Source organism: Nerophis ophidion, linkage group LG09 (assembly GCF_033978795.1).
Source record: "Nerophis ophidion isolate RoL-2023_Sa linkage group LG09, RoL_Noph_v1.0, whole genome shotgun sequence".
In the NCBI taxonomy this organism is placed as follows: Eukaryota; Metazoa; Chordata; class Actinopteri; order Syngnathiformes; family Syngnathidae; genus Nerophis; species Nerophis ophidion.
In genome coordinates this window covers 11897128-11968449 of record NC_084619.1, presented here as the reverse complement: position 1 = coordinate 11968449, position 71322 = coordinate 11897128, and the positions used below count along the sequence as shown (strand labels likewise).

Sequence of the window (71322 nt, the reverse complement as noted above, 5' to 3'; positions counted from 1 at the left end):
CATTCCATTAGTATTCTGAGACAAGAAAAAATAAATTCCTCTGTACACTTTCAATAGTAATAATGATAGAATTACATTTAATTTAGAAGCGCCTTACAAAAAACCCAATTACACTTTATAATGCACGGATAAAATAAATAAAATATAATGCCAAAAACAACAAAGGATAAAATCAAAAGGACAGTGTGAGTATGACATTTTAAATAGGAGAGTTTTGAGTCTAGATTTGAATGCAATAAGTGAGTTTGGGAGCAGAGTGACTGAAAACTCTGATGGCATAGCAAGGTGTATAGAAGTGTTTTATTTCAATGTGCACCAAAATGAGACTTGTCATGCAGATGTGCTACTTAGCCACAAAGATTCATGGAACTCAGTACAAAGGTTTTTGCATAATGTTGCTAACACACACACGGAATAACAAAATCCACATTACTGGCATCTAAAAGACTCGAACAATAATCTGATACTTAAAGGCCTACTGAAATGAGATTTTCTTATTTAAACGGGGATAGCAGGTCCATTCTATGTGTCATACATGATCATTTTGCGATATTGCCATATATTTGCTGAAAGTATTTAGTAGAGAACATTGACGATAAAGTTCGCAACTTTTGGTCGCTATTAGAACAGCCTTACCTTTACCGGAAGTAGCAGATGATGACGTCACCCGTTGAGGGCTCCTCACATCCTTACATTGTTTTTAATGGGAGCCTCCAACAAAAAGAGCTATTCGGACCGAGAAAACGCCAATTTCCCCATTAATTTGAGTGAGGATGAAAGCTTTGTGTTTGAGGATATTGATAGCGAAGGGCTAGAAAAAAAAAAAAAAATCAAGTTAAAAAAAACAGGCTTTTGCATTGGGACAGATTCAGATGTTTTTAGACACATTTACTAGGATAATTCTGGGAAATCCCTTATCTTTCTATTGTGTTGCTAGTGTTTTAGTGAGTTTAATAGTACCTGATAGTCGGAGGGGTTTGTCCACGGGTGTCTTGAGGCCAGTGTCTGAGGGAAGTCGACGGCAGCTGTATGTAGAACACAAGCTCAGCTGATCTCCAGTAAGTGGTGACTTTTTACCACAAATTTCACACCGAAAACTGCTGGTTGACATTTGGTCGGGATCCATGTTCGCTTGACCGCTCTGATCCATAGGAAAGCTTCACCACCGGGAATTTTAAACAAGGAATCACCGTGTGTTTGTGTGGCTAAAGGCTAAAGCTTCCCACCTCCATCTTTCTACTTTGACTTCTCCATTATTAATTGAACAAATTGCAAAACATTCAGCAACACGGATGTCCAAAATACTGTGTAATTATGCGGTTAAAGCAGACTACTTATAGCTGTGTGTGTGCGCAGCGCTAATATTTCCTTACAGTCCGTGATGTCACGCGTACACGTCATCATTCCGCGACGTTTTCAACAAGAAACTCAAGGGAAATTTAAAATTGCAATTTAGTAAACTTAAAAGGCCGTATTGGCATGTGTTGCAATGTTAATATTTCATCATTGATATATAAACTATCAGACTGCGTGGTCGGTAGTAGTGGGTTTCAGTAGGCTTTTAAATATATTCAAATACTTAAAGTATTTTTCAATTGAACAAGGAAGGGATCTGCCTCCTACTGAGAACTTTCCTTGTAATATTTGTAGTTTACAGCCATTGATGCTAATTTTATGTTACTGTTTATTGTCATGCACAGGCTCTCAGGTACTCCTACTTCCATGTGGGCCAGGCTTTGGGCACCCCTCAGCAGATCCTGGAGCAGGACAGACCTCAGCCACATCCTTTGCCCCCACAGCAACCCTTACAGACGCCACTGCAGCAGCAGCCCTTACATCTGAGGCCTGTGCCCCCCTCCCAGGCCTCTCCCCACAATCAGCACTGCACCACCTCCAGACCGCTGCAGCAGATCCAGCAGCCCTCTCTCCTCCCGGCCCCACAGCCCCCAGTGGCTGCGTACCAACGTCACGTAGAGCTTGTGCGGGAGCACCAACCGAAGCACGTTCACAAGCAGGAAGCAAGCGAATCTCTTCTCCCTTACATTGTTGACAACAGCAAGGTGAGCCACAAGAGCGGGGACAAGTGCCACACTTTTTTCTATTTTTATCAAACTAAATTACAGATAAACGGGGTGTAGCGATGATTACACGGCTGCCTACTTGGCTCTATCTTTCAAACATACTGCAAGCTTTATATCCAAATGTCAATCTGTTCCGGCTCAGAACATTAGTTTGTTGTCCGCTATCGATAGAGATTTAGCATAGTTTGGGTACTAACATGAACTATCATTGAATGTATAACCAATATCTGTGGAAACAAAACATTTTATTTGATTTCATATGTGCATTTTTTGTTAAAGTCCAACTGACATGAGATTTTCTTATTCAAACAGGGATAGCAGGTCCATTCTATGTGTCATACTTGATCATTTCGCGATATTGCCATATTTTTGCTGAAAGGATTTAGTAGAGAACATCGACGATAAAGTTCGCAACTTTTGGTCACTAATAAAAAAGCCTTGCCTTTACCGGAAGTATGTGCGCTTGACGTGACCGGTGTGAGGGCTCCTCACATCCTCAAATTTCTTATAATGGCAGCCACCAGCAGTAAGAGCAATTCGGACCGAGAAAGCGACAATTTCCCCATTAATTTGAGCGAGGATGAAAGATTTGTGAATGAGGATATTGATAGTGAAGGACTAGAAAAAAATTAAATAAAAAGCGACGGCTCCGGGCGGCGGCAGTGTGAGCGTTTCAGATGTAATTGGACACATTTACTAGGATAATTCTGGAAGATCCCTTATCTGCTTATTGTTTTAATAGTGTTTTAGTGAGATTGTAAAGACATACCTTGAGGTCGGATGGCTGAGGTGAACACGCAGTGTCTCTGAGAGAAGCCGAGGAGCCAAGCTCACAGCTGCCTTTTTTGACAGCTACTGCAGGAGGACGAATAATCCACTGATGTCTCCGGTAAGATGTATATCACAATTTTCCCATCCAAAAACATGCTGGTTGACGTAGAGAAACATGTTCGCTTGACCGCTCTGTGTTAAAGCTTCACAACAAACAAAGAAACATCGGCTGTGTCTCGGTGCTAAAGACAGCTGCAATACACCGCTTTCCACCAACAGCATTGTTCTTTATAGTCTCCATTATTAATTGAACACATTGCAAAAGATTCAGCAACACAGATGTCCAAATTACTGTGTAATTGCGCGATGAAAAGAGACGACTTTTAGCCGTAAGTGGTGCTGAGCTAGTATGTCCCCTCCAACTCGAAACGTCATCATTCGCGTCATCATTCCGCGACGTTTTCAACAAGAAACTCAGCGGGAAATTTTAAATTGTAATCTAGTAAACTAAAAAGGCCGTATTGGCATGTGTTGCAATGTTAAGATTTCATCATTTATATATAAACTATCAGACTGCGTGGTGGGTTTCAGTAGGCCTTTAAATCTGTGAATGTAACTTCTATTTCCTTTAATTTTCTTTTACTAATGAGCCAGCTTTAAAGGAGAACTGCACTGTTTTGGGGAATTTTGCTTATAATTCACAATCCTTATGAGAGACAACAACACATATGTCTTTTTTTTTGATGCATTCTAACTCGTAAATAAAAGTCAACTAGAGTGAATGGGAGCCAATAAGTCATGACGTCATTGCGTCTATTCAGACTATAAAACCCTACAAGTAACAATTCCAAAAAGCGCGAACAATACTCAATATACATTTCGAGACCTGTATATGAACCAAGTATTAGCATTATTGTTATTACAAGGGCTAATAATACTTTTATCGGTGCATTGTCACAGAGAGGTAACTTCCTTATGCTGCTGTATTGACGTCATCAGCTGGTGAGCTGCTTTCTCGCCTTGGAGCTCGTGAAAGTTTGTTCTAGATTATAAAGTATGTCTTTCATTTAGGAAATGGCAAATAAGACCCAAAAAGATGCTCGGTTCCACCCCTTTTTTGTCCGCGAGGATTATGAGTCATTCTTCATCTAAACGGGAGTATATGAATATTCTAAGTCAGCATCCAAGTGACAGCAGACATTGTACTGTAAGTGATGTTTGAATAGGTTTGTTGAAAAAGCAAACATTGTGATGCGTTTTTTTTTATTAATGTGCCGCCATATGCTTAAAATGAGCAAAATATGTAAATATTACATGTTAATATGGAGGTACCTGTTACTACATTACATATATACTTACAGTGTGTATATATAGAACCTTGATGGTTGTGTTTGGATGTTTTTTAAGAACTTTATGGGCAGAATACGACGACTACCATTTACACTGTTGTACTCTGACTTTTGCTCACATTAATTTATTATTTAGAATGCTTAAAAAAGAAATCATTGTGTGTTCTTGTCTTATAAGGATTGTGAATGATAGGCAAAACTTCCTAAAAAAGTGCAGTTCCCCTTTAATTTTTCCCTTCACAGACAAGACAGGAAAGTGAGAATGCTAACCTGCTGAGCTATCAAACGAAAGCAAAGGGAGGACGTCGGCGTTGGGGTCACGCTGCAGGACACCTCAAAGGTGACGAGTGGGACGACTACGGCGACACCGAACCGATGCCTTTGAGTGTTCCGGGAAAAGGCAATGTCCCCCGAGAGAAGTCGAGGCAGGGAGAGGAGCCACTCCGAAGGTGATAGGAATTATTGATCATATTTGAATGGAACTTGGAGATCTGTGGTAACCAAATGTTTTAGATACAGCGACATTCTGGACTTCAGTCGACCAAACGGAAAAGAAGAAGCACCTTTAAACCTGAACAAGACGTCAAGCTTCCAGGAAGCATCGAGGACGGCATCTGCCAAACAACACTACCTGAGACAGTCACGTTATTTACCAGGTAATCTTCTAAGAGGGCTAAAATCCATGCCTTATATTTTGATTCTCTTCATCTTTCTGCTTTTAAGGCATCAGCACGAAGAAAAATGTGGCCATAAATGCTAGTAAAGACCGGAGCAAGAGCCATCTTTGGGGAAATAGCGGTATTCCTTTTGGTGGGACTCTGCCAAGCAGAGGACTTCACGGTAATTTCACTTTACTTTGCATTTTCAGCTACGGTTTGCGTAATTTTGAAATAATGTTTTGTTTCCAAAAAACAAGGTACAAATACAATCCCTGGAGCATGCACGCAAACGTTTTACAAAAAAGATGCCTGCTCTGTCGGTCACAGAGGTCATCAGGGTGCCTCTTTGGAATCAGCTGCTTCAAGTGAGAGAATGTTTTGATTTCAACAATGAGTAAATTGTACTGTTGCATCAATTGTCTGCCTGATTCCCTTTTGGTTCAAGATTATGCAACATGGCGATCGGGTCGGAGTCAGAGGAACGCCTACGGCAACATGGCCAACAAAAGCCCCCCTTGTCAGTTACCACGTGCACCAGTACAGACCATCCACGGGCGAATAGACTGGTCTGCCAAATATGGACATCACCGCTAGTGGCCTCCCGCGCTTTACTTTACCTCCCAAAGAGAAGGCCTCGTTGTTTTGTACATACATCTTAACACAGCAATAATGTTTGTTTGTTGCCAATGTACCATGGATGTGGTGTGCATGTGTGAGGGTAAATGCAACCAGCCAAACATATGTGCACCTCTGTGATATACTGTAATTTTTTCTGTAACATAACTTACTGTCCTGCTTTGGTTATTACACTTTTTATGTTTTTATGGTTTGCTATTGAACCTGTTTACCAAGCTGTATACATGATATGCATATTATTAAGTCACTGTGACTTGTTTATAGCCAAGTAATTACTTTGCAACGCTATATTACTGTGTAAATATTGCTGGTGTTTTTACCTTTTTTTACTTTGTGATGCTAGTGATTTAAATATGATTTTTGTTTATTGTTTTTCAATTAAAGTCAAGGCCGTAATTGAAATGTCTCAAACTCTAACACTTACAGTATAACGTTACTTACGTGTAATAGATTTTATTTCAATTGGACAAATCGCCTACATTTCCCAACATGCATCTGTGCTAGATAATGACGTTATATCATTATTGGCACCTGCGGCACGAGCTTGGCAAACCGTTGTCCTCCAGCCTATTAAGCATTTTTGCAACGTAAGTATAAAAAGTTTTTTTTCCCACATAACAGCCGTTTGACTCCAATAACATTTTAGAAAGATGTCAATGCGGCAACATTACTCTATTAGCTTCAACTCGAAATTAGTTCCATGCGAGCTAGCTTCCAAATGTTAGCTGCATGCTAGCTTACAAATTCTAGCTGATCAGGACGTAAAGTTGAGTTTTCAAGCTTAAAAGGGGAACTTAACTTTTATTTTGGAATTTTGCCTATTATTCGGGGAACCCAACTTTTATTTTGGAATTTTTCCTATTATTCACAATATATGAGACAAGCGCACATGTGTTTTTCTTTTTCATGTATTCCAACTAATAAATAAATGCTAGAAAAAGTCAGCTAACAAGGGCGCTAATAAAGTACTATGATAAACCTACGTCAACGTTTTATATAAATGCTGTAAGCATATATGTAATGTAGTAACAGGCATCTTCATAATAACATGTAACATTTAAAGGCCTGCTGAAATGAGATTTTCTTATTCAAACGGGGATAGCAGGTCCATTCTATGTGTCACACTTGATCATTTTGCGATATTGCCATATTTTTGCTGAAAGGATTTAGTAGAGAACATCGACGATAAAGTTCGCAACTTTTGGTTGCTAATAAAAAAGCTTTGCCTTTACCGGAAGTAGCAGACAATGTGCACCTGACGTCACCGGTTGTAGGGCTCCTCACATCCTCACATTGTTTATAATCATAGCCAGCAGCAGCTAGAGCTATTCGGACCGAGAAAGCGACAATTTCCCCATTAATTTGAGCAAGGATGAAAGATTTGTGGATGAGGAAATTTAGAGTGAAGGACTAGAAAAACAAAAGGCGATTGCAGTGGGAGCGATTCAGATGTTATTAGACACACTTACTAGGATAATTCTGGAAAATCCCTTATCTGCCTATTGTGTTGCTAGTGTTTTAGTGAGATTAAATAGTACCTGAAAGTCGGAGGGGTGTGGCCACGGTTGCGTTGACGCCAGAGTCTCTGAGGGAAGTCACGGCAGCTACAGCAAGACGGAAGCTCCGCTGATGTCTCCGGTAAGAGGCGACTTATTACCACAATTTCCTCACCGAAAACTGCCGGTTGACATGTAGTCGGGATCCATGTTCGCTTGAACGCTCTGATCCATAGTAAAACTTAATCTTCGGGAATTTTAAACAAGGAAACACCAGCTGTGTTTTTGTAGCTAAAGGCTAAAAGCTTCCCAGCTCCATCTTACTACTTTGACTTCTCCATTATTAGTTGAACAAATTGCAAAAGATTCAGCAACACAGATGTCCAGAATATTGTGTAATTATGCGATAAAGCAGACTACTTATAGCTTGAATTGGGCTGGAAATTAATGTCCGCTACAACCGGTGACATCAAACGCACGCATCATCGTACCGCGACGTTTTTAACACGACACTTCGCGGGAAATTTAAAATTGCAATTTAGTAAACTAAAAAGGCCGTATTGGCTTAATATTTCATCATTGATGTATAAACTATCAGACTGCGTGGTTGGTAGTAGTGGGTTTCTGTAGGCCTTTAAGTACTTTGGATATTTGACTTAGGCAGCCTGAGTTACCATGAATTGATTAACGTGGTCCCCGGCTTAAACAAGTTGAAAAACTTTTTCGGTTGTTACCGTTTAGTGGTCAATTGTACGGAATATGTACTGTACTGTGCAATCTACTAATACAAGTTTCAATCAATCAATCAAAGCTCGGTGAACAGGGGTTAATGCATGTGCCTCACAATACCAAAGTCCTGAGTAGTCGGGTTCAATCCCGGCCTTGGACAGTGTGGAGTTTGCAGTCCCCTCCGGGTACTCTAGTGCAGGGGTCCTCAAGTACAAATCTTGAAGGTCCACAAATGTTATTTTGAAACAGGCTGAGTCCGTTTATTATCGGTCAAGCTTATATGGTCGCAGGAGGTAGGTAGTAGTTTAACATTTTCTTAAAATGAACAAAAATTAAATAAATATCCAATAATATACATGAAAGATTTTCTTTGAAACAAAAATAAATAAGAACTTAAATAAAATTTTCAGTTTTAACAAAAAATAAATAATTTTAAACACAACCCTCCTATCCCTGGTAAACAAATGACCTTAACAGATCTCATTCATGTGCAAATACAACTATGGTACAGTATGGGGGACGGCGTGGCGCAGTGGGAGAGTGGCCGTGCGGAACCCGAGGGTCCCTGGTTCAAATCCCACCTAGTACCAACCTCGTCACGTCCGTTGTGTCCTGAGCAAGACACTTCACCCTTGCTCCTGATGGGTGCTGGTTGGCGCCTTGCATGGCAGCTCCCTCCATCAGTGTGTGAATGTGTGTGTGAATGGGTAAATGTGGAAGTAGTGTCAAAGCGCTTTGAGTACCTTGAAGGTAGAAAAGCGCTATAAAGGACAACCCATTTATCATTTATTTATTTATATCCCCATTGTGTAAAACACAGCTGCTCAATGGGAGAATTATGCTCTTGTTGTTGAAGCCAAAACTTTGAACATAAGCACAAAAGGTGTGATGGCCAGGCGGAGACACTGATCCAGGTGTTCATTGGTCAGTCTGCTGCGGTACTTGTTCTTCACAATGTTCATTGTAGAGAAGGCAGACTCACAGCTGTATGTTGAGCCAAACATCGTGAGGATGTGACAGGCCATCTTATGCAGCAGAGGGAACTTGGAAGGAATGACCAGCTTTGACCAGAAGGTGATGGCCTCACACTGAGCCTCTTTCAGTGCGACACTTTCTTGGAGATCAATCAGCTCAGTCTGCAGTGAAGCAGCTCTGGCCCATGGGAAGACTTGTTTTGCTTCTGCAGAGAACGCACTCACATTTCTGATCAGGAATGGGTTTTCAATGAACAGCAGGACTTGTTTTCCCAAAATGAAGCCATCAAAGCGAGTCTTGAAATTTGCAATGAGTTTTTCCAAGAATTCCAAATGGCACTGATGATCTCCCTCTCCTTTGGTCAGTTCCAGAAGTTTGGGGAAGTGGAGCAGTTCCTCCTGTAGATACACAGTTTAAATATATGTTAGGAACAATGCTTAAAAATAGGTATGAATTATCAAGTGGAAGAAAATAGTGTGTGGTAGAAAATAATAATAATAACAAATTTGTTACCTGTATGTCACGTTTGAAAAGCTCCAGATTCCTCTGGAAGGCACGGACTTCTGACATCAGCGCACACACTGTGTTCTTCTTCCCCTGTAGCTTGAGATTTAGGTCATTGAGATGGGAGGTTATATCAGCCAAAAATGCCACAGCTTCCATTTTCCCAGCATTTTGCAGAAATTCCAGGAACTGTTTTGCTTTTGCGCTATTTTGCTGGGACAGAAACACTTGCAGCTCTTCTCTAATGGCCCAAAACCGCTCCAGGACCCTGCCTTTGCTCAGCCATCTGACGTTGTTGTGCACGAGCAAATCATCAAAAGCAGCATCTACCTCTGTTAGGAATGTGCGCAGCAAGTGGTGCTGCAGTGCAGATGATGCTCTCAAGAAGTTTATGAGTTTCATCATTGTTGTCATGATTTCAGAGTACACTTCTCCAAGACTTGCACAAAGAACAGACTGGTGGATTATGCAGTGATAAGATAACAGGCCAGGGTGGTGTTCTCTCAGACGCGGAACCAGTCCCTTCTCTCTCCCCAACATGGCTGGCGCTCCATCAGTAGCAATGGACACAACTTTCTTCAGATCTATCCCTTTTTCATTCAGCATTTCTGATATTGCTTTATAGATGTCTTCTCTCCTTGTTTGTCCACTGAGGTTTGCCAGGCCCAAAACATCTTCAATAAACTCCCCCTTTTCCTCATCATAATACCTCACAAACACCAACAACTGAGCATTTTCAGTGGTGTCAGTGGACTCATCCACTGCTAGGGATATGCACTCCGCGTTTTTTATTCCATCACAAAGCTGCTTGGACAAATCACCAGGCAGTATTTCAGTACGTCTGGTAGCTGTGGCATCAGAGAGTGGGATTTGATTTATTTTAGCTGTCATTTCCTCCTTTTCTTTGCTTTCAAACATGGCACCCAACACTTCAGTCAAGCATTCTTTAATTATTTCTGCATCAGAGAATTGTGTTTACCCAAAATCCATGCCACTCTGAGTGAGCACTCTGTTGCTATTTGTTGTTGTGTCATAGATTTAACAAAAATCTTGCTTGATGTTTCATATGACTTTTTCAGCCTTGTGATTTCTTTTTTTCCTCAGCTCTGAATCATGAGGAAATGTATTTTCAAATTCGCGGTGCTCTTTTAGATAGTGACGTTTCAGATTTTCACTTTTCACCAGAGCAACAGTACTGTTGCATATTAGACACATTGGTCTGGTACTTGCAGTAGGTAGGATGAAAACATATTGCTCTGTCCATTCTTCCTTGAAACGTCGGTTTTCCCTGTCCACCTTTCTTTTACCAGCCTGAGCCAACTTGGAGCATGCCATTGTGATTTGATTCACATTCAGTGACTGACGAGTGAAAAGTAAGCGAAGTAGCGATACGAGGCAACTGTGTGCATGCAGCGAAAGGTTCCATGCGCCTGTGGCACGAACTCTGTATGACCCAGGTGGTAACAGCCTATCAGCGCATCGTTGTGATAGAGATGACAACCCATTCCTCGGAATCAGCCAATCAGAGTGGCGCTCTCGCTCTCACTGCGTCTCTCTCTCTCTCTGAGAGAGAGAGTGAGAGAGAGAGAGGTGCGAGTGAGACACGGAGAAGTGTAAACAAACGTGGAGATATTTGACTAAAACAACAAAGAACGTTGACCTGCGCTAGCGATAACCCAAAGATAAATACAATTATTATATTTTTTATAATAATTATAATTAAATTTTTTTTTTTTTAATTTTTTCTAGAATTCTTGTTGGGTTCGAACGGACACGTCGCTGGGTCCGGACATGGACCGCGGTCCGCCTGTTGAGGATCCCTGCTCTAGTGTGTTAATGTGAGTGTGATTGTTGTCTATCTGTGTTGGCCCTGCGACGAGGTGGCGACCTCTCCAGGGTGCACCCCGCCTTCTGCCCAAATGCAGCTGATATAGGCTCCACAACCCCTGCGACCCTGAAAGGGACAAGCGGTAAAAAATGGATGGATGGATATTTGAAAGGCCTACTGAAACCCACTACTACCGACCACACAGTCTGATCGCTTATATATCAATGATGAAATATTAACATTGCAACACATGCCAATATGGCCGGTTTAGTTCACTAAATTGCAATTTTTTAATTTCCCGCGAAGTATCCTGTTGAAAACGTCGCGGAATGATGACGCGTGCGCGTGACGTCACCGGTGGTAGCGGACATGTTCTTCCAGCCCGATCCAAGCTATAGTTAGTCTGCTTTAATCGCATAATTACACAGTATTCTGGACATCTGTGTTGCTGAATCTTTTGCAATTTGTTCAATTAATAATGGAGAAGTCAAAGAACAGAAGATGGAAGTGGGAAGCGGTGTATTGCAGCTGCCTTTAGCAACACAAACACAGCCGGTGTTTCCTTGGTTACATTCCCAAAGGTGAAGCTTTGCTATGGAACAGAGCGGTCAAGCAAACATGGTTCCCGACCACATGTCAACCGGCAGGGTTCGGTGAGAAAATTGTGCTGATAAATCGGCTCTTACCGTAGACATGAGCGGAGCTTACGTCCTCCTGCAGCTGTGGACTATTACCTCTTCCAACCGGAGACACTGGCGGTCACCACACCCCTCTGACTTTCAGGTACCATATAATCTCACTAAAACGCTAGTAACACAATAAGCAGATAAGGCATTTTCCAGAATTATCCTAGTAAATGTGTCTAATAACGTCTGAATCGTTCCCACTGCCATCGCCTTTTTTTTTTCTTTTTTTTTTTCTAGTCCTTCACTCTCACTATCCTCATCCACGAACCTTTCATCCTCGCTCAAATTAATGGGGAAATTGTCGCTTTCTTGGTCCGAATCGCTCTCGCTGCTGGTGGCTATGATTGTAAACAATGTGAGGAGCTCCACAACCGGTGACGTCACGCGCACATAGTCTGCTACTTCCGGTACAGGCAAGGCTTTTTTATGAGCGACCAAAAGTTGTGAACTTTATCGTTGATGTTCTCTACTAAATCCTTTCAGCAAAAATATGGCAATATCGCGAAGTGATCAAGTATGACACATAGAATGGACCTTCTATCCCCCTTTAAATAAGAAAATCTCATTTCAGTAGGCCTTGAAGCTTACAGCTGCATACTAATTTCACATACGCAACACTTCACTTCAACAACAACACTACTAATCATGGCTTTCTTCACCACAGACAACGGCGACTACTTTAGGACAAACAATGATCCAAGAAATTCTAGGAGGATGAACTACAAGTTTTCGAATCTGGGTGTTAAACAGATCCAGCTTTAGTGAAACACTAAATTATGAAGGAGTATTGCTAAGTGCTAAATAAGATTTAAAAACTACGAACATATTAGAATGGTCACTTACTGTACAAAGTCTGCTCTCACAGGGAAAAATGTAAATGGAGTCTTGTTAAAGTTAAAGTGCCAATGATAGTCACACACACACACTAGGTTAGGTGAACTTAACCTCTGCATTTAATCCATCCCGATGTTCACCCACTGGGAGGTGAGGGAAACCGTGAGCAGCAGCGGTGGCCACGCTCGGGAATCATTTTGGTGATTTAACCCCCAATTGCAACCCTTGATGCAGAGTGCCAGGCAGGGAGGCAACGGGTCCCATTCTTATAGTCTTTAGTATGACTCGGCCGTTCACAACCTTCCAGTCTCAGGGCGGACACTCTAACCACAAGGCCACTGAGCAGTCTTTAGAGGTCTTTATTGGCACAGTAGAGTACTTCCATTAAATGTGTTGTTAGCCAACTAATACTTGCTGTAATTTACAAATTAGGATGCAGAAAAAAAGTAAAAACATACGTCTTCTTGTCTTATATAAGGATTGTGAACGACAGGCAAAATCCCAAGTCTCCCTTTAAGTTGGACATTGTCCTCTGTTAAACTTTTGAGAATTTTAAAGATTTAATTGGGGCCAGGGTTTGTCTCTTCTGTGCTAATTCAAACATTGACCGAGAGTACGTGACAAAATGGCCAACTGCTTAACAGCTCTATGTTTTACAGTGGTCATCCACCAAAAGGAAGAACACCACTTTTGATTAAAAAAAAATAATAATAATAATTTTGTTGTATCCTGTACTCAGTGGAAATAATGAATGGCTGTATCTAAATTGTGCATTGGAATATTATCATAAATTAAAACATGCTTAGCTAACTGAAATTAATACACGATAGTAATAATTTACATAATGTTGTCTCAATCTGTTACAATATGTATGTGTATATGTTTTTTACTAATATATTTTAAATATTTATAAATTGAATACAATTGTTTAACAAGTGTATTCAATTTATATAATAGATGTATTTAGATGTTGTATCGCCTATTTTTGAATGATATAAGTTTTGATTGATTGATTGAGACTTTTATTAGTAGATTGCACAGTACAGTAGATATTCCGTACAATTGACCACTAAATGGTAACACCCGAATAGGTTTTTACCAACTTGTTTAAGTCGGGGTCCACATCTAGTTTTTAAAATTGCTGTAATTAAAAACATATGGTTTTTCATTATTTCAGCTGCTTTCTGTTGTAGCGATACAGTCATCAGAAATGAAAACATGCTTAGTTAACTGATATTAAAGGCCTACTGAAACCCACTACTACCGACCACACAGTCTGATAGTTTATATATCAATGATGAAATATTAACATTGCAACACATGCCAATACGGCCGGTTTTGTTTACTAAATTACAATTTTTAATTTCCCGCGGAGTTTCTTGTTGGAAACGTCGCGAAATGATGACACGTGTTTGGGACGTTCTTGGTTGAGTGGACATTTTAGCCCAGCACCACTTACGGCTAAAAGTCGTCTCTTTTCATCGCATAAATACACAGTATTTTGGACATCTGTGTTGCTGAATCTTTTGCAATTAGTTCAAGTAATAATGGAGACTATAAAGAAGAATGCTGTTGGTGGAAAGTGGTGGATTGCAGCTGCCTTTAACAATCGAAACACAGCCGGTGTTTCTTTGTTTGTTGTGAAGCTTTAGCAAACAGGTTTCTCTACCACATGTCAACCAGCAAGTTTTTGGATGAGAAAATTGTGATATTAAGTCGGCTCTTACTTGTGCGGGGTTAGCGTCCTCCTGCAGCAGCTGTCAAAAAGGCAGCTGTGATCTTGGCTCCTCTATTGGCTTCTCTCAGAGACACTGGCGGTCACCGTAGACCTCCGACTTTCAGGTATGACTTTATAATCTCACTAAAACACTAGTAACACGATAAAGGATTTTCCAGAATTATCCTAGTAAATGTATCTAATAACATCTTAATCGCTCCCACTGCCGTCGCCTTTTTTTCTTTTTTTTTCTTTCTAGTGATTCACTCTAACTTTCCTCATCAACGAATCTTTCATCCTCGCTCAAATCAATGGGGAAATTGTCGCTTTCTCGGTCTGAATTGCTCTTGCTGCTGGTGGCTATGATTATAAACAATGTGAGGATGTGAGGAGCCCTACAACCCGTGACGCGCGCACATCGTCTGCTACTTCCGGTACAGGCAAGGCTTTTTTATTAGCGTCCAAAAGTTGCGAACTTTATCGTCGATGTTCTCTACTAAATCCTTTCAGCAAAAATATGGCAATATCGCAAAATGATCAAGTATGACACGTAGAATGGACCTGCTATCCCCGTTTAAACAAGAACATCTCATTTCAGTAGGCCTTTACACAGTAGTCATAATTCACGTCATTTTGCCTCAGTCTGTTACAATATGTGTATATGTTTTTTATTAATATATTTTCAATATAAAATATATTTTATTAATATGTATGTGTGTAACAATTGTATTCAATTTATATAATAGGTGTATTTAGATGTGGCATTGCCTATTTTTGAATATGATTTTTGTTTTTAAATAGCTGAACAGTTGTTTGATATATGTGTGAAAAAGGAAGGCAAACTGCCACATGCAGTGCCGCAATTGGATGTGTCTGAAGCTTGGAGCTTGACTTCCCTACGTTTCTCCTACAAATGGGCCTTGAGCTTGTTTGGAGGTTCTAGCAGGGGAGCGCAGCTACTGGTATACCGATGGATGGTTGTCCGTCGGGGGGACGTCGTCCGCTGCCACCGAGCGCTGGGCTTCGGGAGGGACACACATGGAACGGTGAGGGAGGAAGGGGACACCCGCCTAGCCAGCCAGATCAGCCGAATCAAACCTAGCGATCAATGGGGTGACAGATGTCGCAGCCAGATCGCCCTCACATCCGCCATGTAATGTGTGCTGTAAAGTAAAAATACCCTCAGCGACATTGACCCTCTCCCTGTCAGGGTGTCGTTGAATTCGTGCGGGGTTTACCGTAAACATCTCGCAATGTACGCATAAGGATTTATAAGCTAAATATTGTGAAATGACACACGTTGTGAAAATCTTGCCATATAAGATACGCATTATAAATTACCCGTCATGCTTGGCGAAGCAAATGCAAATTTGAAACCTTCCTATTGGTCGGACTGGGACTTTGCCGTGGACGATACTGTATGTTGATATCAATCCGATACATGATTCGATACTTTTTTTTTCAAGACTCGACAAATATTTGTATTTACACATTTATTTGTGACTAACATGTAGTACTACTACATTTCGAAGTGTAACAATACATCCTAATAATCATTTTTATAGCGAATTATTGTTTGGGAACAGAAAGTAATCTGATTGATTGATTGAAACTTTTATTAGTAGATGGCACAGTTCAGTACATATTCTGTACAATTGACCACTAAATGGTAACACCCAAATAAGTTTTTCAACCTGTTTAAGTCGGGGTCCACGTTAATCATTTCATGGTGAAACAACTCAAACACGTTGAAAAACTTATTCGGGTGTTACCATTTAGTGGTCAATATACGAAATATGTACTGAACTGTGCAATCTACTAATAAAAGTTTCAATCAATCAATCATGGTAATCAAAACCTAAACTGCAATTGGCTCTCAAATTTTGCCCTCAAAGCCCTTATGTGTCCAACAACGTATCCCCTAGGTTTTTAACGATATATAAAATGTATCTTAACAACTCAACATTTTTAAAAATAAACGAGAATTGACAACTATAGGTCTGATATCACATTGGTATTGACATTTGGATCGACCCGCCCACCTCAAGTCTGTGCCACGGCCAATCACATTCATGTGTCAAAGCCCTCCCCTGTGTGTTTTTTTTCCCTGGTGATATTTATTTGGAAGTTGCAGTTTGCCACTCTTCTTCGTTGTCAGCGTTGAAGAGGTGACACAGGGCTACAAATACTGTGTGTCAATTTGATCATTTGTTCTGCAACTTTCCACACCAAACAAGTTTGCAAAACTGCACATCGTTAATCGCCATGGCTCAAAGAGTGAAGTTGCACTACTTTAATGGAAGAGGCAAGATGGAATCAATCCGGTGGCTTCTGACTGTTGCTGGAGTTGAGGTAAAGTTTGACCACAAAGCTGAAGTTTTCTGCGCAAGATGAGTCACTCCTGTTATCACGTCCACAGTTTGATGAGTTCTTTCTGACAAACCGAGAGCAGTACCTCAAGCTGCTGAATGGTGAGTTTTATTTCCCCTAAAATACAAACATCATGTGAGGGTGTGCTTGTTTTTCTAACCTGCCCGGAAGCTTTATTGCTTATTAAAAAAAATAAGTTTTCCTGCCTCATTGTGACCTGTCTATCTGAGGTGTTAAAATGGAAATTCACCTGACCTCTGTACAGGTATTTTAGAAGATGTTGACTCAGAGCCTGTTTGACTGGGAGTGTCCACTAATGCTCTCTTTGCAGATGGAGACCTCATGTTTCAGCAGGTCCCTTTGGTGGAAATTGACGGCATGAAGCTAATTCAGACCAAGGCAATCTTGAGCTACATTGCTGAGAAGTACAATCTCCACGGCAAAGACATCAAAGATCGTGTCAAGTATGTTCCATACACCTAATATGTCATATTGCTAGAACACAATACATTCCATAGTGGTGGAGTTGCAAAATGATCTGTTCCAGGGTCAAAATGTTGCCACCATAACAGTCTTATCAACTATACAGGCAATGTATAACAGTCTTATCAACTATACAGGCAACGTCGCAAGTAACATTCATTCCTGCAGGTGTAAAAAGAAGATAACTGCGTGTTGTAAAAGATACTTTTTGACATCTGTAATTGTGACTTAAGTGTAAAAATAAGATATTAGTAAAATGTATAAAAGCCTAAAAACACGCTTGACTTTAATGTTGCAATCATTGGCAAAACACAAGTTTTATGTAACAACCATCAATCAATCACATTTGTTTTTAATAGCCAAGTGTCTCAAAGGGCTTCACAAACTCACACCATCAGAATAGAATAGAACAGAATATATCTTTTATTGTCATTGTACAACAAAATTGTATGCAAAAACTAACATAAGAACATAGATAAATAGATTAAAATACATAAAAATACCAAGCATACAGCTCACATGCACAGTCATTATTGTCATCTTGTGTTCAGCGACACTATGGCTATCGGGTAAAAAGTGTTCTTAAATCGGTTTGTCCGGCATGCTGAAAATATTGTATTTAAAGAAAGGGAACAAGGGAATATTGTAACTGATATTGTTGCAACGCCGGCCGCGTCCCAGCTGGCACACGACATTGATACGACATTAATTATACATGTCCTTTGAAACGGACTTGGAAACCACGTTGCAAAATAGTTGTATTTGTAAATTGAGACAACGTTGATGTCTAAAGTTGGATCCACGTTGTTGGTTGGGAATTGACCAAATTTATATGGTCAAATCAACGTTTCAACTTTACATTGATTAAACATCGTCAAAAAGCATGTTGTTTCAACGTTATGTTTGAGTTACTCAACGTCAGGACTTAACTGAACATGTTCTCAATGTTGTTTTAATGACTCGTGCCTGCTGGGTAGCAGTAACCAGTGGTTGGTGGTTATTATAGCACCTCTTATAGCATTTTATTTAGGGCGGCATGGTGTAGTGGGTAGAGCGGCCGTGCCGGAAACCTAAGGGTTGCAGGTTCGCTTCCCACCTATTGACATCCAAATCGCTGCCGTTGTGTCGTTGGGCAGGACACTTCACCCTTGCCCCCGGTGCCGCTCACACTGGTGAATGAATGAATGATTGGTGGTGGTCGGAGGGGCCGTAGGCGCAAACTGGCAGCCACGCTTCCATCAGTCTACCCCAGGGCAGCTGTGGCTACAGATGTAGCTTACCACCACCAGGTGTCAATGAATGATGGGTTCCCACTTCACTGTGAGCGCTTTGAGTCTTTAACAATAGAAAAGCGTGATATAAATCTAATCCATTATTATTAAGGGTGTTGGGAAAAAATCAATTCAAATACATTGTAAGATTCAGAATCGATTCTCCTTCTTAAAAAAATAGATTTTTTATTTTATGTTTTTTAATCAATCCAACAACCCCCTGCACAGCAATACCATAACAATGCAATCCAATTCCAAAACCAAACCTGACCCAGCAACACTCGGAACTGCAAAAAACAGAGCAATTGAGGAGACACAAACACGACACAGAACAAACCAAAAGTAGTGTAACAAAAATGAATATTATCAACAACAGTATCAATATTAGTTATAATTTCAGCATAGCAGTGATTAAAATCCCTCATTGAGATTATCATTAGACATTTGTAAAAATTAGAAAAAGAACAATAGTGTCACAGTGCATCGTATCTCATAAGCTTGACAACACACTGTGTCCAATGTTTTCACAAAGATAAAATAAGTCATATTTTTGGTTCGTTTAATAGTTAAAACAAATTTACATTATTGCAATCAGTTGATAAAACATTGTCCTTTACAATTATAAAAGCTTTTTTTTTTTTAAATCTACTACTCTGCTTGCATATCAGCAGACTGGGGTGGATCCTGCTGAAATCCTATGTATTGAATGAATACAGAATAGTTTAGAATCGGAAAAATTTTGTTTTTGAATCGAATCGAAAAAACCGATATATTATCGAATCGTGACCCCAAGAATCGATATTGAATCGAATCATGGGACACCCAAAGATTCGCAGCCATGTGGTTATGTTTAGTTATTTTGCAGTATTGACTTTATTTTGCTCAAATTATTTAAGTAATAAAAGGGAACAAGGGAATATTTGCAATATTTTTACCCCAGCTGCGTAAAGGTTGCAAACAGCCCCTTTTTAGTAAAAGTATCAGCGTTGGTATGGTCCGTACGGTAACTACTTGGTAGTGGATCGATACCCACATTTGTAGTATTGCCCGAAACTATGGGCAGTGGAGATGTTAAAAAAACTGCTGTGCTCATCAATTTGTAGCAACTTTGTATGTAACGCTCATCACTGCCATCTGCAGGCCTGCAATAAAACTGTCAATATTTGAAAGTCTCTCACATGAAAACTGTACATTTTATTGGATGTGTTGCTAAAAAAGCCACTACTGTCTTTAGAGCTTTCAAACGGTTGCCACTTGTCTTCAGGATCAACATGTACTCCGAGGGACTGATGGATCTGATGGAGATGATCATGATCCTGCCTTTCAGCAGTGACGTGACCAGCAAACTAGACAACATTAAGACCAAGGCCAAAGATCGCTACCTGCCCGTCTTTGAAAAGGTATCAGATGTAGTTTTTTCTTGGTCAAGTACATGTTTCAAATGTGGTGTGGAACCAACAACTGCAGAGACTGTGTGAGCAAGTGCACCTGGTGGGAGGTCGACTCAGCCTTGCCGATGTTCTGCTGCTGGAGTGCACCCTCATGTTGGAGGAGAAATTTGTGGGGATCCTTGGCGACTTCCCTAACATCAAGGTACACCTTCAATAATCGATGTGGAAAAAAGACACGATGACATTGGCTGTGGTATCCTCTCAGTCCTTCCAGGGCCGCATGAGTCTAAATCCCAACATCAGGAAATTCCTGGAGCCAGGCAGCAAGAGGAAGCCTCAGCCGGACGAGACGTACACAAAGACTGTCAGGGAAGTCTTTAACGTCAATATGACATTCCCATAAAATTCTTCCACTGAGCAATGAATACATTTTCCAGTCTTGAAGTGTTCACATACTAGAAAATACAACACCGTACTTTATTAAAAGTACTTTTTGCATTCAAATGTTACATCTCGTGTCCTTTGTACACTCACAGTCATTTATTTATCGTTGCTTGTACAAGTTCAGAGGTGTCTAAACGTTTCCAAATTATTTCTTGATTTTGTAAAAATGCAAAAAAAAACCCTTCAGATATTTATTTAAAGAAAAGGCTTAGTGTAGTAACTAGTTGTCATTTTCATTTATTATTTACTAGGCCACCTGCTCAGTGGCCTAGTGGTTAGAGTGTCCGCCCTGAGATCGGTAGGTTGGGTTTCAAACTCCGGCTGAGTCATACTAAAGACTATAGAAATGGGACCCTTTACCTCCCTGCTTGTCACTCGGCATCCAAATCACCAAAAAAGATTCCTGGGCGCAGCCACCACTGCTGCTCTCTGCTCCCCTCACCTCCCAGGGAGTGAAGGTGATGAGTCAAATGCAGATGTTAATCTCACCACACCTAGTGTGTGTGTGTGACAATCATTGGTACTTTAACTTATTTTTATTTTATACTTGTATTTCACTGTAACAACATTCAGCTTTTTTCTTTACATCACCCCATTTTTATCATTATTTTTATTATTTGTCTGCTGCTTTATTTGATCTCTAAGTACATCCATCACAGTATTGGAAAGCATGTGGAACAATACGAACAAACGTGTTATTGGTCAGTAGGAAAACTGTAAACGCTCGCAGGAATGATGTTGGAACACTTGTCAGCCGGTCACGCAATCATCAGGAACAACAGGCGGAACACCATCAGCAAACTGCAGACACAAACAACAACATTAGTGGCTGCTATGCGGGGTAAGAAATATTATGGGATGGAAAATCAGTTATATAGGGAAGCAGAGTTCCTCATAAGAAACAATGTAAATATGAATAATGGGTTCCAGCCTCGGCATAAGTCCCTGTTTTAGTGAAGCTTGTTATCAACACAATACAAAGTGATGTATCCATCCATCCATTTTCTACCGCTTATTCCCTTTCGGGGTCGCGGGGGGTGCTGGCGCCTATCTCAGCTACAATTGGGCGGAAGGCAGGGTACACCCTGAACAAGTCGCCACCTCATCGCAGGGCCAACACAGATAGACAGACAACATTCACACTCACATTCACACACTAGGGCCCATTTTAGTGTTGCCAATCAACCTATCCCCAGGTGCATGTCTTTGGAAGTGGGAGGAAGCCGGAGTACCCGGAGGGAACCCACACATTCACGGGGAGAACATGCAAACTCCACACAGAAAGATCCCGAGCCTGGATTTGAACCCAGGACTGCAGGAACTTCATATTGTGAGGCAGACGCACTAACCCCTCTGCCACCGTGAAGCCCCAAAGTGATGTACAGTACTTTAAATCAAACATAAGGAGGTAATGAATCAACATTCTACTTAATAACACAACTGTGTTATCAAGTAGAACTTAACTGTAGTTTCATACAGGTAAATTCTACCCAAGTTAACAAGAACGCGAGGGAAAAAACAAACAAAAGGCAGACTGAAATGCTGAGACCTGACTAGGAAGGCAGATTGTAAGTGGAAGGCTCCGCCCTGCTACAATGATGCATTCCTGAGTTTTGCCTGGCAGGCATGAAAAATGAATGACTGAATGAAGCGTTCATGCACTGAGAAGTGGGTGAAGAGCACACGGCTCGAGCTCAAAGTTTGCAAATACAAACCCCTAAGCCAGTGAAGTTGGCACATTGTGTACATCGTAAATAAAAACAGAATACAATGATTTGCAAAGACAAGATATTTAATATTCGAACTGACAAATATATATATATTTTTTTGCAAATAATCATTAACTTAGAATTTAATGGCAGCAAGACGTTGCAAAAAGGTTGGCTCAGGGGCATTTTTACCACTGTGTTACATGGCCTTTCCTTTTGACAACACTCAGTAAACCTTTGGGACCTGAGGAGACCCATTTTTGAAGCTTTTCAGGTGGAATTATTTCCCATTTTTGCTTGATGTACAGCTTAAGTTGTTCAACAGTCCATTTTAAGCGTATTTAAGGTGCCACACATATTCAATGGGAGACAGGTCTGGACTACAGGCAGGCCAGTGTAGTACCTGCACTCTTTTACTATGAAGCCACACTGTTGTAATGCGTTGCTTGGCAATGTCTTGCTGAAATAAGCAGGGGCGTCCATGATAACGTTGCTTGGATGGCAACATATGTTGCTCCAAAACCTGTATGTACCTTTCAGCATTAATGGTGCCTTCACAGATGTGTAAGTTACCCATGCCTTGGGCACTAATGCACCCCCATACCATCACAGATGCTGGCTTTTGAACTTTGCGTCCATAACAATCTGAATGGTTCTTTTCCTCTTTGTTCCGGAGGACACAACGTCCACATTTCAAAACAATTTGAAATGTGGACTCGTTAGACCATAGAAAACTTTTCCACTTTGCATCAGTCCATCATAGATAAGCTTTGGACCAGCGAAGCTGGCTGTGTTTCTGGGTGTTGTTGATAAAGGCTTTTCACTTTGCATAGTAGAGTTTTAACTTGTACTTACAGATGTAGCGACAAACTGTAGTTACTGAAGGTGGTTTTATGAAGTGTTCCTGAGCCCATGTGTTGATATCTTTTACACACTGATGTCGCTTTTTGATGCAGAACCGTCCGAGGGATCAAAAGGTCCGTAATATCATCGCTTACATGCAGTGATTTCTCTAGATTCTCTGAACCTTTTGATGATATTACGGACCGTAGATGGTAAAATCCCTAAATTCCTTGCAATAGCTCGTTGAGAAATGTTGTTCTTAAACTGTTGGACAATTTGCTCATGCATTTGTTCACAAAGTGGTGACCCTTGCCTCATCTTTGTTTGTGAATGACTAAGCATTTCATGGAAGTTGCTTTTATACCCAATCGTGGCACCCACCTGTTCACCTGTGGGATGTTCAAAATAAGTGTTGGATGAGTATTCCTCAACCTTTTCAGTCTTTTTTGCCACCTGTGCCAGCTTTTTTGAGACATGTTGCGAGCATCAAATTCCAAATGAGATAATATTTGCAAAAACTAACAATGTTTTTCCAGTTCAAACATTAAATATTTTGTCTTTGCAGTCCATTCAATTAAATACAAGTCGAAAAAGATTTGCAAATCATTGTATTTGTTTTTTATTAACGATTTACACAACGTGGCAACTTCACTGGTTTTGGGGTTTTGTAGAAGGGTCCCTAAATCTACCCACTGTATGTGTAGATTGTCTCTTTTGGGTGTCCTCGTCTGTGAGTGACGTGGAACAACAGAAGAAGAAAAGCGACAAACAGGGACCTGTTTGCGTGCTCCATAGAGAACCAATAAAATGTGTCTTGACTTTGAAAAAATAGAAGGGAACTCTTGACCGCGGCACATTTGTTTTGATGACATCCTTGTTCTTCTGTTGTTTTGGGTCACTCACAGATGAGGACACTGCACATGTGCAATCTATTTGTCCAAACATTGAACAGGGATAAAGAAAAGCTTTCCACTTGTTGTTTTAATTCTTATTGGGATGGTAGGTAAGAATCAATTGTCTTGTTTCTTTATAACAAACCAAAACACAGGGGGAAATTGTTTTTATGTTAAATTAATGTTTCTATTACAAATGAAAAATGGACCATAAACCTGCTTTATAGAAGACTGGAGTGTGGACATTGGAGACAGTTAAAGGCCTACTGAAATGAGATTTTCTTATTCCAACGGGGATAGCAGGTCCATTCTATGTGTCATACTTGATCATTTCGCGATATTGCCATATTTTTGCTAAAACGATTTACTAGAGAACATCGACGATAAAGTTCGCAACTTTTGGACGCTAATAAAAAAGCCTTGCCTGTACCGAAAGTAGCAGACGATGTGCGCGTGACGTCACGGGTTGTAAAGCTCCTCACATTGTTTATAATCATAGCCTCCAGCAGCAAGAGCATTTCGAACCGAGAAAGCGAAAATTTACCCATTAATTTGAGTGAGGATGAAAGATTCGTGGATGAGGAAAGTTAGAGTGAGGGACTTAAAAAAAGAAAAAAAAAAAGAAAGAAAGAGCGGCGGCTCCGGGCGACGGCAGTGGGAGCGTTTCAGATGTAATTAGACACATTTACTAGGATAATTCTGCAAAAATCCTTTATCTGCTTATTGTTTTGATAGTGTTTTAGTGAGATTCTAAAGTCATGCCTGAAAGTTGGATGGCTGCGGTGAACGCCAGTGTCTCTGAGAGAAGCAAATGGAGGAGCCAAGATCATGTCCGGTGGCCATGGATGAAGTACTGGCTGTCCAACATCGGGACCCAGGATGGACCGCTCGTCCAGAGTCGGGACCCAGGATAGACCGCTCGCCTGTGTATCGGTTGGGGACATCTCTGCGCTGCTGATCCGCCTCCGCTTGGGATGGTTTCCTGCTGGCTCCACTTTGGATGGGACTCTCGCTACTATATTGGATCCACTTTGGACTTCATCCCCACGGTTACGTTAGATCCACTATGGATTGGACTTTCACAATATCATGTTAGATCCGCCCGACATCCATTGCTTTCGGCCCCCTACGGGGTGGGGGTTGCCCACATATGTGGTCCTCTCCAAGGTTTCTCATAGTCATCATGGTCGACGTCCCACTGGGGTGAGATTTTCCTTGCCCTTATGCGGGCCCTACGGAGGATGTCGTTGTAGTTTGTGCAGCCCTTTGAGGCACTTGTGATTTAGGGCTATATAAATAAACATTGATTGATTGAAGATCACAGATGCCTTGTTGACAGCTACAGGAGGAGGTCGCATAATCCACTGAAGTCTCCGGTAAGAGCTGACTTAATATCACAATTTTCCCATCCAAAAACTTGCTGGTTGACGTAGAGAAACATGTTTGCTTGACCACTCTGTGCTAAAGCTTCACAATAAAGAAACACCGGCTGTGTTTCGGTGCTAAAGGCAGCTGCTTTCCACCAACAGCATTCTTATTTATAGTCTCCATTATTAATTGAACAAATTGCAAAATATTCAGCAACACAGATGTCCAAAATACTGTGTAATTATGCGATGAAAAGAGATGACTTTTAGCAGTAAGTGGTGCTGGGCTAATATGTCCGCTACAACCTGAGACTTCACACGCACGCGTCATCGGCGTTTTCAACATGAAACTCCGCGGGAAATTTAAAATTGCAATTTAGTAAACTAAAAAGGCCGTATTGGCATGTGTTGCAATGTTAATATTTCATCATTGATATATAAACTATCAGACTGCGTGGTCGGTAGTAGTGGGTTTCAGTAGGCCTTTAAATAGGCGTTAATTGAATCAAAGTGGAGCATAACAGAGTTAGAGTCTGACCTTAGAACTGTCATAATTCCAGCTGGCATCAGTTTGCCTGACTTCTTGTACCTTGTCCCCATGACGACCGAGAGAACCCCGGCAGCACCTGCAGCGAAGAGCAAAAAAAAACAAAAAACAGGTCTTGCAACTGAAGGATGGACCGAGGAACTCTTGCACTTACACAGCGACACTTTAATGTCGGTGCGGTTGTTGGAGATGTTGTAGGCGCCGTAAGCAGACAGGCCGCCAAAGACCAGGCCGGCCATCAGAGACATGACGCTGCCTTCAGTGATGGGGGCAAACATGACCATTAGGGTGTTGTGTCGGCTTCACCTGTCAGAGCACGTCAACCTCAAGGCTCATCTGACCTTTTCTCTTGTATCCCATGTAACCTCCCAGGAAGATGGCGGCAGCATAGCCAAATCCGATCCAGTCAAACGCCATTGATGAGCTGCAAACAGACACTGGTTAGTTTTCATATTCATTATTATTATTAATTAGAAAATAGATGTCTGTCTATCTGTGTTGGCCCTGTGATGAGGTGGCGACTTGTCCAGGGTGTACCCCGCCTTCCGCCCGATTGCAGCTGAGATAGGCGCCAGCGACCCCGAAAGGGAATAAGCGGTAGGAAATGGATGGATGGATGGATGCATGGATTTGAATACATAAATTCGTTTTTCATTACGCTCACAAAAGTGGAACTTCTCCAACTGGCCACTGGGCGTCGCTGTGAGTTTATTATTATGTTGCGACGCACCTACCCACGCACATACAGCAACTGGCTTTCAGAAAGCATAAATCTAACAAGCTATAAATGTTCATGACGTAGGTGTTGGATTACAATTATTCCATCTTGTGCGGCAACTTTAATCACATACCTGTCGCTTTAAAAGGGGTGAGAAGTGTGGCAAACAGCTCCTGCTCGAGTACACGTTCTGGTTCCGACGAACACGCCACTGTGACAAGACGTACGCATGCGCATGAAAGCTGTGATGCCTTCACAGACAATTCATACAGTAGGAAAGTATATGAAGTTCGACCGATTTTAAAAACTAGCAGGTAAGTCATTATGAGTCCTAGTGTGGAATCCTCTGTTACATTTCCAAGCTATTTTCGTTGTGTTTGATGAGTACAGGGGAAATTCGCCAGAAAATATAAATATTTTTTACATCATTTATGAGCTACATAACCAATATTAAAAGCGGTGTATTTATTCAAATGTCCAATTGAAAATCGCTGACCTTTTATTTTTTTAACATAATAACAACAACAAGCACCGGGGGATAGGTTGATTGGCAACACTAGTGTGTGAATGTTGTCTGTCTGTGTTGGCCCTGTGATGAGGGGGCGACTTGTCCAGGGTGTATTCCGCCTTCCGCCCGATTGTAGCTGAGGTAGACACCAGCGCCCCCCGCCACCCCAAAGGGAATAAGCGGTAGAAAATGGATGGGTGGATAAATAAGTATATAGCACTCATGACGTGTTTATTTCTACAAAATTAAAATAATGGCTGTCCCCCTAATTGCTGGTAATTGGTTTCTGCTAAGCATTAATTATCATATAAATAACATTTCCAAACTACAGCTTATACATATTCTTAGTTTTAGTCACGTTTATGTTGGAAAGTACCTAGTTTATGACCAAATCATGGTAAAATATGCTAAGAAATATTATATGAATAAAAATATTTTCAAACCTACAGCATAAATATTCTTAGTTGTAGTCATTTTTATGTTAGAAAATACCTGCTTTAGGACCAAATCATTGTAGAATATGCTTTAAAAAAAATTGGCGATGGTGAAATGTGTCGTACTGGGCTTCACAGGGTTAAAACCCCCAAATTATAATTACCGTATTTCCTTGAATTGCCGCCGGGGCGCTAATTAATTTAAAACCTCTTCTCACTCCTGCACTTACCAAAGGCATGCGGTAAAAGTAAGCATGCGCTAATTATTTTAAAACCTCTTCTCACTCCACCACTTACCAAAGGCATGCAGTAAAAATTTGAGTGTGATATAAGCTTGGACCTTAAATCCTACTGAATAGCTCTTATTCTTCCCTTTATGCGATTTCAAATTACCGGTATTGAAATCAGCCTCCTCCATTTGGAAAATGATGACAGAGGAAGTATCACTCGTGACGTCACAACTTTTAACCCGGCAGTAATTCAAGGCAGGCACATACTATACGCCCTGGGGTAATTCAAGGAAATACGGTATATAAAGTTTGACCGATTTTAAAAACTGGCAGGTAAGTTATAATGAGTCCTAAGGTGTGACATCCATTGTTTCATTTCCAAGCTAGTTTCCTTGTGTTTGATGAATACAGGTGAAATTTGCCAGAAAATATTTTTTTACATCATTTATGAGCTCCATAGCCAATATTAAAAATAGTGTATTTATTCAAATGTCCAATTGAAAATCGCTGACCTTTTATTCTTTAACATAATATAATCATTTAAGATTTCTATTTGAACAACTTTACTTATTTTCTCCATTTATCAGTAAGATATTTCCCATTCACATCTTGCAGCGCACAATTTCTCACCTTTTACTTCTTGCTACTGTAATAAATAATTATATAACACTCCTCATGACGTGTTTATTTGAAGAAAAATAAAACAGTAGCCGCCCCCCTAATTCAGGGGTGTCAAACTCATGTTAGATGGGGGGCCACATGGAGAAAAATCTACTCCCAAGTGGGCCGGACTGGTTAAATCACGGCACGATAACTTAACAATAAAGACAACTTCAGATTGTTTCCTTTGTTTGAAAATAGAACAGGCCCAATTCTGAAAATGTACAAATTATAATGTTGCTGTTTTTTTTTTACACTTACATCCATTTCCTACCAGGATTGCGAGGGGCGCTGGTGCCTAGACTTACATGTTGCAGTTAATAGTATTATATCTTTACTTGTCGTCATTAGGGATGTCCGATAATATCGGGCTGCCAATATTATCGGCCGATGAATGCTTTAAAATATCGGGAATTATCGCTATCGGTTTCAAAATGTAAAATGTATGACTTTTAAAAACTCCGCTGTGTACACGGACGTAGCGCTAATAAACCATAAAGCCACTGACTTTGCGTGCCGGCCTAATCACATAATATCTACCGCTTTTCACACACACAAGTGAATGCAAGCATACTTGGTCAACAGCCATACAGGTCACACTGAGGGTGGCCGTATAAACAACTTTAACACTGTTACAAATATGTGCCACACTGCGAACCCACACCAAACAAGAATGACAAACACATTACGGGAGAACATCCGCACTGTAACACAACATAAACACAACAGAGCAAATACCCAGAATCCCATGCATCCCTAACTCTTCCGGGCTACATTATACACCCCCGCTAACACCAAACTGCGGGTTGCACAGAATTGCTATTGTGACATCTAGTGGACACGTTTAGAACAGCCGTTTCTTTCAATCAAAAATTTTGGCTCATTTTTATTTTTAGCAAACTCATCCCGCGGGCCGGATAAAACCTGTTCGCGGGCCGTACGTTTGACATCCCTGCCCTAATTGCTGGTAATTGGTTAAACGTTATCAAACATTATCTCCTCTGAGCGCGATTGTCGTGTCGGCTTCAAACTTGCACAGGAGAGAGATTGAACCCTTCTGATTAAAAGTTATTAACTGAGTTTTAATAACTGCTCCGGTTTTGATTTTACGCGCCTTCAAAGAACCCCTGCGCAAAGTTTCCTAAAAAATGTAATTTTTGCCTCTTTGAGCTGTAATTTGATCCCCTTAATGCTTCAAAACTCACTAAAATGGACACACACATCAGGACTGGTGAAAATTGCTATCTAATAAAAAAACAAAAAAAACAAAAAAAAAAAAAATTGCCCTCTAGTGCCCCCTAGGAATAAAACACAGACACAACTGCTTGTAACTTCCGGTAGGAATGTCGGAGACGTGAAACGAAAACCTATATGTAGGTCTCACTTAGACCTACATTTTAATAATGACATCCTTCAGCAAAAATCAACAGGAAGTGGGCAAAACAACCCCTTCAAAACTAAATTTTCCTAAAAAATTTCATTTTTGCCTCTTTGAGCTGGAATTTGACCCCCTTAAAATGCTTCAAAACTCACCAAACTGGACAAACACATCAGGACTGGCGAAAACATTTGTTAAGATGTCTGCCGGGGGCAGCAGCCAAAGTCGGTCCCGTCCATCGCTGCTTGCAGCTTTAACCCACAGTTATTGCATGTCTGAATTCAGACATGCAATAAATACATTTCCGCTAAGCATGAATTATTATATAAATAACATTTCCAAACTAGAGTATACATATTATTAGTTTTACTCATGTTTATGTTGGAAAGTACCTAGTTCATGACCAAATCATGGTCAAATATGGTAGGAAATATATGAATAAAAATATTTTCAAACCTACAGCATAATTATTTGTAGTCATTTTTATGTTAGAAAATACCTGTTTTAGGACCAAATCATTGTAGAATATGCTTTAAAAAAATTGGCGATGGTGAAATGTGTCGTACTGGCCTTCACAGGGTTAAAACCCCCAAATTATAATTATCGTATTTCCTTGAATTGCCACTGGGGCGCTAATTAATTTAACACCTCTTCTCACTCCTGCGCTTACCAAAGGCATGCGGTAAAAGTAAGCATGCACTAATTATTTTAAAACCTCTTTTCACTCCAGCACTTACCAAAGGCATGCAGTAAAAATTTGAGTGTGATGTAAGCTTGGACCTTAAATCCTACTGAATAGCTCTTAATCCTTCCTTTATGTCATTTCAAATTACCGGTATTGAAATCAGCCTCCTCCATTTTAAAAATGATGACAGGGGAATTGTCACTCGTGACGTCGCGAGTTTAACGCGGCAGTAATTCAAGGCAGGCGCATACTATATGCCCTGCGGCAATTCAAGGAAATACGGTAGTGCTTGATATGCAGGTTGAAATCATTTTAAAAGACTGATCCATTTAAAGGGAATATAATGAACTGGTACTTTTTGTTATCTCAAGGCTTAAATGCATTTCTTTTGGCAGCATGTGTGACTGTTACATTTGTTGGTAAATATGATTAGAAACACACACTAAGAAACTTTCTGGAGCATCAAGAGATGCAGTTCATTAATATTAGCGGAAACAGACAATGTATTTCTCTCCCAGGGAAAACACTTTATTTCACTCACCTCCTGAACCCACAACACGTAAAATTGGTCAAAATCTGTAAAGAAGTCCTTCAGGAGCAAATGAGCCACTGTGATGTGCGGACAATAAAGTCAGCACACACGCACACACACACAGGGCTGCTGAACGCCCTTGCAAAGACATCCTCTGGGTGAGGGCCGAGGACACACTCCTTCCTCCAAAGAGAAGGCACACGTTTGCAGTTTTTCAAAATTTAAATGCTGTCATGTAAAAAAAAAAAAAAATCCTGAAAGTTATTATAAAATTTGAGACGTATTGGAACACAAAAGTAGCATAACCTGATTGATGGATGAGGTATAAAAACATGTCTTTAAAAATAGAGAGACTGCGACGTGTGGAAAGTGAAATAGAACAAACAGCAGAGATGTAAATAACACACATGGCTTTTTAGTTTGCATGGCTTTGTAACACTGTTCTTTTGTTGTTGCTTAACAGCAAGGTAGATAGATAGTCCCGAAGTAACATTTAGGAGGAAAAGGGGAATAGGATCCACAAGGCTGGCATTGATAAATTATTGCTGAACGTAAAAAACTGATAAAGGACAACAGGATTTGGCAATGGACATTTGTTTTTAGGAGGACAATTATAGCGTTGGCATGCATTCATAATACTAACTCATCCTCGAGTCATACAACGTCATCATATATGCATATTAGACTTTCAATGGCTACATTCACTTTCAGTATCAAAGCCCAATGTTGAGCAGCTGGTGGATGAGGGAGCCCTTCTGGAGGCTTTACCAGACGTTTGAGGCATGGTCAGGTTACCTGAATGCACGGACAAAATGTGTGACAGAAGGAGTGAACTAAGTGCATCATGTGCAACCTTGCATAAATAATAGCCGATTAATGCACTTCATAGTTTGTGTAAGTCAGACCTTTGCTTTATAAAAGAGTTAAAGGCCTACTGAAATGAGATGTTCTTATTTAAACGGGGATAGCAGGTCCATTCTATGTGTCATACTTGATCATTTCGCGATATTGCCATATTTTTGCTGAAAGGATTTAGTAGAGAACATCCACGATAAAGTTCCCAACTTTTGGTCGCTAATAAAAAAGCCTTGCCTTTACCGGAAGTAGCAGACGATGTGGGCGTGACGTCACGGGTTGTAGAGCTCCTCACATCCTCACATTGTTTACAATCATAGCCACCAGCAGCTAGAGCGATTCGGACCGAGAAAGCGACAATTTCCCCATGAATGGTGAGAGTGAAGGACTAGAAAAAAAAAAAAAGATAAAAAAAAATAAAATAAGAAAGGCGAGGGCAGTGAGAGCGATTCAGATGTTATTAGACACATTTACTAGGATAATCCTGGAAAATCCCTTATCTGCTTATTGTGTTACTAGTGTTTTAGTGAGATTATATGGTACCTGAAAGTCGGAGGGGTGTGGCCACGGGTGTGGTGACCGCCAGTGTCTCCGGTGGGAGGAGGTAATAGTCCGCAGCTGCAGGAGGACGCAAGCTCCGCTCATGTCTACGGTAAGAGCTGACTTATTAGCAGAATTTTCTCACCAGAACCTGCCGGTTGACATGTGGTCAGGAACCATGTTTGCTTGACCGCTCTGTTCCATAGTAAAGCTTCACCTTCGGGAATTTTAAACAAGGAAACACCGGCTGTGTTTGTGTTGCTAAAGGCTAAAAACTTCCCAACTCCATCTTTCTACTTAGACGTCTCCATTATTAATTGAACAAATTGCAAAAGATTCAGCAACACAGATGTCCAAAATACTGTGTAATTATGCGATTAAAGCAGACTACATATAGCTTGGATCGGGCAGGAAAAAAATGTCTGCTACAACCGGTGACGTCAAACGCACGCATCATCATACGCGTCATTTTTCAACAGGACACTTCGTGGGGAATTAAAAATTGCAATTTAGTAAACTAAAAAGGCCGTATTGGCTTGTGTTGCAATGTTAATATTTCATCATTGATATATAAACTATCAGACTGCGTGGTCGGTAGTAGTGGGTTTCAGTAGGCCTTTAAGGATTGGTCATATAGGAAGGAGAATGGGAAGCATGCATGTTTTGCGTGGAGAGCAAGAAGGTAGGGCTATGTATTTTATCTCTTATATATATATATATATATATATATATATATATATATATATATATATATATATATATATATTTCTTTTTTCTTAAAAACAAAACCACTTGTTTCTCATCCCTTCTGGCTGCAAAAAACCCAAACAGGAAATCATTGTCAGCACAAACCCACGTCTTGTGTTGGCGTACAAATGAACGGCGGCAGCCTCAGGGCGCATGTTGGTCAGGGCAGGGCGTTGACCCACAGCCATCCGACCAGCGTCCCGTACACCCACGTCCTCCAGTACAGTTTCCTGCCGCTCTCCGTCAGCAGCAAAGGCAGCGTCAGCCCCGCCAGGATGATCACGGAGGGGAGGGTTTTGGTGAGGCTGAGGTGGGACGGTGCGCCCTCACCTGGGAAGCTGCATAGTTTCTCCCGGTCGTCGTCCTCGTAGAAGTCAGCCAGCAGCCTTTGAGAATTTGATTGATTGATTGAAACTTTTATTAGTAGATTGCACAGTACAGTACATATTCCGTACAACTGACCACTAAATGGTAACACCCGAATAAGTTTTTCAACTTGTTTAAGTCGGGATCCACGTTAATCAATTCATGGTAAACAGACAAAGAAATGTGTCATTCTTTTTCAATGCGTACCAGACAAGTTAGACATTTAACACGACAAATAAACACTTTTGGTCATCATATTAAGTGACTTTTGCTGGTAAAGTGCTACTCTAGCATCAAGGTACACCTCAGGTTACGTCGTTACCCACTGATGATGCAGCACCAGGCACTTGCTCAGGGGTACTTCCACATTATCATAGGGGTGTGTGTATGTGTGTGTGTGTGCGGGGAGAGGATGGGATGATGTTCATGTGAGCCCATGTGTAAGATGTGTCATTTACACAATAACAACATATGTGCCCATGTGTGTAAGATTTTTTATTTTAACAAAAACAATGTGCCCATGTATGTAAGATGTGTTATTTACACAATAACATATGTGCCCATGTGTGTAATGTTTTATTTACACAATAATAACAATATGCCCATGTGTGTAAGGTGTGTTATTTACACAAAAACAATGTGCCCATGTGTGTAAGATGTGTTATTTACACAATAACATATGTGCCCATGTGTGTAATGTTTTATTTACACAATAATAACAATATGCCCATGTGTGTAAGATGTGTTATTTACACAATAACAACATATGTGCCCATGTGTGTAAGATTTTTTATTTTCACAAAAAAAAAAGTGCCCATGTGTGTAAGATGTGTTATTTACACAATAACATATGTGCCCATGTGTGTAATGTTTTATTTACACAATAATAACAATATGCCCATGTGTGTAAGGTGTGTTATTTACACAAAAACAATGTGCCCATGTGTGTAAGATGTGTTATTTACACAATAACATATGTGCCCATGTGTGTAATGTTTTATTTACACAATAATAACAATATGCCCATGTGTGTAAGATGTGTTATTTACACAATAACAACATATGTGCCCATGTGTGTAAGATTTTTTATTTTCACAAAAAAAAAGTGCCCATGTGTGTAAGATGTGTTATTTACACAATAACATATGTGCCCATGTGTGTAATGTTTTATTTACACAATACTAACAATATGCCCATGTGTGTAAGATGTGTTATTTACACAATAACATATGTGCCCATGTGTGTAATGTTTTATTTACACAATAACAACAATATGCCCATGTGTGTAAGATGTGTTATTTACACAATAACAACATATGTGCCCATGTGTGTAAGATTTTTTATTTTCACAAAAAAAAAAGTGCCAATGTGTGTAAGATGTGTTATTTACACAATAACATATGTGCCCATGTGTGTAATGTTTTATTTACACAATAATAACAATATGCCCATGTGTGTAAGATGTGTTATTTACACAATAACATATGTGCCCATGTGTGTAATGTTTTATTTACAGAATTATAACAATATGCCCATGTGTGTAAGATGTGTTATTTACACAATAACATATGTGCCGATGTGTGTAATATGTTTTATTTACACAATAACAACAATATGCCCATGTGTGTAAGATGTGTTATTAACACAATAACATGTGCCCATGTGTGTAATATGTTTTATTTACACAATAACAACATATGTGCCCATGTGTGTAAGATGTGTTATTTTCACAATAACAACATGTGTGCCCATGTGTGTAAGATGTGTTATTTACACAATAACATACTGTATGTGCCCATGTGTGTGTAAGATGTGTTATTTTCACAATAACAACATATGTGCCCATGTGTGTAGGATGCGTTATTTTCACAATAACAATAATGTGCCCATGTGTGTATAAGATGTGTTATTTTCACAATAACAACATATGTGCCCATGTGTGTAAGCATGTGTTATTTACACAATAACAACTGTGTTTACTTCCAGTTGATAGTGAATCTATACAAGCTATACACTGAGTTCTGTAAGTTGTATTCAAGTTCAAATTCAAGTGTTGTCCCTTTCATGTTGGTGTGTAACAATTACAATAAATCTGTCTGAGCATATGTGTGCGTGTGTGGGGAAAGGCTGGGATGATCATGTGTGCTCATGTGTAAGATATGCTTCTTTGCAGTAACAGTAAAAAATGTGACTCTTGTTGTAACTGCTTGGCCACCCCTGCACTGCAGTAACCTTGAGGGGTGCTGAAAAAAAAAAAGAGTAACATAATTCATTCCGATTCTAAAATCCATCCATTCATCCATTTTCTACAGCTTGTCCCGTTTGGCGTAGCGGGAGGTGTTGGAGCCTATGTCAGCTGCATTCGGGCGTAAGGCGGGGGTACACCCTGGAAACTATTCATATTTTTTTAAGAATTTATTTAAAATGTTACATTTCTTTTTTAAAAATGGATTTGTAAAAACATGTTTTTAACTCGCTGAACGTGTACGTCATACATCAGCAGTCATAAGGAGCTTTTATAATCTGTTTTGAAAATGTTATCATTTTTAGACCAAATGATTGACTCTGAATCAATCGCGAGTTGTTGTAAGATTTCCATTCTCAGTATCTTATAGTACTTGTTATGATAGCCTTGCACTGTACAAGTGGTCACAAAAACATGGTGGGACTGTGTAGGGTCACATCAGTCACACGAGACAGAATGTGTTGGCACGCTTCACAGGGGAAGCGTGCAAGCAAAACATCACGGAGGATTTGCTTATTGATTGAATCCAAAATAACGTTGACCACGCAAGTTCCGCACAAACACTCACCGGTCCTTGATTTCAAAGCGCTCGTGCAGCCACCTGCGGAAGAAGAGCGGCTCAGAAGGAATTTCCTTGACATCCACACGTTCGAAGTGGATGTGGACTCTCGGACATTCTTTGCACAGGAATTCTGCAAAGCAAAAAAAAACAAAACAGAAAATAACAATAATAACCAAGGAGACTAAACAAAAACAGGAAGGACTTTCAGCAAAGCGGCACGTAGGGCAAGTCGGTGGCTGTTGCGTGCAGGAAGGTAAATGGAGAATAATCACAAGAGAAGACCTCCACCAAGGCTTCAACGATTGTCACCTGCACAAAGAATGTGACGAACACTGTGGGCTCCTAAAATATTAAGACTTTCACATTCTGGAGCCAAAGAAAACAAAATGTAATAAATAGAATTTAATGTGGCTTCTGATCCTGCATACATGTCATACATTTTCTTCAAATTCAAAATGATTCAACAGATATTTTCAATGATAAAAAACAGGTATTTTTCACAGTAAGTTATTAATTTATTTTTAATTTTTTTTTAAATAGCACCAATATTGACTTTTTTACAAATAAATAAGCCCAAAAATGATAAGGTGACATCATATCAGTGTCAACACAACCCTTAAACCTTGTGGTTTAAGGCAAATGGTTGACTTTTCAGTCCCATATCGCATAAAACCTTTGGAGCCAATACAGAAACTGTCAGAGGTGAGCAAGTGTGAAGGCTCAAGGCTAAATGTGTATCCCCTGAGAATGTGAACTTCCTGTTTCCACAACATCCAATCGGATCAGGAAACTCAGTGTTGCGGCCAAGAGGGAAACCTGGTCGAAGTTAAGAGCAGAAGAGCATTTTACCTTCAGCCTAAGATGAAATATGGCATTAAGGAATACTGATAAAATAAATAATCGGGGTTGAGGGGCTACTGGAGACATTGTAAAGCAGTGTATCTCATCCTTTTTTCCTGTTGGGTATTTTATCAGCAAAGAACTTCCCAGACCTGGGCTATTCAACTACGGCCTGGGAATGAGACTGTAGCGGCCCCTCAGTTCAGTTCAAAACTTTGGGGACATTTTTGCAGCAAATCCCTAAAACCACTTTAAAATGCTCCTGTTGTCTAGAGGAACTTGGACAACTATAAACACATTAGCAGGAACCTCATGAATTAGGCATTTATGTACAAAAACCCAGGGTGCACACATATTCACAGCAAAAGTGAGATGCATCAAGAGTGAACTTGACGTGGAATTCCTGGCTGAGGTACACACATTTCTACAGACTGTGAATATTTTGGCGACACACAGATGTAGTCCTTCGGGCTTTGTCAACATTTTAGTTCAACAATGTAAAAGATCGATGTAGGGTGACAAAATTTACTTTTTTGCCAATGCATTTTAATGCTTCATATTAACATTTATGAGAATATCTATTAATTTATCTAGGCTATCATTTTTGCCACCTATTGCAGTCGCATTTTGTTCCTGTGACGACTTTGTGTCCTGTACGGCTGCTGGCCCAGGAAGCTCTCCTTTGTTAAATGATATATGTAATAACAGCGCAATCAAACAAAAAGTCAAAGTCTTCCGTATCCTTTTTTGATAGACTGGGGTGCAGCACTACTTTATCTCCAATCCCCTTGCCTATTTTGGCCATGCACAGCCATCTTGACATACTCACACACTTAATTCCACTCAACTCTCTTTTATTTGCTGGAAACATGAGAAAAAAATACCTTCTACTGACTCCTACTAAATTCTGATTGAGCAGAGTGTGACGATCTTGGGCATGTGGCTAATTTCAAGATGATTTATATATCTATAAAGGGGTGTGCCCTGGGCGTGTTCAGCCACACAAACAACTGCGGTCAATTCCATGTCTATTGATTTGTCCAGGGTGTACCTGGACAAATCGCCACCTCATTGAGGTATAAATCATTAATTAAAAAATACAGAAAATAAGTGGGCCTATATGGAACCCTGTGGGACACCTATCAACTCACATACTATTATGGGATCGACAACCCAAAATGTTGAAAGAGTAATATTGGACCAAATATACAAAAAAAAAAAAGATTTGAAACTGCAAACATTAAAAGCCTTATACAAGTCTTATAATGAAGGCAACACATGACGTGTCTTTATTAGTCCACTATCAACATTACAATGTATTGCAGGCTGATTCAAATCTTTGAAAGAAATGTTGGAATTTAATATTTTTTCTATACATGTTTACAACAGTGGAAAACAGCCTGGAAATTACTGTCTTAGAATGGCCAAAAGGTATGGATGTGTGTGACCAAGTTAAGGGAAACTTTCTTCTAAAGGATTCATCACAAGTGGTCTATAACATGGCGTACCAACAACTATCAGAAATGAAGCCAATATTACATACAGATAATGTGTCATGAGACATGCAAATATAAATCAAATACACAGAGGATATTAGTAAAGGAAATTAAATGAGCTCAAATATACCTACAAAGAAGGCACAATGATGCAATATCTACATACAGCTAGCCTAAATAGCACGTTTGCATCAATTAGCTTGCAGTCATGCTGTGACCAAATATGCCTGATTAGCACTCCACACAAGTCAATAACATCAACAACATCAATAACATCGTTTGTGCATTCACACAAATCATATAATGTTTGATCAATCAATCAATCAATCAATGTTTATTTATATAGCCCCAAATCACAAATGTCTCAAAGGACTGCACAAATCATTACGACTACAACATCCTCGGAAGAACCCACAAAAGGGCAAGGAAAACTCACACCCAGTGGGCAGGGAGAATTCACATTCAGTGGGACGCCAGCGACAATGCTGACTATGAGAAACCTTGGAGAGGACCTCAGATGTGGGCAACCCCCCCCCCTCTAGGGGACCGAAAGCAATGGATGTCGAGCGGGTCTAACATGATACTGTGATGGACAAAATGAGACAAAGGAATGGTATTGAGAGCCCTTTGAGACACTAGTGATTTAGGGCTATATAAGTAAACATTGATTGATTGATTGATTGATAAAGCATGTTTTTCTGTGGCACCTTCGGAGAAAGTTGTGCATGTAAAGAAACTACGGTAAGTACAAATATTGCCAACATTAGTAGGACAAAACAGCGCTCACCAAATACTCTCATCAGTGAAGCAAGTTTGATTTAAACAGTGGGATTTTTAACAATCGAAGGTTAGTGTCATGTTGGTCCTACAGAAACAATATTAAAGCAACAAACAAATATTTTCCCCCCACTTTTTTACATTTTCGAGGTGAAATACATCCATTTGTTTAAAAAAAAAAAAAAAGATATCATGCTTCTCTTTGCTTCCATCTCAGACGAGCAGTCACCTGCACCGCATGAGAGCAGGAAGTGCGTGATGAGAGAAATAAGTTTTCTTTCCTTGCTTGAAAACAACGCTGTTTATTCCTGACTGCAAAGGGATGTTTTTTCTAAACACTGCAACAGCAGAATCACTGCGAACACGCAATCAACGGGAAAACTTCAAAACAGTAGTCAAGATCTTTACAGGAAGTCACAGAATGGCACTACGTAATGTTGGCTTTGTGATTAATTCCTGAGGGCGTTATTACAATGTTCAATCTTTCATAATCGATAATACAAAACCAGCACAACAATGGGAACGCTGATTAAAAAAGAATGTTGGCAGCTGTTAGTTCCTAAGGGGCTATAAAAATGATTTTGTAGCAGTATTTACAAGAACTTTCTTATTTGCTTAATGATCAGCTGTATAAAAGCAGCAATTGACCGAAGCTACCCTAGAAAATACAGCTATTTAAACATCCGAGTAGGCTCATCAATACTTTCATTCAAACAAAGTTTTTTTTTTCCTGAATGATGTTATGTCATTGTAGAAAACATAGTTAAATTTTTCCTTTGCTGACTTCGACTAAGTTGAGTCAAGAAGTTCCAGGTGTATTTTGGCTCAGAGTGTACTAGCTCGACATAATGATCCTTTCAAATGAGAGCAGCTGAAGATGAGATCCAACTTACCCGGCATTGAAGGCGCTGGTTTTCTTTGGCCGTCGACTCCGAGTGTTCCCTCGTAGGCCACTGTGACATCATAAACCGCATCCAAGTGGGCCCTCATGGTCTCGAGGGCGATGTGTGATGCTTTCATCCTGGGTGTTAGTGTGTGTCTCAGAACGGCGAGTCCTGCAGAGGACACGAGAGTAGTAGTACGTATTTTAACAGAGCATGTGGGCTTGTCATGTCTCTCTTTCAGTCACAATGCTCCTAAACATGTTGGAATCAGAACTGTCCCAGGAATAGTTTGCAGGATTATGCCAAAACTACTTCATTTATTTTCCTCAAAAACAAGTTGAGAGGCGACGGCAAGTGTCAGGGAAGAATTTAACAATGTATTTTTCCTTTTTTCATTAATCCTTCAAAGCCAGAATTGAAGTCTACTGAGTGCTTTTTTTATGAAGCTTAATAAGTAGGAAACCATCCATCCATCCATCCATCCATTTTATACCGCTTCTCCCTTTTGGGACACATGAGGTTAATGTAAAGGCCTCATGGCATGCTGCGAGGTCAGTTACTGTGCTGTTCAAAGTGGAAGGGGCACGCTTCTCAACTCACTAATATCCCACTAATAGCAGATAATGTCATGTGTACATTTCAGCTCCTGTGGGCGATTTGTTTGGATTAATGTGGGAAGGTGACTATCAAAAGCTGGAGCTCAGAGATACGCTTCATCTCTGCAGCATGGGTACCAAATAGGAAAATGTTCATGCAACAAACACAGGAAGTAGGAAAATATTAGGTGACACAGACATAAAGTTCATCTACACTATATTACTAATTACTGCGCATTTATTGGAGTTACTGGATCAGGCAACAGCAAAGTAAAAGAGCCTACTAGATTTTGGTATAAATTCTAAATATGCTCCTTTTAAACTTTTGATACTTTGCTACTTTAGACGTTTGGCAATTAACAAAAAGACATCTGGTTATTGCAGACCACCATGAATTAGTCTGTCATGTCATTTCCTCAGAGACTAATTATACAAAATGTAGTCATTATTTCTACGCCTACAGCAAATGTAGTGACACATTGGCCTGCAGATTTTCTATGTAATTCCCTAAGAACATAATGAAGGAAATACATTATATCTTCCTTTTTATGCCGGACTTCAGTGGAATCAAAGGGAAACTGCACTTTTTTGGAATATTGCACAACATTCAAAATCCTTATGTGAGACAAGCACACAGATTATTTGTTTGTGTATTCTAAATCGTAAATAAATCTCAGCAAGAGTTGACTAACAATGTAGCTAATAAGAGTAAATTGTTCATCTTGTAAATTTCTCGAAAAAACATACAAAAAATGTCAACGATACTCAATTTACATGTTGTTACCTGCATATTAACCAATTATAAGCATAATTGTTATTATAAGACCTAACACAGAAACTACTAAACGCAGTATATTTACCCCTCAGAGAAACATTAGGCAGCAATTGACACACTGAGCTGCCGCTGCATCACCTCCTGAGTTGGTAATAGTTTGTACTAGATTATAAATTATGCCTCACAATTATATAGTCGAAAGTTGTGACCATAAAACAAGAAGTTGGTCAACTTCCAAATAAAATTCATACCTGGAAAAAAATTGCACAGAAGATGGGACAGTATGCTTCTATGCTACGGACATTTTTTTTTTTTTTTTTAACAATGATTACGATGATCATATAAATCAGGGAACACAAGTCTCGTGTTGAAATTATAAACAATCTATCGGTCAGCATTCCAATGAGAGCAGACATTGATTGTTTTACTATGTTCAAAGTTTGTTATTTCTTGTTTAGCACTTAGCAGCATGCCAGGTGATGCTTAGTATTTCACTTGAACTGGATCTGCTCATCACTCAGCATCTAAAACTTGCAGCTCATCCTCTGTATATTCAGGCGCAAAAATATTAGGTTCTGGATCATCATTTGTCCCCAAGTAATTTTTGTCTCTAATGAAGTCTAACATGATAAGTAGTTGTTTTTATTGATAAGGAATTAACAAATGGTGTGATGCACTTGTAAATTCGATGCACCACCATAGTGCTTAGAATGACCAAATTACCGTATTTTCCGCACTATAAGGCGCACCTAAAAACCAAAATTTTTTTCAAAAGCTGACAGTGCGCCTTATAATCCGATGCGCCTTATATATGGACCTATATTGAGCCACAATAAGCGTTAGAAAATGGATGGATGGATGGATGGAGGTCTCGCAACTACGGTAAGCAGCCGCCGACCTTATTTTCCCCCGTAGAAGAAGAAGCGCGCGTTGCATGCTGGGATATATAACTGCGGGAGGTGTGCCGTTTCTGTGTGTTTATCTAAAGACCCTAAAATGGCTCCTATTAAGAGACACGCTTATGACGCAGAGTTTAAACTCAAGGCGATCAGTCACACAGTAGAACACGGGAATAGAGCAGCAGCGAGAGAATTTAATATTAACAGCAGTGACACTGACTCGTTTAATGACGACTTCGACGAAACGGAGCTGGCATGTTGGATGCCGTATTCGCCCAACTGTTTGATTCGAACACTGAAGAAGAAGAATTTGAGGGATTCGTGGATGAGGAATAACTTAATAAAGTGAGCTTTACATGTTTATTTTGTGTGTTGTGTTGTGTTACATTATTGTTTGAGCAACGTTGATTTGATATATTATTGCTTTTCACTATTTTGAGTGTTACTATATTGTGATTGCACTAACGTTTGATTTACCGTAACAGTATCAGACTGTTTTTTTACAGGTTTATTGAATCGTGGAAAATAATAATACAGTTGTTTATTCATTTTGGGAGTGAAAGGAGTTGTCAGAACGCTGGTTTGTAATCTATTAATAAAGTTTGATTGACCTGACTGTTTTGTTGACATTCCCTTTAGAGCAGTTTCATCTAAAGGATGCATAACGTAACCCCAGCCTCTACTGTAGCATCTATTCTATGCGCCTTATAATGCGGTGCGCCTTATATATGAACAAAGTTTTAAAATAGGCCATTCATTGAAGGTGTGCCTTATAATCCGGTGCGCCTTATAGTGCGGAAAATACGGTACGTAAATATTACTTATTATGAATGTGCCTGTTACATTACATATATACCTACAGCACATCTCTAAAACATTGATGGAGGATTGGATGTTTTTCCAAAGTGCTTTATAGGAGGAATAGATTGAATCCCCATGACCTCCATTTTAGCCACCTCTTGCTAGCTTTTCTTAACAATTTAGAATGCATAAAAAAAAGAAGAAAACATTTTCTTGCCTCAAAACAGGATTGTGAATGATAGGCAAAACTCAAAAACATGAGCAGATCCCCTATAGTGGAGCTCTCTCTGACAAGTTGATAGCCACGAATAGTAGAGTTGCAGGGATCTTGTGAGACTTCAGCTCAATAACCATCTCAACTAACCAATAGTGTTGGCTTGTTTGTTTTATGATGTTACCATTGCGGTGATGTTTTACTGTTTTTTTTAACAGGGACAATGGGCAAACGTATTCATCTTTACAAAACTAAGATTTTATTCGCACTACTTTTTAACTACTGCTACTTCAAATCTGCAGCCACTAGGCAAGTAGTTTAAGACAATAAAATAAAATCAACAACTATTCATAATATCCGACTGATTCGCATAGAACCAGCAACAGCCGTGATACAGCGATTGTCTAACAGACGTTGTACATGTTCCATCCTGGCGGCTCAGTACAGTATTAAGTATTACAAAAATCATTAAAGCAGAAAAAACAAAATGTGTGTAATTTTTTAATACCAACTTATTGTAAAAAAGATGAGAATGTTAAACATGAAAATGGGGATACTAGTGGTTGTGTCGCCTTCAGCAAGCCTCCCTTTTCATTTCTCTACAAACAGTAGTAGTAGTAGTAGTACAAACAAGCACATTGCGTTTCCATGACTAAGCTCGTAACTCAGAACACTCCTATTTCAAAGCAGCTCCAACAAGTGAGATTAATTAAAATCTCTTCAATCTGTGCTTAGCCCTACCAAAACACCACCATTTTAACATGTAAAATTCCATCAACACTTTAAACAATATAGATGAACGCTGGTGGATCATCTTTTACATCACTTACATTTTGACGTCCATCCATCCATTTTCTAACGCTTATTCCCTTTTGGGGTCGCGGTGGGGGGCGCTGGTGCCTATCTCAGCTACAATCGGGCGGAAGGCGGTGTACACCCTGGACAAGTAGCCACCTTATCGCAGGGCCAACACAGATGGACAACATTCACACTCACATTCACACACTAGGGCCAATTTAGTGTTGCCAATCAACCTATCCCAAGGTGCATGTCTTTGGAGGTGGGAGGAAGCCGGAGTACCCGGAGGGAACCCACGCATTCACGGGGAGAACATGCAAACTCCACACCGAAAGATCCCGAGCCCGGGATTGAAGCCCAGACTACTCAGGACCTTCGTATTGTGAGTCAGACGCACTAACCCCTCTGCCACCGTGAAGCCCTCATTTTGACGTCTTTATGTCATATTTTTATCCCTTATTGTTCTGCCCTGTAAGTTCTCTTAGAGCAGGGGTGTTCAAACTTCTTCCACTGAGGGCCGCACACTGAAAAATCAAAGCAAGCGGGGGCCATTTTGATATTTTTTTAATTTTAAAAAGCAATACAATATATGCATAAAAAATATACATTCAGGCCTCCACCCACTTAGGCTTGATCCCGGGGACCCCAGAAGGTTATGGTCAAAAAAATATAAAAAATGTGTCATTATTCGGTATTATTATTATTCCAGTTCTAAATCTCTAGATTAGTGGTTCTTAACCTTGTTGGAGGTACCGAACCCCACCAGTTTCATATGTGCATTCACTGAACCCTTCTTTAGTGAAAAATATATATATTTTTTTGTTTAAAATTCAAGGCAAAAGCATATGTTTTTTTTTTACTGGTGCAAAAATGAACTGTGCATGAATATCACCTTGTTCAAAGAACAAAACCAACACAGTGCATGAACTCCCAACAAATTACACACTTGCAAATTGGATGTAAAATTAGAAGAAACATTGTTTGGGGGTATCCATAATACGCCGATAGGGAGAATTTTTAATTTACACTATGAGTCTGGTTTGTCTTAACCTCCGATCGAACCCCTGAAGCCGCCTCACCGAACCCCTAGGGTTCGATCGAACCCAGGTTAAGACTGCTCCAGATAAACATTAGGTCTATCTGTCAATACAACGTTTTTAAAGATTTAAGTTGTATGCTCTTTTTGTCAAAGAAAACCCATTTTTTTAAATGCACCCAATAACATTTTTAAGTGGAATATTTGAGATTATATAATAATTGTAGCCTTAAAAAGGTCAATAACTCATACCACCATTGATTTGAATTCATTATGATTTTTGAGCAATGACACTTAAAAACAAATCACACTAAAATTTTTGGGGATCCAAAAGGGTCCTACTCAAAGTGTTAAAAATAAATTGTAATTTATTTTTTTTACTGTTTACTTTTAACACAATAATCTCGAGATCAACTTCAGATCCATCTTTCATTTATAAGTTTTATAGTTGTTTAGTTTTGTTTATTTGTTTGTTTTAGGCCCTTCCTTTAAAATAACAGCTCAGTTTTTTATATGGCAAACAAAATATGCAACATTTTCCCCCAAAAATGTCTCAAAGTGGAATATTGTGACATAATTGGAGCCTTGAATAGGTCAATAATTCATAATGACATTGATTTTGATTTATTATTATTTTCTAAAGAAAGAAACCGCCTGCATGGCAGATTTGTGTTATTAGAGTAAACATTGCAACATGTTCTTGTTACATTTCACCTGTTTGCTCTTTTATACCACTTAATGTTTTACATTTTTTATAATCGTATTTTTATGATGTGCCATGGAGCAGTTAAAAAATGACCTGCTGGCGGCACTTTGGACACCTCTGACTTAGAACCTGTTGAAGACGAAGTTCTGTTTTGTAACAGACACTCAAGATTATTCATCTACCTACCTTTTAATAACAAAAATAAACTTTTAAATAATAAATATGGTTTGAAAACCATTACAACAATACCATATAAAACAAACAACTACAGTTGTTTTATGTAATAATAATATATTAATATTGTACAGTATTCACCTTGAGGAGGAGGCTAATGTGTGTCTCTTTTGCCGATTCTATGTCCAGTGTTGCCAAGTCCGCATATTATAACCTTATTTTAAGAAACTTGGATTTCATAGAGTTGCTGTGTGTGTCTCTCGCGGCATCTGGCAACCCAATCTCAGATGTCCTTGAAATACTGAGCGGAGAAGTCACTTCTGTGTTGAAAACACAACAAGCGATGTGTTTGTCTGTATACCAAAGCTAATATTCGACCATCCAGTTTGTTAAGTCAGGACCAGACAAAAAATTGAAGCAGATCTTCTGCAGCTTTTTAAAATTTTAATGGAAAAATGTTTGTTGTGTGTGGACACATGCACGGAGGCTCTCAGATACGGACTTAACTACGCAGCCGGGCTTGTTTTGCCGGGTCAACTCTTAATTTTATGGTATCTCTCTCTGATTTGGTTGTCTGCTTTCCCTCCTGCACACTAACTTTCTTAGTTAGTTGCGGTGGAAAAAAAGCCAAGAGATAGCACGTATCTCTAATCACTCGTAAAATGAGGTGCCATTGTGTATATAAATACGCGCACACATGCACGCACATACGCAAGCACACGCACACATTCTAGGGACGGACCAATTGATTTAATCAGTCATTTATATCATCAGAGAATTATTGGTAATTGGCCGAAAAATGGCTGATGTTAACGCTTATTGTTATTTAGCAGCAATGTGTATTTATTAGAGCGGTCAAATGATTCAAAGATTTGATTGCGATTAACCGCATTTTGTTCATAGTTCATTAAAAATGAGTTGCGATGAATTTATAAAAATGATCATTTTTGGTCATTGTACACTAGACAGATCACTTTAAAGTTTTTAATAGTATGACTGGACAATGAATTAGCTTTAATGAAATATTTTTAAACATTATGCTTTTTTAAACAGCTCAACACAAGGATATAAACACACTTTTAAAGAGAGTTTTAAAAATACCTGCAGCGCGTTAGTGTCTTGCTAGGTTTTGTATTTTGCAGGAATACATCATTTTTATTCCTGCTTTAGGAGCACTAGCTTGCATTTAGAGGAGAGGAGCTACAACTCATTGCTTAGATAGCTGTTTTACGCATTACTAACACAAAATGTGGATTGTTACGAACATGCTTTGATTGTCAAAGATGTTAGGTGATATTTCTTTCTACCTTAATAAATGTTTTTGAAATTATGTACTTTACATGTACAAGATAATGGAATTCATATCGCTGCATGACAATATTTTAACCTTCTCTACCTACTTATTAATAAAATTTAATATTCAGCCTGTTAAACATTCTGTAATGGCAGGCTATCAATCAGAACAGGTTTTAAAAGAATATACCATAGCGATGTAATATTGTGTAGTGAACTGTAATTACCCGGCGTGGGCTGCAGAGGGTAGTGGCAGGCATGCCTCCAGTATTAAACCCAGTTTCAGTGTTGGCTAAAAAGAAGACGGGATTGTTCAAAGATGGTCTTCCTCCGTCATATTGCCGATGCAATTACAATACACTTAATTTCAATCTGCCAGAAAACATTTATTAAGGTAGAAATATCACAGAATAACAAAATAGCATGATTGTATTGTAGGACAATTTTTTTTTTTTTTTTTTGGTGAAACTGTGTGTTAAACATAGCGCTAGGGCTGGGCGATATATCGATATAAACGATATATCGCGGGTTTGTCTCTGTGCGTAATAGAAAATGGCTGTATTGTAATATTCGAGTATACGTTCTCACGCAGTTGCTTTTAGCTGCTGGCATTACACTACAGGTGTTTCTCACTCCTTCTCGTCTCTCCTTCTCACAGTGACATAAAACAAGCTCACCTTCTTACATACGTCACACACTGTCGCGCGTGTAGCGTCATACGCTCTCGCCGAGCAGAGAGGTAGCAGCATGGCTAACGTTAGCTGAGGCAGGTGGTGCAAGCAGAGCACTACACTACACTAACTAATAAGTAATATATTCTTTTTGTAATATTTCTCTATTTTGTTTCCTTTTAAACCCCCATTATTTACTTTTTACTTTAAATTGATCTCAACTCTGTACACTGCTGCTGGAATTTTAATTTTCCTGAAGGAACTCTCCTGAAGGAATCAATAAAGTACTATCTATCTATCTATCTATCTATCTATCTAATACTACCTTCGGTACTGTAATACATATAGTAAAATGTTTTTAACATGGCTGAAAGTCCGTGGGGACAAAAACTGTGATCTGAGCTCTTAGCCAGCTGTTTGCAAACAGTGTGTGTGTGTGTGTGTGTGTGTGTGTGTGTGTGTGAGTGTGTGTGTGTGTGTGTGTGTGTGTGTGAGTGAGTGAGTGAGTGAGTGAGTGAGTGAGTGAGTGAACATGCTGGAGCGAGCATTGAGTCTGCTGCCGAGTCCGTACCTTCTTTAGCAGCAAAGGCCTGACTTTCAGCGATAACATTCCTTAGTTCGGGATTATACCGCGTTCCCTCCGGAAAGATGACGAGGTACATCTGTGAGAAGAAAACCATGTTAAATGAAATGATTCAACTTTTGACTCTTGGGGCAGAAAATACTGGTAGGTTGAGGAGAGTACATAAAACTGATCTATCACTATTGCAAGAGCTTTAACAGTGCCCAAGTCTGGTCTCAAGGGCAACTTTGGTCCAATACACTCTTCCAATTCCAATTCCAGCAGCCCATGCAATAACACACTGAAATGATACCCCGTAGAATATGTACTACTGACATTAAAAACTGATATTATTCTTCAATTTATTGCATTCTCTGCCTGCTTTGTTAAAACTAAACTTACACACACACACACACACACACACCCCTCTGAGGTAGTTCACCTTGACTTGGTCATTTGATAAGTAGCTCGCCTGCTGAAATAGAGTCGGGACCCCTGCTATAAAATATCTAGTAGGCTACTGACTAGATGATTTCATACAAAATGTTCTTGTTTGGGTATAATTTCATCGGAGGGAAGAGAAAGAAGGACATGGTTACATTAAAAAAAATCATCATATGGATTGGGAACGAAAATGTAAGTACATGTTTATTTATATTTTTTTTTACACAAAATGCCTCATTCAGATCATTAAGGTTTTAAGCAGTTTGAAAAACTCCAATATCAAACTTGTGTACACCAGCAGTACAGTCATTTTGACCTTTTTTGTTTGACTTACTGGTGCTCCTGACTGATTCTGAGATCGAAGCTTCTTTGTCATTGCCTGAACGTCAAACTTGGCACTTCGTTTCACATAGATCCCTCCGTGCTGAAACAACAGAAAATACATCATCATCACAACTGTGTACAAACATAATGACATCATGCCACTCCTTAGCTAGCATTACCTGAGAGAAATACCATCCGTACAGTGGGAGCCACTTGAGCCCATCTTTAAGAACATATCTGACATGGCCGAGGGCACTCTGCCTTATGGCCAGCATGTCAGCGATGATCCAGTCCGCTATAAAAACACCAAAGGAGATTAAGTCTGGCCGCTTTAGACTCACTGTGGATATGCATTAGGACAATTTACCTGTACATTGATGATTGGACAGATAGATAACATTTTCTTTGTTTTTTGGTATATCTCCATATATGACAATCTAGGGTGGAAGAAGAGCAGATCGTTAGTTATTACGCAAATGATAAAAAGTGTGTGCGGCTATGATGATGACCACAAGTGACATCAATCCATCTTTTAACCTTTTGTCTTCATTAGGGTCACGGACGACCTGGAGCCTATCCAAGCTGACTTTGAAAAAAAGACGGGGTAAACCCTAGAGCAGGGGTGTCTAATTTTTTTCCACAGAACCGGACACTGAAAAATGAAAAAATGCGGGGGGCATTTGGAAATGTTTCATTTTAAAAACCAATACAATATATATTTTAACCATTAGGGCTTCCTTCAATTTTGATGAGCATTAAAGGTTCCAGGGACCCAAAACTGGTATTAATAAGTCATCCATCCATTTTCTACCGCTTGTCCCTTTCAGGGTCGGGGGAGCCTATGTCAGCTGCGTTTTGGGCGGAAGGCAGTGTACACCATGGACAAGTCGCCACCTCATCACAGGGCCAACACAGACAGACAGACAACATTCACACACTAAGGCCAATTTAGTGTTGCCAATCAACCTATCCCCAGGTGCATGTCTTTGGAGTTGGGAGGAAGCCGGAGTACCCAGAGGGAAAACTACGCAGTCACAGGGAGAACATTCAAACTCTGCACAAAAAGATCCTGCGCCCGGGATTGAACATATCACTTTATTTATTTTACTTTCAACGCATAAGTAACTATTGACCAATGTCAAATCTATCCGTTGACAAAGATTTGATTATTTTGTTTTATGCCCTTTTTGTCAATACCCGCTTAATTAAATAGAAAAAACAACAAATACACAATATTTCCCCCCAAACAATGTTCAAAGTGGAATATTTGATGTGAAGTAATTGGAGCGTCAAATATAACAATTATTCATAATAACATTGCTTTTGGTCCATTTAAATTTTTTGATGGACAGTTAATACAAAAAAAATATCTGACTAGAAGGTGCCAGGGATTCAAAAGGCCCCCACTTATCAAAGTAATAAAAATGAGTCATATATCAATATATTATTTATACTTTGAACACAAAGCTCGAGCTTAACTTCAGATCAGGTCTTTATTTTTTGCACAATAACCGTTTTAAAGTAAATAAATGTTTAAATGGCAGCTTTCTTTATAATACAATATTTTCTCCTTACATTACACCTGCTTACTCTTTTATTCCAATCTTAATGTTTTTATTTGTAATATTTCAAAATGTGCCATGGGCTGCTGAAAACAAATAGCTGTGGGCCGCAACTATTTACAAATGCACACGTGTACAATTTAAAGTCTTCAAAAAGCCTTTTGGACTCTGGGAGAAAAGTAAAGAACAGGCAAACTCCACACAGGGACATTCCAGACATGCCGTGCTGCCTACAACAGACCAAAAGTAGTATTATTGCACAGGTGTAGTAATAGTTATTATATATATATATATATTGTTCCACCACGCTCGGTCGCGGGTTCTTCAGATCAAACATGTTTATTATACAGTAGGGCTGTATAATTCTGCAGAAAAGAAAGAGAATCCCAATTTTCTTGCTTAGAATTAAGATTCTCCCAGATGATTATTTTTTTTTACGGGGAACTTTATATACATGAATTCATCAAGACTATGTCGTCTGTCTATCTGTCCAGGGTGTACAACGCCTTCCACCCAAATGCAGATGACATTGGCTCCAGTCCCCCCCCCCCCCCCCCCCGACCCTGAAAGGGACAAGCGGTAGAAATGGATGGATGGACGGATGAATAGTCAAAACAAAAATAATGATAGCCAGTGTGCTTCCATTGCCAGGGCATTAAAAACAACTCACTCTGGCCGGCAAATTTCACTGGGGACAGAAAGAGTAAAGAGAAAGTGATAAAAATGGCAGTGTTTGTTTGGGATGCAGCCTATTGTGTAAATAAAAAAAAAAAAAAATTTCATACAGCGATAGTATACGTTATGAGCATTAATGAGTTAAATGTATTGAAGCTTTTGATAGCCGGTTTGTACATGTCATACAAGTGGTCCACCCTACACACTTCCATTGTGCCATCAAAAGGTGTGGTCAAAAGCTGCAGATGAATGCAAACTTTCCTGACAGGCTTGTTGGGGTTTTGGTGAGGCTATGCAACAAGTTTTGCTAAATACAAGTATGAGCGAAGGGCTGGCACTGCATGCAATATTTCTTTACTTCTACGCCACTGTCATGTGTGTGAAAGCCATACTGACAAAAGAGAATCCCAATTAACTTGGTCCAAACAAGTAGACTCTGTTTGCTCCAGTAATAACAAGCACCTGCACTTCCTAAGGAGGCTCAGGGTCCACGGTGTGGCAAGCAATATCAATATGTTGTTTTACAAGACAAACATTGAATCAGTCATTCGTTACGGCATCTCCACATGATTTGGAAATCTGTCTGTCAACCTCAAAAACCTTATCAAGAGGGCCGGTAAAATAATTGGCATGCAGCACCCTTGTTCCCTTCAAGAAATATTCGACAAGACTGTGAGGAAGCAGGGTCTTAAAATCACCCGCGACCCACACCACAAAAGGTGTTGATGCCACATGGTAAACGGTACAGAACAGCAACATACAAACTCAACAGGTATAGATTTTCCTTAGTCCCACTGGCATTCAAAGCACTTAACAGGAAACTACTGTAATAATTGTGCCTTATTGGGATAGTGCAATATGGGAGGAGTGCAATAAGGGGAGAGTGTAATGTGTGATCTGATACACCTGTGCGCTGTTCACTGTTGTCACTGTATTGTTGGATGAACTGTATGTATGTATGTAAAACGTTACGTCTTGATGTCCAAGACAAGTTTCTTCTCGGAGAAAATAAAGCTAATCATTATTATTATTGTTATTAATTATAAATATATATCCATCCATCTTCTTCCGCTTATCCGAGGTCGGGTCGCGGGGGCAGCAGCCTAAGCCCAGACTTTCCTCTTCCCGGGGGATCCCGAGGCTTTCCCAGGCTAGCCGGGAGACATAGTCTTCCCAACGTGTCCTGGGTCTGCCCCGTGGCGTCCTACCGGTTGGACGTGCCCTAAACACCTCCCTAGGCAGCCGTTCGGGTGGCATCCTGACCAATTGCCCAAACCACCTCATCTGGCTCCTCTATATGTGGAATAGCAGCGGCTTTACTTTGCGCTCCCCCCGGTGTGCAGAGCTTCTCACCCTATCTCTAAGGGAGAGCCCCGCCACCCGGTGGAGGAAACTCATTTCGGCCGCTTGTACCCATGATCTTGTCCTTTCGGTCATAACCCAAAGTTCATGACCATAGGTGAGGATGGGAACATAGATCGACCGGTAAATTGAGAGCTTTGCCTTCTGGCTCAGCTCCTTCTTCACCACAACGGATCGATTCAGTGTCCGCATTACTGAAGACGATCCGCCTGTCGATCTCAAGATTCACTCTTCCCCCACTCTTGAACAAGACTCCTAGGTACTTGAACTCCTCCACTTGGGGCAGGGTCTCCCCCCAACCTGGAGATGGTACTCCACCCTTTTCCGGGCGAGAACCATGGACCTCGGAGGTGCTTATTCTCATCCCAGTCGCTTCACACTCGGCTGCAAACTAATCTAGTGAGAGCTGAAGATCCTGGCCAGATGAAACCATTAGGACCACATCATCTGCAAAAAGCAGAGACCTAATCCTGCAGCCGCCAAACCGGATCCACTCATCCTGCAGCCACCAAACCGGATCCCCTCAACGTATATATTAGGGGTGTGGGAAAAAAATCGATTTGAATACGAATCGCGATTCTCACGTTGTGCGATTCAGAATCGATTCTCTTTTTTTTTTTTTTTTTAATCAATCCAACAAAACAATACACAGCAATACAATAACAGTGCAATCCAATTCCAAAACCAAACCTGACCCAGCAACACTGAGAACTGCAATAAACAGAGCAATTGAGAGAAGACAAAAACACGGCACATAGTGAAACAAATGATTATCAACAACAGTATCAATGTTACTTATAATTTCAGCATAGCAGCGATTAAAAATCCCTCATTGACATGATCATTAGAAATTTATAAAAATAAAAAGAATAGTGTCACCGTGGCTTACACTAGCATCGCCTCTCATAAGCTTGACAACACACTGTCCAATATTTTCACAAAGATAAAATAAGTCATATTTTTGGTTCATTGAATAGTTAAAACAAATTTACATTATTGCAATCAGTTGATAAAACATTGTCTTTTACAATTATAAAAATGTTTTAAAAAAATCTACTACTCTGTTAGCATGTCAGCAGACTGGAGTACATCCTACTGAAATCGTATGTATTGAATGAATACAGAATCGTTTTTGAATCGAGTATCGCGTTGAATAAAAAAAAAACCATATATTATCGAATCATGACCCAAAGAATCGATGTTGAATCGAATTGCGGGACACCCAAAGATTCGCAGCAATAATATATCCCGTATTTCCTTGAATTGCCGCAGGGCATATAGTATGCGCCTGCCTTGAATTACTGCAGTGTCAAACTAGCTTCGCAAAATAATTAGCGACTGCTTAGTATTACCGCCTGGTCAAACTTGTGACGTCACGAGTGACACTTCCCCTGTCATCATTTTCAAAATGGAGGAGGCTGATTTCAATACCGGTAATTTGAAATTGCATAAAGGGAAGAAGATTAAGAGCTATTCAGTAGGATTCAAGGTCCAAGCTTGCATCACACTGAAATTTTTACTGCATACCTTTGGTTTGATTGATTGATACTTTTATTAGTAGATTGCACAGTACAGTACATATTCCGTACAATTGACCACTAAATGGTAACACCCGAATAATTTTTTCAACCACGTTAATTAATTCATGGTACAAATATTTACTATCAGCATAATACAGTCATCACACAGGTTAATCATCATAAAATATACATTGAATTATTTACATTATTTACAATCCAGGGGGGTGGGATGAGGAGCTTTGGTTGATATCAGTACTTCAGTCATCAACAGAGAAATGGACATTGAAACAGTGTAGGTCTTACTTGGTAGGATATGTACACCGAGCAGTGAACATAGTGAGTTCAGATAGCATTAGAAAAAGTATATACATTAGAAGTAAGTGCCGGAGTGAGAAGAGGTTTTAAAATAATTAGCGCATGCTTACTTTTACCGCATGCTTTTGGTAAGCGCAGGAGTGAGAAGAGGTTTTAAATTAATTAGCGCACCGGCGGCAATTCAAGGAAGTGTTGCCAGCGGTATGTATATATTTTTTTCTTTTCTTTTTGTAAGTCGGATGATAGGTTGATTGGCAACACTAAAATTGGCCCTAGTGTGTGAATGTGAGTGTTGGCCCTGCGATGAAGTGGCGACTTGTCCAAGGTGTACACCGCTTTCCTCCCAAATGCAGCTGAGATAGGCGCCAGCACCCCTTGCCACCCCAAAAGAGACAAGCGGTAGGAAATGGATGGACAGATCTAAGTCAGATTTACATCTATCCATCCATTTCCTACCGCTTATTCCCTTTTGGGGTCGCTGGCGCCTATCTCAGGTACAATCGGGCGGAAGGCCTTTACACGCTGGACAAGTCGCCACCTCATCGCAGAGCCAACACAGATAGACAGACAACATTCACACTCTAGGGAAAGGGTTCTTAACCTTGTTGGAGGTACTGAACCCCACCAGTTTCATATGCGCATTCAACAAACCCTTCTTTAGTAAAAAACAAAATATATATATATCTTTAATTATATATATAATTAATAAATATTAATCATGAATAGATATTATTTTAAAGAAAAACTAATAAAGATATATTTTACAAACAGAAAGTTACAGGAATGTACACATTATCCCATGTTTACATCTCATTGTGCAACATGTGAATGTTTTAGTGGGAACTAAATGCGATATCTGAAAGGGGTACAAATTATTTCCAAAGCAGGAACCCCACCGAGACATACAATACTAGTACACAGCTCATGAAAAAACAATTTTTTTTGTGATTGTCATTGTAAGTGGGCCAAAACACTTACAGTTGTGATCAAAATTAATCAACTCCCACAGAATTCTGGTGTTTTAGTAAGTTGGACATTTATTCCGTATTTTGTTTGTAGTCATATCAAATAAAGATGTGTCAAATAGACAAATGCAACTTAAATTGTAACACTGTATTTTACAAAATACCAAAAAAGGACATTTTTCTTAATATCTCATTGAATAAATTATTCAACCTCCTAGTTACATGCATCTTTAGTGCTTAGTAGAACACCCTTTGGCAGTAATTACATCCTTCAAACGTGACACATAACCGGACACAATCTTCTTGCAACGATCTACAGGTATTTTAGCCCATTCCTCTTGGGCAAAGGCCTCCAGTTCATTCATATTCTTGGGCTTGCGTGCTGCAACTGCCTTCTTCAAGTCCCACCACAGGTTTTCTATAGGATTTAGGTCTGGCGACTGTAAAGACCACTCCAGAGTCTTCCAGCCCTTCTTCTGCAACCACTCTGATGTTGATTTGGAGGTATGCTTGGGATCGTTGTCCTGTTGGAAGGTCCGTCGTCTCCCAAGCCTCAGCTTCGTCACAGACTTCATGACATTTGCAGTTAATATATCCTGGTAGAAAATAAAAATTCATAATGCCTTGAACGGGCTGGAGATTCCCGGTACCTGAGGCAGAGAAACAGCCCCAGAGCATGATTGACCCCCCACCATGCTTAACAGTAGGCAAGATGTTCTTCTCTTTGTAAGCTTCATTTTTTCTCCTCCAGACAGAACGTTGATTCATAGGCCCAAAGGGTTCCAGTTTTGTCTCATCACTCCATAGAACAGTTTCCCAAAACCTTTGGGGTTTGTCCAGATGGTTTTTGGCATACTGGAGTCTATTTTGCTTGTGCCTGGTAGTCAGAAGTGGGGTGCGCCTGTGAGTTCTGGCATGGAGGCCTTCATCTCAGAGTGCGCGCCTTATTGTTACCGGGGGTTTTTCACCACTGTACGCTTCAAATACCGGACAGCAGTTGCACACAGCATCCTCTTTCTACCACGCCCAGGTAGTGTTTCCACTGTGCCTTTAGCTTTAAACTTGCAAATTTTGCTCCCAACTGTGTCTCTTTGAATGTCTTTGCTATTTTCTTATATCCATATCCTTTCTTATGAAGAGAAATTACCTCCTCTCTTGACTTCTTTGACCACTCCCTGGACTTCACCATGTTGCAAATACACCATTGACCATCTACAAGAAGCTGAGCGTCAGTCTTTTTCAATCAGTTTAATTGTTGCTCGTTATGGTTCTAATCACATCTACAGGTGTTTTCAACACCTGATTGAAAAGACCTTATTCAAATTCTGTTCTTAAGAGTTATGATCTTCAAGGGGTTGAATCATTTTCACAATGAGATATTAAGAGAAATGACACTGTTTGGTTCTCTCTCGGAAAAAGGTGGAGGGCCATCTCCGGGTTGGGGAGGAGACCCTGCCCCAAGTGGAGGAGTTCAAGTACCTAGGAGTCTTGTTCACGAGTGAGGGAAGAGTGGATCGTGAGATCGACAGGCGGATCGGTGCGGCGTCTTCAGTAATGCGGACGTTGTACCGATCTGTTGTGGTGAAGAAGGAGCTGAGCCGGAAGGCAAAGCTCTCAATTTACCGGTCGATCTACGTTCCCATCCTCACCTATGGTCATGAGCTTTGGGTCATGACCGAAAGGATAAGATCGCGGGTACAAGCGGCCGAAATGAGTTTCCTCCGCCGTGTGGCGGGGCTCTCCCTTAGAGATAGGGTGAGAAGCTCTGTCATCCGGGAGGAACTCAAAGTAAAGCCGCTGCTCCTCCTCATCGAGAGGAGCCAGATGAGGTGGTTCGGGCATCTGGTCAGGATGCCACCCGAACGCCTCCCGAGGGAGGTGTTTAGGGCACGTCCAACCGGTAGGAGGCCACGGGGAAGACCCAGGACACGTTGGGAAGACTATGTCTCCCGGCTGGCCTGGGAACGCCTCGGGATCCCCCGGGAAGAGCTAGACGAAGTGGCTGGGGAGAGGGAAGTCTGGGGTTCCCTGCTTAGCCTGCTGCCCCCGCGACCCGACCTCGGATAAGCGGAAGAAGATGGATGGATGGATGGATGGACACTGTTTGGTATGTTACAAAATATAATGTTGTAATTCAAGTTGCATTTGTCTATTTAATGCATCTTTATTTGAAATGACTATAAACAAAATACGGAATAAATGTCCAACTTGCTAAAATACCAAAATTGTGTGGGGGTTGAATAATTTTGCTCACAACTGTATTGTGAGGCAGACGCACTAAGTCAGATTTACATCCATCCATCCATTTTCTTGGGGTCGCTGGTGCCTATCTCAGCTACAATCTGGCGGAAGGCGGGGTACACCCTGGACAAGTCGCCACCACATCGCAGATTTACAGTCACTTGTAAAAATACACTCACCTCAACTCCTGTGTAGTTCTCAAAGAAGAAAAGGACCATGCTCTGGTAGATACAGTACAGTCGGTCGTCTAACCTGTGATATAGTCTGGTCGGTAAAAAAGAAGAAAGTAGGCGCCAAGCACCCCATGACAGAAGGTATGCTGGAGCCGACCCCAGCATGACGGTGGCTGGGAACCAGTACCGCAGCGAGTAAGTGTGCACAACTATGGAGAGCAGCATGTTGTCACCTCACTTAACAACAAATATGTTTGTAAAAAAAAAAAAACAATACCTGAAGTTTTAAGTACACAATGCCAAGCTCTCCCCCCGCCTACTTCTTAAAGCACACCTGCTGGCAGTAATCAGCATTAGACATTAATAAACAACTGCAGCACGATGGCAAGAGAGGAGCTGGCTAAAGCTAACTTTAACCTTGTGTACATGACAGCCAAGTCGGCTTGGATGATTCGTCCGTAGCAGCATTTAGAACTGAATAAAGTACCTAAAGCTTTGTTTTACGTAACAGCATAAAACCAGACGCATCACACTCGAAGTGAGCCTACTTGCTGTACAAGTTAGTCCTAACCATTTAGCCTACTCTACAACGTGCTGCGTTAGAAGACAAGTTTAGACATAAAATGTTACTAAAGAGTGTCGTAACGGAGGCAGAAAGGAAGGCGAGTCTAAGTGTTAATTTAGCGGTTATATTATAAATACACATTAGTTCCTCTTTCATCGGCTAGCTGTTTAACACCTAGCTTCTGGCAGCAAATGTCACACACCTCCCTTGTTTAACGCCTCGCAATATCGAGGAATATGATTGGCTCAATCGCCGTGGAGGCGTGGCTAATCTTAAAGACCCATACTGTATGTCAGGGGTCACCAACATTTTTGGAAACCAAGAGCTACTTCTTGGGAACTGATTAATGCGAAGGGCTACCAGTTTGATACACACTTAAATAAATTGCCAGAAATAGCCAATTTGCTCAATATACTTTTAACTCTATGTTATTATTAATAAATGGGTTGTACTTGCATAGCGCTTTTCTACCTTCAAGGTACTCAAAGCACTTTGACATTACTTCCACATTTACCCATTCACACACACATTCACACACTGATGGAGGGAGCTGCCATGCAAGGCGCCCACCAGTACCCATCAGGAGCAAGGGTGAAGTGTCTTGCTCAGGACACAACGGACGTGACGAGGTTGGAAGGGCTACCAGTTTGGTACACACTTAAGTTTGATACATACTTAAATAAATTGCCAGAAATAGCCAATTTGCTCAATATACCTTTAACTCTATGTTATTATTAATAATAATGATATTTATCTTTGTGGAAACACTGGTCATCTTAATGATTTCTCACAATAAATATATGTTTTTGATGACATGGTTAAAATCCAATCTGCACTTTGTTAGAATATATAACAAATTGGACCAAACTATATTTCTAACAAAGACAAATCATTATTTCTTCTGGATTTTCCAGAACAAAATTTTTAAAAGAAATTCAAAAGACTTTAAAATAGGATTTAAATTTGATTCTACAGATTTTCCAGATTTGCCAGGATAGCTGTTTTGAAATTTAATCATAAGTTTTAAGAAATATTTCACAAATATTCTTCGTCGAAAAAACAGAAGCTAAAATGAAGAATTAAATAAAAATGTATTCATTATTCTTTCCGGGCCTCACGGTGGCAGAGGGGTTAGTGCGTCTGCCTCACAATACGAAGGTCCTGCAGTCCTGGGTTCAATCCCAGGCTCGGGATCTTTCTGTGTGGAGTTTGCATGTTCTCCCCGTGAATGCGTGGGTTCCCTCCGGGTAGTCCGGCTTCCTCCCACTTCCAAAAACATGCACCTGGGGATAGGTTGATTGGCAACACTAAATTGGCCTTAGTTTGTGAATGTTGTCTGTCTATCTGTGTTGGCCCTGCGATGAGGTGCAGACTTGTCCAGGGTGTACCGCGCCTTCCGCCCGATTGTAGCTGAGGTAGGCGCCAGCACCCCCCGCGACCCCAAAAGGGAATAAGCGGAACCTTTTACGGAATGTTTTTTGTCGAGAATAAATGATGAAAAAAACACTTAATTGAATGGTTTAAAAGAGGAGAAAACACACACAAAAAAAATTAAAATACAATTTTGAAACATAGTTTATCTTCAAATTCGACTCTTTAAAATTCAAAATTCAACCGAAAAAAATTAATAGAAAAACTAGCTAATTCAAATCTTTTTGAAAAAAAATAAAAAAAGAATTTATGGAACATCATAAGTAATTTTTCCTAAGATTAATTTTAGAATTTTGATGACATGTTTTAAATAAGTTGAACTCCAATCTGCACTTTGTTAGAATATATAACAAATTGGACCAAGCTATATTTCTAACAAAGACAAATCATTATTTGTTCTAAATTTTCCAGAACAAAATTTTGAAAAGAAATTCAAAAGACTTTGAAATACGATTTAAATTTGATTCTACAAATTTTCTAGATTTGCCAGAATAACTTTTTTGAATTTGAATCATGAGTTTGAAGAAATATTTCACAAATATTCTTCGCCGAAAAAACAGAAGCTAAAATGAAGAATGAAATAAAATTTATTTATTATTCTTTTCAATAAAAAAATTAATTTACTTGAACATTGATTTAAATTGTCAGGAAAGAAGAGGAAGGAATTTAAAAGGTAAAAAGGTATGTGTTTAAATATCCTAATAGCATTTTTAAGGTTGTATATTTTCTCTAAAATTGTCTTTCTGAAAGTTATAAGAAGCAAAGTAAAAAAATTAATGAATTTATTTAAACAAATGAAGATCAAGTCTTTGAAATATTTTCTTGGATTTTCAAATTCTATTTGAGTTTTGTCCCTCTTAGAATTAAAAGTGTCGAGCAAAGTGAGACCAGCTTGCTAGTAAATAAATAAAATTCAAAAAATAGAGGCAGTTCACTGGTAAGTGCTGCTATTTCAGCTATTTTTAGAACAGGCCAGCGCGCTACTCATCTGGTCCTTACGGGCTACCTGGGGCCCGCGGGCACCGCGTTGCTGACCCCTGCTGTATAGTGATGAATCCAATAAACATTTGATTTGATTTGAGTTGACATTAAATTTGCAAAATGCGGTTGCACATTTTGCAAATTGCGCGCCATTGGTATTGTGCTTACAACATATGTCAGTGTTTTTCAACCTTTTTTGAGCCGAGGTACATTGTTTGCGTTGAAAAAATCCGGAGGCACATCATTGGCAGAAATCATTAAAAAATGAAACTCGGTTGACAATAAAAAGTCATTGTCGCAATTGTTGGATATGAATTAAACCATAACGAACATACTTGCCAACCTTGAGACCTCCGATTTCAGGAGGTGGGGACTTGGGGTCGGGGGCCTTTGGCGTGGTTAAGAGGAGAGTATATTTACAGCCAATTCACCAACTTGAGTATTTCATATATAAATATATATGAAATACTTAACTTTCAGTGAATTCTACTATATATATATATTTATTTTATTATATAAATAAAATAAATAGTTGAATTTCAGATGGCACCTATCAAATACACAATAATAAAAACACAGTTGTTCTAACTTTACTGTGCTTGCTGGTTACCAAAAAAACAACAACAACAACACTTACCTTTCACTATTTGAGTAACGTCACTTCCGAGTTTCCAAAAGATGGCGCCAGCGTGTGCTTTTCCCTGCCGTCTCTCGCTGTCAGCTCTGTTCGTTTTTGTGTTGTTTGCGTCTATTTTCGTCTGTCAGCTCACTGTGTGAGTATGACCACAAAACACTGTTGGATCTTTGGCCCTTTTCCACTAATATGATCAACTTCGACGTTGGTTTTTCGACGTCCCGGTCAGCTTTTTCACCTGGCCGATTCCTGCCTTCCTTTCCCGCCTCGTGGCTCCTCTCCCCCGCCACCTGCGGGCTGTGTCGGGCCCCACCTGGATTAGCTGCGCCCTTGGACGTGCTGGCCCCCGCCAGGTTCGGTCTCGTGAACGCAAGATCTTGACAAACAAAACGTTTATCCTGAAGGATTTCTTCACTTCCCGCAGACTTCACTTCCTCTGTGTGACGGAAACGTGGCTGAGAGCCGGTGAGTCCGCCCCTCTTCGTGAACTTCTGCCTCCGGAGTGTTCTTACTTTAATTCGCCGCGGTCGTCCAGTCGAAAAGGAGGAGGATTAGCAGTCGTTTTTAAAAATGACTTTAAATGCTTCAAGCTTCGAACGGTGCATGTTTGAGCTGGAGGGGGCGTGGCCTCCAGCTCCAGCTGAATTTCGGGAGATTTTCAGGATCACATTTCTTCCGGGAGGTTTTTGGGAGGGGCGCTGAATTCCGGGAGTCTCCCGGAAAATCCGGGAGGGTTGGCAAGTATGATAACGAAGTATGCATCAATATAGCTCTTGTCTCAAAGTAGGTGTACTGTCACCACCTGTCACATCACCCCATGACTTATTTTGAGTATTTTGGTGTTTTCCTGTGTGTAGTGTTTTAGTTCTTGTCTTGGGCTCCTATTTCAATGGCTTTTACTCTTTTTTTGGTATTTTCCCATGGCAGTTTCATGTCTTCCTTTGAGCGATATTTCCTGCATCTACTTTGTTTGAGCAATCAAGAATATTTCAGTTGTTTTTTACCCTTCTTTGTGGGGACATTGTGGATTGTCATGTCATGTTTGGATGTACAATGCAGACGCTGTTTTTGCTCCACAGTAAGTCTTTGCTGTCGTCCAGCATTCTGTTTTTCTTTACTTTGTAACCAGTTCAGTTGTAGTTTCGTTCTGCATAGTCTTCCCTAATCTTCAGTGCCTTTTCTTAGAGGCACTCACCTTATTTTTGGTTAAAGCATTAGACACATTTTTGCCTGCATGCTGCCTCCCGCTGTTTAAGACATCTAGAAAGCAATTAGCTACCGGCTGCCACCTACTGATATGGAAGAGTATTACAGTTACTCTGCTGAGCTCTAGACAGCACCGACACTCAACAACACATCAATTGAATATTATAATTACTGGTGTGCAAAAAATATTTTTAACCCAAATAGGTGAAATTTCCTAATCTCCCACGGCACACTAGTGTGCCGCGGCACAGTGGTTGAAAAACACTGCTGTATGTAACCAATGCCTCTGTGTCCTTTAAGACGGTGGTTCTCAACCTTTTTTCAGTGATGTACCCCCTGTGAACATTTTTTTTTAATTCAAGTACCCCCTAATCAGAGCAAAGCATTTTTGGTTGAAAAAAAATAGATAAAGAAGTAAAATACAGCACTATGTCATCAGTTTCTGATTTATTAAATTGTATAACAGTGCAAATATTGCTCATTTGTAGTGGTCTTTCTTGGGTGGGGAGGGGGGGGGGATATTCTTTTTTTTTTGTCATGAAAAAGGTAGGTTTTTTTGGGTTGCCGCACTAATTGTAAGTGTATCTTGTGTTTTTTATGTTCATTTAATAAAAAAATTAATAAATAAAAATAATAATACAAAATTATTCTGGGCCCGGTACCAATCTAGCCGGTGGTTGGGGACCACTGCTTTAAGATATTCAAAGTGAGATCAATTAGGATTATTTTATCATTTTTGAAGTTCAATATATTTAAATATTGAATATTTTGGAAATACTTTTATTCACACTACATCTTACCCACTATCAATACTTGAATAGTGTTCCCATTTGTAGACAACAATATTTTATAATAATAATCAGTATTTATTCAATGTCTGGCTCGAGGGTCAGCCACCCGCGACTCTCGAACCCCGTGCAGCTGTTTAGTGCCGCCTTAAAAAAAGGATTGAAAACGGAAAAACATGGGGGGATACAAACAAATGCAACAGTTAGTTAACATGTAAAATCTTCCACTCTTTTGTCTCATTTTGTCCACCAAAAGTTTCATGCTGTGCATGAATGCACAAAGGATCGCTTTGACTTGTTCTAATCAGGCATATTTGGTCAGCGCATGACTGGCTCCAGGAAGCATTTTTAAAAAATGATTGAAAATGGAAAACAATGGTGGGGGGCGGAGGGAGGAATGCAAAGAAATGCAACCATTTACCATGAATGGATTAACGTGGACCCCGACTTAAACAAGTTGAAAAACTTATTCGGGTGTTACCATTTTGTGGTCAATTTTACGGAATATGTACTGAACTGTGCAATCTACTAATAAAAGTATCAATCAATCAATCATTTGTTTACATGTAAAATCTTCCAATCCTTCTTTGTCTCATTTTCACCAAAAGTTTCATGTTGTGCGTGAATGCACAAAAAGTGCGCTTTGACTTGTTGTGCTAATCGGGCATATTTGGTCAGAGCATGACTGGCTCCATGGAGTATTTTTAAAAAAGGATTGAAAATTTAAAAAAGATGGGTGGAAAATACAAACAAACGCAACCGTTTGTTTACATGTAAAATCTTCCACTCCTTTGCCTCATTTTGTCTACCAAAAGTTTCATGTTGTGCATTAATGCACAAAGGATCGCTATGACTTCTTGTGCTAATCAGGCATATTTGGTCAGAGCATGACTGGCTCCCAGGAGCATTTTTAAAAAAGGATTGAAAATGGAAAAAGATAGGGGACACACACACAAACAAATGCAACCGTTTGTTTACATGTAAAATCTTCCATTCTTTTGTCTCATTTTGTCCACCAAAAGTTTCATGCGCTGCATGAATGCACAAAGGATCGCTTTGACTTGTGCTAATCAGGCATATTTGGTCAGAACATGACTGTCTCCCGGGAGCATTTTTAAAAAATGATTGAAAATGGAAAAAGATGGGGGGGGGGGGGGAGATACAAACAAATGCAACCGTTTGTTTACATGTAAAATCTTCCAATCTTTCTTTGTCTCATTTTGTCCACCAAAAGTTTCATGCTGTGCGTGCATGCACAAAGGTGCGCTTTGACTTCTTGTTGTGCTAATAAGGCATATTTTGTCAGAGCATGACTGCAAGCAAATCAATGCTTACATGCTATTTAGGCTTGCTGTATGTAAATATTGCTTCATTTCACCTCATTTGTAGGTTTATTTGAGCTGATCTAATATCCTTTACTTTTATACTCTTTGTATCTAATTTATGTTTTGCATGTCTCATGACACATTACTTGTATGTAGTATTGGCTGTATTTCAGATAGTTGTTTGTGTGCCATGTTGTTCCAGACTACAGCAACCATTACCTAGATTGCCAAATATTATAATAAACCAATAAAAGAAGACAGCCTGCCGATTCCTCTAACTTGGACACACACATCTATACGTTTGGCCATTAAAAGCCAATAATTTCAGGAATTATCTCACATTCTGAGTAGCCTCTGATTTACTAATGGTTTCAAATGTTGTAAAAATGTGTAGAATAAATATTACATTTCAGTCAACAAAGATTTGCTTCAGCCTGCGACAGTCATTTTGATATAGCTAATATAGACACTTACATCATGTGTTGCCTTCATTACAAGACCTATATACAGCTTTTCATTTTTTGCTGCTACAGACAGATTTGTTTTTTTGTATTTTTGGTTCAATACGGCTCTTTCAATGTTTTGGGTTGCCGACCCCTGGTCTACCTCATGAGAAATTACTAAAGTTGCTATAATACTCAAATGGAATATTTAAAGAATCTGACTACATAATTATGGACACTTTTATTATTATATTTGTATGGGTATTGGGTTATTAATGTCAGCCTTACATTGTTTTTTAAATTAATATAAATTGTTAGCCAACAGTTTGTCTCTTATTCAAATATACAATAAGTTACTTCTTCATTTTGACAGGCCGGTTTATTTCATACTGTTGCAACACTTTAATACAACATATTCATTCATCACTCAAGTACAGTAGATGCACTATTTTCTAACACAGTCGTAACTACAACCAAACAGCCCCATGTGTTATGATTACTGGTAGCTTGTACCATCTTCACAAAAGAAAATTGTTTTAAATATCATTGTGACAGGAAAATAAGAAAACATGTACTATTTGAAATACTATTAACAATGACATTGTAAGGGTCAAAGTACGTGATCTGCAGTTGAGTGAACTGGCTCAGTATGCATTTTTAAAAATAACATTTGCTTTTAGGTCAGGGAATCTGCCTTCTCATATCACATAAAAAAAACTGACGGATCAAAGGTTAAAAGTACTGAGACTGTATTGCATTCTGTGTGTGACCAGCAACATAAAGTCACTGAGGGGTGAATCTTTCAGAGAATGTATGTTTAGTCGCTGTGCACATTTCCAAAGAAAGATAAGAACCCTGTGAGCAGAAACACTGCATTACAGTATTTAGTAGTCTTTACTCCAAGTTGTAGCTGTCATATGAAAGTTGCTTCAGATGTGTGATGCTGTCTGAAATGGAAGCACAGTAAGGAATAATAAATGCCACAATAAAACCACAATAACACTGAACTGCGAAGTCCCAACTGGGATTCATTCAGTGCGAGTATCTTACCAAGCACCCACTGCTCAGACAGGATCCTGGTGCCCCCTGGTCTTCTGCCACTGTATTTTCCTATGCAGATTCCTGCCTGACGCAGAACTTTACATACTTTCCCCCCACAGAGCTGAATCAACTCTACCAGACTGGTTGCAGGCGGCTGGGAACGCTGGGACACAAACATGGTCGGTTGGTCCTGGAACAGGTCCTGCTGGTACCTGCCGGTAGATAAATGCCTCTGGAGACGGCAGATCTGGGAACAAATTATGGCAATAAGTACAAACGTGGAACAATCTGAAGTTCAACCAAAATACATGCCTAAACGTCAAACAAAACTTGGAATTCAAACCATCATCACCTGTGATATTGTCTAAAACAAAAGCTTAAATGAAGTGTTTTGCTTTTACTATGATGTATTTTGTGAAGCTATCATAGAAATGTAAGTGGTGGCAAACAGGAAAAGTTGGACGGTAACCATCCATCCATTTTCGTCAGTTTATCCGAAGTTGGGTTGCAAGGGCAGCAACCTTAACAGAGATGCCTAGACTTCCCTCCACCGTCCTCTTTATTCTATTTCTCTTGTGTCTTAAATAGTGCACGAAATAACAGTGTTATTATTGCGGCTATTGTTTTCTAGGAACAATCTAATTACCATCTCAGAAGTTAGAACAGCGTTTTGTTGTTAACGCAGCCACCTTAACAACAAAGACCTACCGCCTAACCTAAAGTCTTAACAAGCTGCTCCACTTAGTTTTGCCTTTGTCAGTATGTCTCGGCAACACACAGTATTATCCCACCCACAGAACCATCTGATTGGTTACACGCAGAGCGGTAACAGCCAATCAGCAGTGCGTATTCAGAGTGCATGTAACAGCCAATCAGCAGTGCGTATTCAGAGCGCATGTAACAGCCAATCAGCAGTGCGTATTCAGAGCGCATAGAGTCAGTGCTTCTGTGGGGGGGTGAGCAGAAAGGTGTTTAGCAGGTAAGAATAAGGCACTGGACTCTCCCCAAATTATAATAAACACCTCTTAGTCAACTACTAGTAACATCACTATTAGCCCGTTGATGTTCTAGAAGCATAAGCGGCAGCTCAGCAAGCTTGCAGTCCATGAGGTGAAGGCTGATTAGCTTTTAGTGTAACGTTAGCTCATTTTGCGGTGTGTGTGTGTGTGCGTGTGTGTTACGGACAGCAAAGCCCTGTCTGTCTGAGAGAAAGACAGTCATTATTGACCTTCAGTTAACAACCAAGTTATTTCACTTTACCCTTTTCTGTGTTGATTGAGCTGTGGTAAAGCCGCAAAAAATGACATCATCTTAAATGAAGAGTTTCCTGAAGCTGTCTCTCATAGTTGATATAATAATGTAGCTGGATTATAAAACCTACATGAACTCCATGGTGTTCAGGGATGATTAGTCTCTCCTAATGCTATTTTTTCAGCTATAGTTACATGAATTATTAGTATTGTAGCAGCCTAGTTTTGAAAGGCAGGGTTCCTGCTATCACATGTTGATAAAAATATAACATTTACATAATGAAAATCAACTATAGGCTTCCCAAATGCAGTAATAAATTAAGCATGATGAGTTTAACATGTATTAGCATGTGGCCCCACTTTTAAGTCTTACTTTTTTGTTTACTTACAGTAAGTCCTTATTTTGACTAAGTAAGTCACTATTTTGACTAAGTAAGTCATTACTTTGTCATTATTTTGACTTAGTAGATTACTAAGTTAAAATATTGACTTCTAAGTCATAATAATGACATACTTAGCATCTCAGGTAACTAGGACTGTTTTGTTTTTACTTTACGGAAAAAATATCGATATATATATCGTATATCGCCATTCAGTAAATGGAGCGGAAAATACAACCGAAAATTGTAGGCTTCTTCAAGCGACGAAGCCGGCCTACTTCACCGCAGTTTGTAGTCTATTGCCCCCCAGGCTGTGGTGGCAGCGACGAGTTGGACGTGATGGCGACAGGCCGAGTTACACCGAACCTTACACCCACCACCCCTCCCCGGTCTGTCCGTCGGAGAGACACCACAACTAACACATTTTCTGTGGAGAACACTGTTAGAAGTTAGCAATACTAAGTGTGAAATGTGGTGCATTAATGTAATGCCCTGCCCGAGGCCAAAGAAACATATAAAAAGTGGATACACAACACACACATTTAGCAGGAGTTGCTGCCGGCCACAACTCATACTAACCAATCCACCACCACTAACCCTGAGCTAACCGCTAAATCCACACTCGCTCGCTCATGTCATTCAATTAACTGGCACTGCCTTTTCAAAGCGCACACTCAAAGAGGCAGAAACTACATCATGGACTCCAATCTCATTAGACAGCTTTCAACAGCCCATTGCAGATTTTTTTTTTTTTTTAAACTAACCCAAAAATTAATTTCCCTTGTAACTAGTTACTACAAAACCCAAAACCAGTGAAGTTGGCACATTATGAAAATCCTAAATAAAAACAGAATACAATGATTTTCAAATCCTTTTCAACCTATATTCAATTGAATAGCCTGCAAAGACAAGATACTTAACCTTCACACTAGAAAATTTAATTTTTTGCAAATATTATCTCATTTGGAATTTGATGCCTGCTACAGGTTTCAAAAAAGCTGGTACACGTGGCAAAACAGACTGAAAAAGTTGAGGGATGCTCATCAAACACTTATTTGGAACATCCCACAGGTGAACAGGCTAATTGGGAAAAGGTAGGTGCCATGATTGGGTATAAAAGCAGCTTCAATGAAATGCTCAGTCATTCACAAACATTAATTGGGGCAAGGGTCACCACTTTGTGCACAAATGCGTGAGCAAATTTTCTAACAGTTTATGAAGAACAATTCTCAACGAGCTATTGCAAGGAATTTAGGGATTTCACCATCTACAGTCCGTAATATCATCAAAAGATTCAGAGAATCTGGAGAAATTACTGCACGTAAGCGATGATAATACGGACCTTGGATCCCTCATGTGGTACGGCATCAAAAAGTGACATCAGAGTGTAAAGGATATCACCACATGGGCTCAGGAACACTTCAGAAAACCACTGTCAGTAACTACAATTTGTCGCTCCATCTGTAAGTACAAGTTAAAACTCTACTATGCAAAACAGAAGCCATTTATCAACAACAGCCAGAAAAAACAGCTGGCTTCGCTGGGCCCGAGTTCATCTAAGATGGACTGATGCCAAGTGGAAAAGTGTTCTGTGGTCTGACGAGTCCACATTTCAAATTGTTTTTGGAAACTGTGGCGTCGTGTCCTCTGAAACAAAGAGGAAAAGAACCATCCGGATTGTTATAAGCGCAAAGTTGAAAAGCCAGCATCTGTGATGGTATGGGGGTGTATTAGTGCCCAAGGCATGGGTAACTTACACACCTGTGAAGGCACCATTAATGCTGAAAGGTACATACAGGTTTTGGAGCAATATAATGTATATTGCCATCCGAGCAACATTATCATGGGCGCCCCTGTTTATTTCAGCAAGACAATGCCAAGCCACGTATTACAACAGCGTGGCTTCATAGTAAAAGAGTGCGGGTACTAGACGGGCCTGCCTGTAGTCCAGACCTGTTTCCCATTGAAAATGTGTGGTGCAATATGAAGCCTAAAATACCACAACAGAGACCCTGGACTGTTGAACAACTTAAGATGTAATTCAAGCAAGAATGGGAAATAATTCCAACTGGTCTCCTCAGTGTTATCAAAAGGAAAGGCCCTGTAACACAGTGGTAAAAATGCCCCCGTGCCAACTTTTTTGCAATGTGTTGCTGACATTAAATTCTAAGTTAATGATTTGAAAAAAAATCAAGTTTCTTAGTTCGAACATTAAATATGTTGTCTTTGCGGTCTATTCAATTGAATAGAAGTTGAAAAGGATTTGCAAATCATTGTATTCTGTTTTTATTTACAAATTACACAATGTGCCAACTTCAATAGTTTTGGGTTTTGTATTAGGAAGTCAATATGTTACTATTTCAATCACTTTTTGGGGAAAGTAACTAAAGTATAACTATTTACATATTAAATGTGTTAAATTATGATTTTTTCTTTTACCTACTTTTAAAACAATTTGTTGTACATGTAATGGTGCTGTTATGGTGAACATTTTGCATAGATTGTGGCTTATCTATGTGTTGAAGCTTTCCTCCAGCCCTAACCACCTTTGACTGCGGCTCCACCCTATCAGCCAATTTGTAGTTTTTATTGCTTTTATATTGAGTCAACTAACAGATAAGTTAAAACTGTATGCTACTTTTTATGGGAAATGGTAACAGTGGGGGATTCTAGCATGCATCTGCATGTACGAACCAGTCTGCCCCACAGAGGTTAGAGAAAATCGGGGACTTATTGAGTGCAACTCGACCTGAGCAGAGACTCTTTTGGTCAACAAACCTCTACCATTTATCGAGATATCCACCAACGTAACCCAGGCAAATGACGTCACTAAAGGTGGTGTGGCTTGGTTGGTAGAGGGGCCGTGCCAGCAACTTAAGGGTTCCAGGTTTCATCCCCGCTTCCGCCATCCTGGTCACTGCTGTTACATCCTGGAGCTAGACACTTTAACCACCTGCTCCAAGTGCCACCCACACTGGTTTAAATGTAACTTAGATATAGATAAGGGGTTTCACTATGTAAAGCGCTGAGTCTCTAGAGAAAAGTGCTCCATAAACATAATTCACTTCACTTAAGTCTCAAATTCCAAACAGCCCGTTTGGAGCATATATGAAGGAAGCAAGACTGTATTAT

The 71322-nt window shown here is 39.8% G+C and overlaps 6 protein-coding genes across 9 annotated transcripts in view; 2 read left to right on the top strand and 4 right to left on the bottom strand.

Moving 5' to 3' along the window:
• LOC133559028 (serine/threonine-protein kinase ICK-like) overlaps positions 1–5898 on the top strand; it is a 22025-nt gene extending 16127 nt beyond the window's left edge. The window contains exons 9-14 of the mRNA XM_061910314.1: positions 1701–2060; positions 4445–4650; positions 4715–4857; positions 4925–5041; positions 5118–5225; positions 5306–5898. Of these exons, the coding sequence (XP_061766298.1) occupies positions 1701–2060; positions 4445–4650; positions 4715–4857; positions 4925–5041; positions 5118–5225; positions 5306–5454 (1083 nt within the window). The 3' untranslated portion in view covers positions 5455–5898. The remainder of the gene's footprint in view (positions 1–1700; positions 2061–4444; positions 4651–4714; positions 4858–4924; positions 5042–5117; positions 5226–5305) is intronic.
• A 2648-nt stretch (positions 5899–8546) lies between these two features.
• LOC133558763 (general transcription factor II-I repeat domain-containing protein 2-like) lies at positions 8547–10618 on the bottom strand. The gene is made up of 2 exons (XM_061909923.1): positions 9210–10618; positions 8547–9094 (listed from the first exon to the last, which is right to left on the bottom strand). The coding sequence occupies exons 1-2, from the start codon at positions 10116–10118 to the stop codon at positions 8558–8560; spliced, it is 1446 nt and encodes a 481-aa protein (XP_061765907.1). The 5' UTR covers positions 10119–10618; the 3' UTR covers positions 8547–8557.
• A 5773-nt stretch (positions 10619–16391) lies between these two features.
• Positions 16392–20284, top strand: gsta.1 (glutathione S-transferase, alpha tandem duplicate 1). The gene is made up of 6 exons (XM_061910312.1): positions 16392–16617; positions 16685–16736; positions 16967–17099; positions 19654–19789; positions 19857–19982; positions 20046–20284. The coding sequence occupies exons 1-6, from the start codon at positions 16531–16533 to the stop codon at positions 20181–20183; spliced, it is 672 nt and encodes a 223-aa protein (XP_061766296.1). The 5' UTR covers positions 16392–16530; the 3' UTR covers positions 20184–20284.
• tmem14a (transmembrane protein 14A) lies at positions 20228–26582 on the bottom strand. Its single transcript, XM_061910313.1, has 5 exons — positions 26435–26582; positions 25925–26007; positions 25738–25839; positions 25575–25662; positions 20228–21025 (listed from the first exon to the last, which is right to left on the bottom strand). The coding sequence occupies exons 2-5, from the start codon at positions 25998–26000 to the stop codon at positions 20983–20985; spliced, it is 309 nt and encodes a 102-aa protein (XP_061766297.1). The 5' UTR covers positions 26001–26007; positions 26435–26582; the 3' UTR covers positions 20228–20982.
• A 4120-nt stretch (positions 26583–30702) lies between these two features.
• On the bottom strand, positions 30703–58938 carry agpat5 (1-acylglycerol-3-phosphate O-acyltransferase 5 (lysophosphatidic acid acyltransferase, epsilon)). Of its 3 annotated transcripts, XM_061910310.1 has the most exons (9): positions 58424–58938; positions 58153–58355; positions 49701–49770; positions 49513–49628; positions 49344–49433; positions 48575–48665; positions 40050–40211; positions 36050–36173; positions 30703–33256 (listed from the first exon to the last, which is right to left on the bottom strand). In XM_061910310.1, the coding sequence occupies exons 2-9, from the start codon at positions 58309–58311 to the stop codon at positions 33031–33033; spliced, it is 1038 nt and encodes a 345-aa protein (XP_061766294.1). In that variant the 5' UTR covers positions 58312–58355; positions 58424–58938; the 3' UTR covers positions 30703–33030. The 3 variants fall into 3 exon arrangements, with proteins under 3 accessions (XP_061766294.1, XP_061766293.1, XP_061766295.1); XM_061910309.1 differs by having other exon boundaries at positions 58153–58938; XM_061910311.1 differs by lacking the exon at positions 30703–33256 and adding an exon at positions 33288–35479 and having other exon boundaries at positions 58153–58938.
• Positions 58939–65882: 6944 nt separating this feature from the next.
• Positions 65883–71322, bottom strand: part of mcph1 (microcephalin 1) — a 49291-nt gene continuing 43851 nt past the window's right edge. For both annotated transcript variants that reach the window (XM_061910306.1, XM_061910307.1), the window contains exons 14-15: positions 66570–66807; positions 65883–66466 (exon numbers count right to left, since the gene is read on the bottom strand). In XM_061910306.1, the coding sequence (XP_061766290.1) occupies positions 66414–66466; positions 66570–66807 (291 nt within the window). In that variant the 3' untranslated portion in view covers positions 65883–66413. The remainder of the gene's footprint in view (positions 66467–66569; positions 66808–71322) is intronic.

Coding starts and splice junctions, on each gene's coding strand:
- tmem14a (XM_061910313.1), bottom strand. CDS start 26,000: ATGGCGTTTGACTGGATCGGATTTGGCTATGCTGCCGCCATCTTCCTG. Junction 25,840..25,924: donor CATGGGATACAAGAGAAAAG/GTCAGATGAGCC, acceptor CCATCACTGAAG/GCAGCGTCATGTCTCTGATG. Junction 21,026..25,574: donor GGAATTATGACAGTTCTAAG/GTCAGACTCTAA, acceptor TTGTGTCTGCAG/TTTGCTGATGGTGTTCCGCC.
- agpat5 (XM_061910309.1), bottom strand. CDS start 58,371: ATGCTGCTCTCCATAGTTGTGCACACTTACTCGCTGCGGTACTGGTTC. Junction 49,629..49,700: donor GTCCAATCATCAATGTACAG/GTAAATTGTCCT, acceptor GTGTTTTTATAG/CGGACTGGATCATCGCTGAC. Junction 49,434..49,512: donor ACGGATGGTATTTCTCTCAG/GTAATGCTAGCT, acceptor CTGTTGTTTCAG/CACGGAGGGATCTATGTGAA.
- LOC133558763 (XM_061909923.1), bottom strand. CDS start 10,118: ATGTTTGAAAGCAAAGAAAAGGAGGAAATGACAGCTAAAATAAATCAA. Junction 9,095..9,209: donor TTTTCAAACGTGACATACAG/GTAACAAATTTG, acceptor GTGTATCTACAG/GAGGAACTGCTCCACTTCCC.
- gsta.1 (XM_061910312.1), top strand. CDS start 16,531: ATGGCTCAAAGAGTGAAGTTGCACTACTTTAATGGAAGAGGCAAGATG. Junction 19,790..19,856: donor ACCTGCCCGTCTTTGAAAAG/GTATCAGATGTA, acceptor CAACAACTGCAG/AGACTGTGTGAGCAAGTGCA. Junction 19,983..20,045: donor GCGACTTCCCTAACATCAAG/GTACACCTTCAA, acceptor GTATCCTCTCAG/TCCTTCCAGGGCCGCATGAG.